General features: G+C 40.9%; 2 protein-coding genes and 1 long non-coding RNA gene across 14 annotated transcripts in view; 1 reads left to right on the top strand and 2 right to left on the bottom strand.

The window, feature by feature from the left end:
* Positions 1–296, bottom strand: part of LOC104911281 (uncharacterized) — a 108,516-nt gene extending 108,220 nt beyond the window's left edge. For 9 of the 10 annotated variants that reach the window (XR_014883799.1, XR_014883806.1, XR_014883807.1 and 6 more), the window contains exon 1: positions 137–296. This is a non-coding gene — a long non-coding RNA (uncharacterized LOC104911281). Of the gene's footprint in view, positions 104–136 lie in introns of those variants that run through there. The other variant, XR_014883801.1, reaches the window with a different exon arrangement.
* A 30,599-nt stretch (positions 297–30,895) lies between these two features.
* On the bottom strand, positions 30,896–57,583 carry EXOC5 (exocyst complex component 5). Of its 3 annotated transcripts, none has more exons than XM_019616146.2 (19): positions 57,445–57,583; positions 53,799–53,890; positions 49,907–50,054; positions 49,340–49,534; positions 45,761–45,825; positions 45,223–45,251; positions 44,941–45,050; positions 44,279–44,323; positions 44,038–44,178; positions 42,881–42,963; positions 42,209–42,418; positions 41,907–41,942; positions 40,935–41,082; positions 38,556–38,664; positions 38,159–38,279; positions 37,438–37,524; positions 35,261–35,369; positions 34,071–34,286; positions 30,896–33,186 (listed from the first exon to the last, which is right to left on the bottom strand). In XM_019616146.2, the coding sequence occupies exons 1-19, from the start codon at positions 57,469–57,471 to the stop codon at positions 32,998–33,000; spliced, it is 2,160 nt and encodes a 719-aa protein (XP_019471691.2). In that variant the 5' UTR covers positions 57,472–57,583; the 3' UTR covers positions 30,896–32,997. The 3 variants fall into 3 exon arrangements, with proteins under 3 accessions (XP_019471691.2, XP_085081986.1, XP_085081985.1); XM_085225860.1 differs by lacking the exon at positions 57,445–57,583 and adding an exon at positions 57,183–57,358; XM_085225859.1 differs by lacking the exon at positions 41,907–41,942.
* Positions 57,582–68,497, top strand: AP5M1 (adaptor related protein complex 5 subunit mu 1). The gene is made up of 8 exons (XM_085225861.1): positions 57,582–57,730; positions 61,836–62,481; positions 65,017–65,244; positions 65,793–65,932; positions 66,643–66,728; positions 66,833–66,948; positions 67,228–67,324; positions 68,342–68,497. Exons 1-8 carry the CDS (start codon positions 57,582–57,584, stop codon positions 68,422–68,424), a joined length of 1,545 nt encoding a protein of 514 aa, XP_085081987.1. The 3' UTR covers positions 68,425–68,497.
* The last annotated feature ends 3,592 nt before the right edge of the window (positions 68,498–72,089 follow it).

Raw genomic sequence — 72,089 nt, 5'->3', positions numbered from 1 at the left:
GCAACGCCAAGAAAGCCCAGTAGGAACCAACACCACACTGTGCTGCAGCTCACACAGTGCCAGAAGTGAACCCTAAATCAGAGCTACAACATAAAGAGATAATGGAAGAAGCTATAAGATTTTAAAAGTAACTTACTTATAATGTCAGCATTCGATTCCAGAGATGTGTTTCACCTGCCTGTTATGTAAAGGAATACACATTCACTCCTCCTTCCACCCAGGTCCCTGTTTAGAGCTGTGTTGCTTCTATGGCACGTGCAGAAGACGTCATTCACCCTGCAGCTTTTTACTTCATTTAAAACAAAGATCTTCTCCTCTCCAACCATCTCTAAAGTGAACGTACACAGAAACACTAAGTACATATCTACAGGACCCAAAGAAAATGCACTGTACTTATTCTTGTCTTAAGAGATCAACATTGTGCTTCCATTTGAGTTCTACTCCTCATGCACACATTCAGCACTGGGAAGAATAAAAAAATCAAAATGAAAAGCTTCAGTAGCGTGATATGTTATCTTGGTAGTGATATTTTTCCCCCAGCCTGAATTTAAAGTGAGTCAGATCTGGATGCAGGAATGCTGCTTGCTGCTTTCTGTGCACACATGGAACATTGCATAGGTTTCCATACAGGTTTTGTGTACATGCATGCATTATGAATAGATTAAGAATGACTTTTTTGTTGATTATGAAGTTTTGGTAGATACAAAGGATAAATGCAGCACGCTCATACACAGCAGTTCACTAGGATTAAAATAAATGCATAGCTAAGAACCTACTTAATTAACTCACTTTAAGGAAACAAATTCTTACAAGCACCGCACGGAATGAAGATACATTCAGGCATGTTTCTTGGAGACCAAAGTTGCAGACAGATGCCAAAAGGAACCAAGAAACATTTCCAGTGAGTTACCAACCTAACCTAATCTGTTTAGCTGTGTTTGTAAACTCACAAGGCACCCAACTGCTTATCCAAATACCACACTTCCATGGATCAGGTCCTAAATTACGACGTGTGTGGCATATTACTTCAAGCACCAGATTTTGTTAAAGATCAGTCCCTCTCCTTATAAACATCTCCTCCTGCAGAGACGGAAGCTTCTGCTCAGAGGCACCGCATCCTCACTAATCCCAGTGGAACCTTCATTTAGTATGAACAGCCTTTGTAGTAATTTTATTTTCCACGTGAAAGCAAAAGAAATCAGTAAACCTCCTCAAAACAGTTTCTTATTTTATCCTTTAGCAAACAGACTTACTCCAGCTAGATACACCACAGAAATAAATGGGTATTCAGAATTACCAGTACGACATACTGACACGCATCCTTGGAATTACCTTTGTGGCATGGAAGTGGGCTCATTTCCGATGCCAGCCAAACAAGAGCAATACATTGGTCAAATACATTCACAGGGTTCTTGCAAACAAGCACAGGCTCAGAGAATAACAATTTCTCAAAGCTCATCTTGCTTCCAAACTCTTCTCCTCTTTGGCTACATAACCTTCCAAATAGTCACAGAATCATGAAGGTTGAAAAAGACCACTAGGATCCCCAAGCCAAAGTCATCCCCACCATGCTCACTGACCACGTCCCTCACTGCCACATGTCCACAGTTCTCCAGCATCTCCAGGGATGGTGACCCCACCACTTCTCTAAGCAGCTGGCTCCAATGCGTCGCTGCTCTTTCTGAGAAGAACTTTTTCCTAATGTCCATTCTAAGAGGAGAGGTCCAAATTGAATGCACCTGATTGCTCATGCTTTACCACAAAAGACATAATTTTCAGAAACAACATCATACTACACAACATTGCCCAGAACATGGCAGCACCCCCTCGTCTCATAAGAAACCATTGGCTTTTTCCTCTGAGCAAAACCACAGTATGGCAGGCAGGGTTACAGAAATAGCTCTTGTTCACATAAAGCTGTAGTTGTGTTTTTTGTTTTATTTTTTTTTCTGGGATAGTATTTCAGTCTGTGACATACACAACAGGTCGAGTTTTCCCAGGTAGCTGGCAAATGCTAATGATACATTCTCAGTAGTACTTCACAGCTAATTCATCATTTTTCTAAGACGGACCGAATGAAAAAGCAGGATTTGGTGCAACATCCCACACGATCAACATCACCCCAATGAAGCTGCATTTTTTGCAGCTCTTTTTGTTCTACCCCCTGACTACCTAATCACTCCCAAACCACCATGTAAGAGAAACAGTCCCAATAGGCTATTTGCAGTCCAACATAAAGTGCCATAAATATTTTTGGAGCACTTTGGTCACTTTGGAGGGACTTGAGAGAGATTAGACTCTTTACTGCTTGAGCCCCGCAGGAACCGCTTGATACGATACAGGCTTTAGAAGGGGGCTGATGTCTTGGTGTGCAGGACTGAATATCTATTTTTCCATCTGATTAATATAAGGAACCCATGCCTACTTCCTCCATCCACAGTCTTTCCCTCCAGTTCAGTTAGTGATAACCACAAAAATGCTAAACAGAACAAACAAGGATTTACCCTAAAGTAATCTGCAGGTGCCACATCAGCCAATCTTCCCTTCAGATACGCATACAGAAAAGATAACACAATATTTAGCAATCCATTTTTCTATTCTGTTTCATTACCACCTCAATGGAACACACACACACACACACACACACACGGAATGGAGTAGGGGCAACAGGAGGGAAGATACAGGAAAATGGAATGTTTAAGTCCCTATAGTCAAGCTTACTGCAGCACAATCAGAGGAAAGAAAACCCAAGAATGTGCGGAAATTCTGAGCCAAGATCAAAACCCAAACTTGTTTTCCTTCCCCAGAACATTGTTTGACTTTAGGGCATTGTAGTCTTCCACCTTCTGTATGCCCTTAAAAAAAACAAAACCTGCACTGTGTAATGGGAACAGGTGCCAGTAATAAAGCCCAGAAACTCTGTTTGTCCCAGTAAGAAATTGTCATCTCACTCCTTAAGCACAGCCTGGTACTGTCGATAAATATAAACAGCATTTTGATAAAGATAAATCATAAAGCGGTTCTTTGGTCTTCTAAAGAGACCGGGTATTGTGGACAGCTGTTTGGCTGCTGGAGCTACATTTAATGAGATTTATGCACAAAATTGTTTGCACGTTTGAGCGATATATTTCACAATGGCACCGAAAACAATTGGGTGTTGTGGGATAAGTACCTTTTACAGTATATCAAGGTCAAACCTTTTACTTGATGTACTTAACTAACCATGTAAAATATTACATCAGCAAGCCTATGAGGCACTTAGAGATATATTCATATTTGCATAATGTCCTCTGTAAGTTAGTCTGCGGTCCTTAAGGGTGTTTAGAATAACTGCATGCAAGAATATACTTAATCCAATCTCATTTTAGCTTTTGCTCTTTTAAGATTTCAAAATTAATAAATCCTCCTGATACTCCAAATTACCATGAGCTTTTATAAGCATAACTTTGTAACTTTAACCCATTTATGAACATACCCTACAGGCATATGTACTAATGAATAAGAAATAACATTAGAAGTTTAAAGATGGTCTCTTTATGAAGTAATGTAAGAAAATCCTGTTAGCTGGATCAAGTACAAAAGTGTGATTTCTTAAAAATAGAAAATCCTTCACAAAATTACTTGTAATTACAATAACCAAAGGATAAAAAGTGAGAATAGTTTAAGTATTGTGCATTATTTAACTTGGTACATGAAATATGTTTTGTGTATATGTACGAAGCATGCAAATAGAAATCTGATCTAAAGTGTGCTTCCATGGCTACGGGATTTTAATTTATTTATTTCTCCATTGTTCCTGATTGCTGTCAAGAATACTGACAGATAAAGGATTTCAAATTACCTTAAACACTTGGTGCTTCTTCAAATGAATTAAGCTCCTCTCTCGTTTGCCTGGAAGACATTGGGGAAAGATGGGGAAATCTTCCTGGTCAAAGGCTTTCCCAGCATCCCGCAGGTTCCTTGGGATCCACAAGCTAAATGGAGAATTGAAATGATGATAAAAGCCCATTGCAGTAAGTGGGTTAGTAACTGAAATGCCTCGGTCTGCTCAGCACTGGGTTAAAGCAATCATCACCATCGACCCAGCACCAAGAGCCTTTAGAAGCAATTGGGTGAAACATCCCAGTGACCAAACCCTGTGGAAGGAGGAGAAGAGAAGGAGGCCGAGTCCTGGACACTGATGCTTATGGCTCACAGAGGGATGGGGGGGAAGGGGAGGCTTGGGAAGGAAACGTGGAAACCACACAGAAGTGGGAAATTAAGGTCCATTTTATCCACTCCCTACTTTTACGTGCAGAAAAAGAGCACCTCCAGTATTTTTTCCCCTCTCCTTGCTTCAAATTCAACATTGAATGTACCCAAAATATAGGGACCTCCTATTTTCCAGTTATTACTTATTATGATAATCCATTTTGTTCTGTCCCCAGATCAGCCTTAATCACTATTCTCCTTGCACAAAATAACTAAAAAAGGGATTTTATCTGGTACGAGCAGTCGGTGTGTATCATCAGAGCTGCTTTAGATCAATGGAGCTATGATACTAAGAAAAGCTGAACAGCTGGCCCTGAGACCTCAGTGTTCCCAATAGATTAACTCTGTTGATTTCCTTAGAGTGGCATTTCAGCATATCGAGAATGTATTGCTTTCAGAAGGAGGACAGGTGCAAGTCCCAGACGTCAAAGGAGTCACCCTTTTATTGTAAGGAAGCTGAAGTGTATTGACAGGTCTTACAACGAAAGCCATTTCATTCATCACATGTTGACTTTGGCAAGTTTTTGCCCTGCTCAGTGGAGCAAGAATAAAATAAATTTAAAGCAATGACAGGCAAGGTTTTGCCAGGTGGGTGTGCTATAGAGATGCTCTGCCATGCTTCCACTGGATGTCACTCTGACATTGAGCCGAATCCTAGACTTTCTGCAGACCAAAGTGGCTTTGTTCAGGGAATAATGCAAGAGAAAAGCTAAGTGACTTCTTATTAAAGCAGCTTCAGATATCCAGCAACTCTTTGAGAAGTGGGATCGTCCTTTGTAGCAGGGATTGATGGGGCAAGACAGCACATAAAGAACAATTCTCCAGCCTTAGCAAGACAAGGCTGGAAGGGGATAGATCTGCTCTCTGTAAATAAATATGTAGATTTAATGCCTAGGGGGAGAAACTGAAGCTAAAGGACTGTAGTCCACATGAGCATGTGAGTCTTGATCTTATTTACACCGGAAATTAGAGGAAGATTTCAGCCCGCAAGATCAGAGGGGCTATGGAACTGCCTGGTGGAGTGGACTGGCAGGGCAGCTCTTCCTCCCAACCAAGCAAACAAACCCCAGCAAGGGTGAAAGCAGACCACAATGTGTTTATGAATGGCACTGTAGCGTGTCACAGCACGGGCTGGGAGGTGACCTAACGCAGTGACCCAGGAGCTCTCCTCATCCTTAGTTGTCTGCAGCACCTTGGCTACCTCTATGGTCTATTAAGGCAAAGGTTTCACATGGAGCCCAGATGCAGCAAGAGTACGGTTCTGCTATTTCTGCCTCGTGGCATTCTACTGCTCTCCCTATCCTTCCTCTCTCACATTCACAAATAGGGATAGTCAAAGAGCCAGCCTGAACTTTGTGGGATTTACAGCACTACAGGGGAAATCAATGGGAATGGTATTTATCTCAAGTCATTAACATTAGGTCTTGGTCTGTCTTCTGGGGCAGAAAGGGAAGCAATGCATCACATAGTGTTACATCTGCTGGAGATGTTACCTGCAGAATCCCAGAAAATTCTTCAACAGATACACATCTGATATTCTTTCGAAACAGGAAGGTGCATCCCATCATCTCCAGCCCTGAGCACTAACGCTTTGTTACTGAGCATCTACATAAATTCTGCATGGATGCAGATGCCTGGCAGCGGGTGTAGCTGTGGCTCAGCAGCTGTGACACCTTTTTTTTTTTTTTTTTTTACCTGCATTGCTATCTGAACACTGAAAGCACACAAGAAGCAGAGATGAGAGCTGCCAGCTGGCACCTGTACCTGACGGCCCTTATCCACTGCGTGGAGCAGACAGCAGGTGACATGTGAAGGCCACCCAGGCAGAGGAAAGCTTCAGCCTGCTCTGAAAGCATCTGTCACAGCAAGCTGTGCACTGCCCAGCCTTCAGGGCAGGTCACAGGCCTGCAAAGACACCACTCACTGCAGAACAAAGCCACGCAGCCAGCAATGGCTCACTGATACTCTGCCACCACATCCTGAAGAGTTAGGGAAGGGAATGACTGCCTTCTACAAAAAGGGTTTTTATCCTTGCAGGAGTAATTTCAGATCCCTTCCCCTGGGATGCTCAGAGGTGATGGTTCAGGTGCTCTCCACACTGACTTACTCTTCTTCACCCCATTTATCCTGCATGCATGATGGGGTGATCCCCATTCTGTTTTACTCCAGTTCTCCAGCCTCCCAGGCAGCCAGCAAAACTGCTAATCTACCAACGTAGAGAAGCCCCTCCACTGAGCATTCACCCCATCTCACTTGAGCAACAGTTAGAAGCATAGTCACCTCCACCATCTCTCTGCGTTGGAGTCATTATTACCACCAGAAGTCTTTTCCAACCTTTCAGAACCAGTCTCTACCAGACTACCAGACTATGACAACACCTGAGGACATGGCAAGAAATGGGTCAGAGGATGGATAAGCCTAAGTAGCTCTCACTAATCAAAGGCAATAACTCAGGTAGTGTATATTTCTATATCAATAATATCAGCGCAAGGGAATAATCTAAAAGAACACTGATAGTCTCCTAATAATCAAGAAAATACAATTGAATGAACTCCTCCTTCTCTTGTTTGCAATCACGGATTCTCATCCAAGCATCAAGGAGGTTTCACAAATGTTGGCCAAGGTCAGGCATCTTCCAACCATCGCAATTAACATTAGAGAAAGGCCCAAACTGCAGCACAGCAGAGCATCCTGCTCTTGTATGGGTGGTTCTATCTGGCTGCTGACTAAGCCAAAAAACACACCTGTCAAAATACAGCACTGATACTTTGAGCTCAGCCTGTGTACCTGCAGAAGTTCTAATAGAAAGTATGAATGACGTAGGAACAGCTGGGCAACCTGATCTAGTACTCGATCCAGCAGCTGGCAACCTTGCATGTGACAAGGGGGTTGGAACTTGATGGTCCTTGTGGTCCCTTCCAACCTAAGCCATTCTACGATTCTACAAACAGCTAAATATAGTGAGCATGGTGAAACCCAAATTACAGCAATAGACTGGGGATGCTGAGAATGACTGAAGAAAGACCAACTGAGCATCCCTGGGAAGGCCATGTTGCACAGGCATTTATCCTTGCAGACAACCAGAAGAAGAAATAAGATTGAAAATTTTTAAGCAAAATTCAGAGGTCTACGGAGATGAGCTACCAGCATGTCCTTGACTGAGGGAAAAAGAGGGCAAGCTTTAACAGCAAGCAAAAAGGTCTTGTGTCTGCAAAGCAGGAATAGAAATGTCTTGTGATAGAAAGATTATTCTCTATACCCAACAACATGAATTACTGTCCACAGAACACAGCTATCTGTGAGAGCATCGCTTTATGTAAACATTCAACAGCATCAAATACACAGAGGAAAGTTGTCACTGAACCTATGACAAGTCTGAAGTGACTTTACCACTGTATTACCGAAATTATCAAGGAAAGAAGAGTCTGACGTTCCTAAATTTCTTAAAGGATGAATAATTTAATTTAATTCCCACACTGAATAACAGATTTACTTGTAAATGCTCAGACTTTCATTCTGAGCACTGTGGCTTTGGGGAAGAAACACTGTATTTTCTTTTGTATCCAACAGTAAATTTCAGACAACCCTTCAACTGTAAACCTCAATTCCCCTCATTTATTGGGCTATCACTGATGCCTCCATAACAGCAGAAGGCAGAGATTTGAGAGTCTTGTAAAGGGTTTAGATACACAAGTCCCATTAGGCTCATGGGAACTGGTCCTGTAAATCTTTCAGACGGCTCTGAGAAATCTCAGTCTAAATTCCTTCTCTATTTGCATATTTTAGAGAAATGAGACAAAGCCCTGAAAAACAGTGGCTTAGAAAGGAGGCGCATTGTCAAAGGTACTGCTGTTAGCAAGGAGCAAGGTAAAAGTAGAGAATTAGCATTGCATGGTAGCAAAGCTTAATTAAAGGGGCTTAGAAGTCACATTTGTCCTGCACATGGAGTTGTCAAACATGAAACATTCAGGTTGGAAAAGACCTCTAAGATCATCTAGTCCAACACAAACCCACCCCCACCATGCCCACCTCCCTCAGTGCCACATCTCCATGGTTCTTGGACGACTCTAAGGATGGTGACTCCACCACTCCTTGGGCAGCTGTGACACTGCATCACTGCTCTTTCGGAGAAGAAATTTTTCCTAATATCCAACCCGAAGCTGCCCTGGTGCAACTTAAAGCCATCACCTCCTGCCCTGCTGAAAGCTGCAATGCCATGTATTACAAGGAAAGTTACATACAGTGGTTGTCCACAGATGAACACGCTTCTGAAAGACTGCAAGTTCCTGAGCACAAGATAGATAGGTTTGAAGAAGCTGAAGAAAGGAAAGCAGTCTATCCCATTTCAATTAACAGGAAAGGCTGAATTGAAGTATTTACTCCAAAATAGCTCTATCAGCTTCAAGTCTGATTCTCCTTTAGGGGACGGGAAGTTTGATAAAAACGCAGCACCCTGGCGTTGATTATGATAAATGCTCACTGAAGAAGAATTTTGGTGGCGATAAGGAGCTGCATGACCTTGTGGAGACCCAGTGCTCAGAGGCAGCACGGCACCTTCCTACAGGAGCCAGCCCTTCTGCAGAGCGAGCAAATAAAGAAACCAGCTCAGCTCTGACACAAAACATCTTTTAACTCAATTACTGTTTACAAACAGAGCCGCGCTCCTGTCTGGGGAAGCGGAGCCCAGATGCTGTCAAACTGGATAATGAAATGGAGGAGGAAAAAAGGGGAAAAATAAAGCCTTTGACCCAGAATCCCTCCTACTCTTAGTCCAGGTCAGTCAGAGGAACACATCCAGTCCCACCAGGAGATGCAACGAGGATTGGCCTCCTGAGAGGAGCGGGCAACATGAAAGCCTGGAATGTATCCTGCTCTGCACCCATCACAGAGAGGCATTTGAATATTGGATTTAGTGTTGTGTTTCCACAGATATAAAATTAGGCCGACAGAAGTCTGGATTCAGGCCCTTGCTCCATACTGCTAACTTGCAGAGAAATGGTAGCCAAGAGCATTTGGAACGGTTGTCTCTCTCCAGATGCTGCCATTCATTTCTGTGGGAACAAGACCACTTACATCTAATTACAGTTTCTGCTCAAATTAACAGGACAGAAATGACAGCAAAAAAAAAAAAACCAAAAAAAAAAACAACCAACTTCTCTGGACTAACTGGGAGACCTTTCATCGACACAGCTTATGAAATGGTTGACTTTCAAACACACCGACTTAAATAATTTGAAATTCATTTTTCAACGGCACGGTTTGTCTCATCAGCACATTAAAGCATCAGCAAAAGGGGGAGAAAAGGGATAGTCTTAATAAAAAGAGCCCTCATTTGTGAAATATTCTTGAACGACCAAGCAGTCAACTACAGAACTCATCATCAAGGCATAAAACATTTATCTAAAGAAACACCAACTGCACACTGTCTGATGTGATGTGGTCTACAAGTTGTATAAACACGTTTTCACCAGGAATTGATCCTGGACTGCAGTATATGTAGGCAGCTTCACCTGCATATATAGTTGCAGAGTACTTACGTGTGGAAATTGAGTCCAATTTCACTGAAGAGTAAGGAAGAGCTTTCAGATGAGAATCCAGCCACCCGTGTACTCCTTGCCTTCCTTGCATTGCACCTATCAAATGGATCACATCAGCAGTCTATCAGATGTAGAAAAATTCTGTCCTTCCAAGTTCTTGGAAATTTGTTCTTGCTTCCAACTGGAGTATGTTACCATTACTGGTATTGACTGACATTGCTTAGAGTGGTCCAGTCACAAAAAGGATGAAAAAGAGGAAAGTGTAAAGCTATGAAATACCTTCCCCTCTGCTGTAATACAGTGGCTATATATACTTGCAGTGGCTGTAGTCCCATAAGGGAACCCCATGTCCTGCTGGTGAGCCAACAATGTTCCGTTCAGGTTTGTTCCCAGCTGAAGAGAAAATCTGCACGTGAAAATCATGCTGTGCTATTGCTCATTACTGATTTATTATTCCATTCCATCCTCGGATATTTGTTAGGCCTTAAACAATGCGTGGTAGTTAAAATCATTCACAGTATTCCATGTTACATTAACAAAGTAAATAGCTTAATAGGTTCAATGGATATTTCTGTTCCTTTTTTAACAAAACTTCACTGGCAAATGGGTTCTTTTGCAGTTCCATACTGCCACTGCTGCTGTATTTGGATATGATGTGGATGTGTAGGCACAGACCCGGTCTAAATATGAAAGGGGGAGATGGAGCAACGCACAAATACTGTGCAGTGTTGAGATGCACACTGCCCTACTTACTGCTTGATCATTTCCAAGCTGGGAGTGAATCTATACCTGATACACGCAGATATACAGAAGCAAAAACCAGCTCAGATTGAGCAAATTACAAACTTGAAAAAAAAAATGGATGGACTAATAACCACTGCTAGAAATTGGTCTTCCAACTGATGTTACAGGTGGGCAATGGTCAACTACAATCAGTGACTTAACACTCTACAGGATACTGGTAACACATCTTAAGATCTTTAACACTGTCAAAATTAAAATGAATTTGTAGCTGGCTTCCAACACACCAGTTTCTAGAGTTTGAAAGGCATTTCTCCTCCATATTTCACAACTGGGCACAGTTTTAAAGAATGGATCTAGGTCCACAAGGGGCAAAGCAAAGTCTCACAAAATAGATGTCTGACAGTTACTGTGTGCCAGTTGTGGAGGTGGCTAATGCAAGACAAAATTGGACTCTTCCTTTTGCTTTAGCAGCAGAGCCCATAAGACACAGCAATCCAATCTTCCACTAGAAATATTGGACTTTACCCATGCTGGGCAGACTTGAGAAACATTCCAAGCTTGAGATGAATTGAAGAAGTGTAGGAAATAGAACACAAGCACGGATCTAAACAAAATTCATGGGAAAAACATGAGCTAATTTTAACTGTTGCCTGTCCCATCTCTCTTTACAAGAGCTGAAGGCTCTCCATTTGTTCTTACTTATTCATTCCAAACACACAGACATGGTGTTTCAGCACATCATGCCTGTTTGAAAGTGATTTTCAAATCGATGCTGTAAAATTGCTGTAAAAAATGTAATTCCTTGCTAAGAGTCCAGTCCAACTTCCATTGAAGTCAGTACCTGGAGTTAGATGGCAGTTGCATTGGACCTTTAAGGTGAGATTTTCAAAAGCTTCCCAGTGATTCATGGTGTGCCTACACAGTTAGTTAAGTTTGTGTCTAAGCCTGATCCTTAACTTGCTAATCACCTGCACAATTAAACCTCAGTGCAACCACAGCCCGAGGCCTGAAGACCTTCAAAAAGTATAGGGAAAAAGTAGAACCCTGCTTCTGGGGAGCTGTGGAGGAAGAAGGAGCTCTTCTAGAGGCAGCACAGTAGGAACTCAGGAAACTGTTAATTAGAGCAAATGAATATTGCCACTAGAACCAAGAGGCCATTTGTAGACTTAAAATCAAGGTATGTTCATGTGTACTGCTGAATCTAAGCTCTAGAATTTTCCTAAAATACTACTTTTCATGAAATAGATATGCCAGCTGATCTTTCTGGAAGATTCAATGGGGTAGGGAGTCATAGAATCATAGAATATTCAGGTTGGAAAATATCTCTAAGATTGCCAAGTCCAAACCAGCCCATCCCCACCATGCCCACTGACCACATCCCTCAGTGCCACATCTACCCTTTTTCTTGAAATCCTCCAAGGAACTATATTCACATCTTAAACAAGTTACCATAGTTTTAGTTTCCTGAAATTAAACTCACACTGGTAGTTATACGAAGAATCCAATATCTAAGAAGCAGGTAGAAGAGAAACTTCCATCATCGAGCTGATAAAAGATGCAAAGTTATTTTGCAAGAGACTAGCTAAGAGCTGACTTAAGTAGAAAATCACAGTGTTGAAATTTGTATAAGAAAGAAAAAGGCAACTATCAATTTGTGATCAGCTTGCACCATTTTAGTCTTACCCCAAAGAGATTTCCTTTCCAGCCAAATATTAAGGATATTGTCGCTTGCTTCCAAGGATAAATTCCTGGAACAATAGCCACTAAGTTGACAGGTTTAAAGCTTTATCTAGAGGGAACATGGTAGGGAATGAGCTGCAGAACAGATTTTTCATTTGAGACTCATTCCAAGAGCTGCAGAAGTACAACAGTTTCCAAAATGTAGGACAGATCTCCTCAGGTTATTGCCTTACAAAGGACATGTCTGCACAGCCAGCAATTAAAAATTCACAAGAACATCTTGTCACACGGCTCAACAGTCAACTTGCTTTCCAGTCTCTGAATCTAATCTTACCTTGAGCATCCCTCATCTCAGAAGGAAGGGCAGTTGGACAGGACTAGGTTGCAAAGCCACCGAAGTTCAAGTCCCAGTCCTGACTCTGAGTTCTGAAGAACTTGTTCAACTCCTCCAAGATGCAGTTTTCCATTTGTAAAATGAGGATTCTGCCACTTACTTTTGGTTGTCTGTTCAATCCCTCCAGATCCTAGAGTTATTTGGAAACAATCTCTTAGCACGTGCTTACTTGTTGTTTTGTGGAGCAGGACATCAAATGCCATTGGAAACCTTAAGCAATGTAGCAGTATTAATGAAAGACGGTGAAACAAATTGCCAAGAGGTATCAGGGTGTATAGAATCATAGAATCACCGAGGTTGGAAAAGACCTCCAAGGTCAGCTAGTCCAACCATTTAACCACCACCAATATTTCCCCACTAACAAACAAAATCTAAATGTTTCTTGAACACTGTGCATCTCTAAGGGCCAGGTTAGACAAATAACTCCCTAGAACAGTTTAAACAAAATCCATCCCATCTTGGAGAATGTGGTTCAGCTACATCCCTGCCTCTCAGCATTGTTCACCATCATTCTTGTCTCACTCTGGTGAGACACTCCCACCTCCGACAGAATTTCATTTCTAATGTAACATTTATTGTACAAACACCAGCAAGGCAGCACTGAAGAAGGAAACTGATTTTGTGACTTCTACACCAGTAAAAGCTAAACTCTACTTCACCCAGAAGTTGATGGGCCTGATTGAGTAACATCAGGATGAAATTCTCTGGGTAATGTAGGCCAGACGTCGGGACAGATGATCACAGTAGATCCTGCTAGTCTTGCAAAAAAATGGCTAATCCACTGTGACCAACTGTTAGCCTGGGCTCATCAGCAATTAATGATTTCTCACTGTAGCAACACAAGAGCCATGCAAGGGGCAGCTATGGGAAAGCCCTCACAAAACTCTGACGAGCAAATATCGTCCCAAATATTGCAGACCATTTGATGATTTTTTGCATATCAGAATAAGATATATGTTTTGAAGAATACAGTCTGCGAATTGTTCACCCTGTTCCACTAAGCCTACTAAATCATCTGGAGGTGTCCCAGTTTAGCAGAACTACAATCCCTATTAAGTGGCACTCATTGCCACTAAGCATCATTGGACTTACATGATTTCCCTTGTAGATGTCTGGATTAAGTGGTTTTGCCAACTAAGCACCTCCTTTTTCTGATTCAGCGGAGCGTTCTGAATCATATGTATTTTACTGCTTTATATATTTCAAATAGCATGAAAACTGGCTGGTTTTTGTCAAAATTAAAATACAGTTTATCTGTTGCACAAATTTTCAATACACGTGAGCTCCCAATGCATGTGGAATACATTTCATCCCATCTATGCATACAGCCCTGCATTATGTATACAGTGGTTTTCAGAGAGCAGCGAACAGCCTTCCCATGCACTTACCCTGGTCTGATAACATTCTTATGAAACAGAAATCATATGCTGAATGTTGGAATAATGTCAGCGCATAAAGGGAAGGAAAATAAATAAATAAAGAAAACCCAAATCCCGGCACCTTGAAGCAAAGCTCTGAGAAACCGTCTGTCTCAATGGAAAATCCTAAGGCTGGTGAATTTGGCCGCTTTCAGAGCGTAGTTCAGCAAGTAATGCCTCTTTCATTGGCCACTCAAAGCTCTAGAGTCACATCTGTTTGTGCTGGCGTGAGATTGGCACGCGGCTCTCGCTGATGAAAGCTGAAGCGATGGTGCCAACCTACAGGGAAAAGCATGGCTTTCAGGATTTTGCTTTCTTTCCTTTTCCTGCAAGTATTCTAATACAGTGCCAAGGCAGCAAAAGAGGCGAGCGCACGAGTCTTCTTTGGAGGACAAGGGGAATGGAAGGAGGAGGGGGTGAGGAATGGGGGGAAAAAAGGCATCTCGTCTGAAAGCTGAACCCGTCATAGATTTCTTTCTTTTTTGATGATAACAGAACAGGTCAACAATGATCTGGACCTCACAAAGCAACTGAAGGGTTGCCATTAACTTCCACAGAAGCAGCTTTAGTCCCTACACCTCTGCATGGCAACCATCCCTTAGCCTTCAATGCGAGCAAGCCTGCTTTTCAAAAGATATTCTTGAAAAATTGGTTTCTTCTGAGGAAAGGCAGAACAAACCTTCATTTCTAGGTAAGCACAGGAAACGATGCTATGGCCTACGCATTGAGTCCCAGCACAGGGCTCATGCAGTAAGAAAAATGAGATCCAGGGCTCTACACTTGTGACAAAGCAGAGGCTGCAGATTGTTTGAAACCCTGTTTTCCAATCTGGTTCCCTAAGAAGCAGGTGGAAAGCAGGGACAGGAGAACAATATGCACCGCACCTCTGAAAACAGTGTCACCAAGAGGGAAATTAGGGCATGAGTCACGAAGCCTGATTTTACATGATTTGAGTGCCTTCGTAGGGGAAGACAGACAGAATTTGAGGTTTCAGCTAGCCTCATTCTCACGCCTTGCAAAACATCTGAGAATAATTATCTCTGTTCCTTTTTTTTAATTAGCCTCATGTCTCATTAGAGCAGTTCACTGCCATGTCTTTATTTACTTGATGATATCTCCTCCACACCTTTGCTTCCCTCGTTCACCTAATCTTAACATCTCTCTTTTCCTTCCCTTAAAGCTCCTTATTTTAATGCTTTGATGTTGTATTGGCTTCCCCCTCAACCTCTTTATGTAAAAGAAAAACAAAGAAAAAAAAATCTATACACAAACCAGCAGAGTCAACTACATCTTGACAAATCAAGCTATTAAAAAGTCGGGAAAAGCAGATTTAAAGATGAAAGCTCATCTTTAACCCAGCTTCCTTTTTCAGAGACCTTAATATGATCTCTTTATGTAACTGTTTGCCAATTAATTCAAAATATAATGCGAGCTGCAATGTGTCACAGAGACAGGCATTCATTAGGTTTGTGGAGAGTATATAGTTTTCAGATGTTGATTGATTTTTAAATCTCATTGAGATATACAGAGCAAGACTTCTTTTAAATACATCAATTATCCAAACAGCCACTGTTTAAATCTACACATTCACAAGAAGCTGATGGTTTCACATGGGTAATAAACAGTTTCCCTAGAAGATCAAATACCAACATTTAATCTTAGAGTAGCGACAAGCCCTGCTCAAATTATGACCTCACCATAGGGAAAACAAGAGTCGTCATCACGGACTTTGCCTTTCTCAGCACATTACTAAAGCTTATAAGCAAGGACCACGTTCCAGGCTGTGAGGTCAGATTCTTGAGTATGTGATACTATAGAATTTATAAAGTCATTCTGGGCATTTCATGGAGTTTGATATCACTTCCATCCTTGTGAAGATACTATATCTCACTGGCATATTCTGAAACACAAGGAAAGATAAATAAGCCATAAGCTCTCAAATATGGCACTGAGATTTACTGCTCTGTGCTTAAGGTACTCAGAGTACTCATTAGGAAAGGAAGTGTTTAATTGAGCTCAATAGATTTCATTCCCAATGACTCTTGAGTCGAATCAGAAGTCCAAAGCCTGTCACTTTTCACATCTTTCCACTCCTGACTGACTGAAAGTGCTTTGAGAAGTCCCTGCCCTGCTTTGCTGCAGCACTGCTATTATACAACCAAACTGCAACAATATGCTGCAGAGGCAGTCTGAGATCCAATCTAAAATGGAGTGAGTAACCGAAAAATGACAGATATCTTAATCTTTATGTAAAACAAGGTATTCCCTGCATTTTTCACACTTAAGCAGTCTGAACATGGTCAAACACGGTCCTATGGTGCCATACTTACCATGACTTGGTAGGACGAAGGCCAGAACCTCTCAGACTTACTGCAGTACACATCAGTTAGCTTGCAGGTTTGCTCTTCTGTGCAAACTTTGTGTTTACTTCTCCGTTCTGTTATTTTAAAAATTCCTGCCCAGATATTTTTGTTACATCTATTGAATGTGTTAGTGCTACACAGCTGCCAAAAACATACAGAATATTAAAACCATTAGCTGTGCATTACCACCCATAGGATTTGTAGGAAACCATGTCAGCTCTGCAACAAGAAGGCAATTCTCAACCCTGTTGTGTTCTTCAAACACAACACAGTACAGGACTTATATTAGACAGGGCGCAATAACATGTATGCAAATCGAGCACTTGGAGTAGGATAGGAGTCAGAGTTCTCAGGTGAAACAGCCCAGGTAGGAAATGAAAAATCAGCTGAGAAGCAGACTGATAATGAGAGGGAGAGATAGAACAAACAAAAAGTGGAGGAAGGAAGGCATGTTGCTGTCAGGTGAAACGGTCAACTTCTGGCCTACTGAAAGAAGAGAAGACAAGAAGAGAAAATCCATTGCCAGATGCATGGAAGCTAGGCACAAGGCAGAAGCCTGGACTGTGGACCAGATGTGCTGTCTCCTTGAGAGAGGTCAGGGGAAACCACACATCCTAGCTGTGCTACCTTACACTAGAGGATAAATTATAGGGACAAAGAAATAAAGTCAGAAGTGCAGCTGGCTGTGCTCTGGCCAAATGCCCTCGCTCCTTTGGCCACCCTGTTCTTAACCCAGAACCCCTGATGCCATTAAAAGTTATAGACTAAAGATGTAAGAAGATGACAAGATAGATGGGTTCCTCAGGAGTCCCAGATAATCACGATCCTGGTCCTGCCCTCTCTGCTCACACAAAACTACCAAAGAGAGGAATTTCCTCTGTGACAGCGCATGCTGGAAGCATGCCCAGGCCCACCACGGCTCCATCCCAGTCGTTCAGCGTGGAGCCCCCAGAGCTATTCATGATCAAGAGTGAATTCTATAGCCCCCTGCTTTCCCCTGCCCTGTTGGCAGCCAAATTCCAGTGCTGGCATTATGCAAATGGAGCTCAGTCTTCCTTTCCCCACTCCTCAGCTCTACGCGATATTTTATTGAGCTATTGTTTCTCTAAGACAGTACAGAAGACATCACATATTGTCCTCCTCTACCGACAGTCTCAAGCCACAAAGGAAAATATTCCTGCCTTTACAGATGAGTTTTGCAAGCACACAGCACTTGCTTATGCCCCACTCATGGTAGCATCCGCACAGGACCAGCCTACAACCAAGTGCAGCCTATTTCCCCAGTTGCTCTTAGCGTGGGCACTGTTGTCCAAGGTGCAGAACTCCACACCCAACACCAGCCCATTGCAGCTGGCACACAGCTGTAGGCCCTGCAGGTAGGGTTGCGTAGCTTGGGTTGGCAGGCATATTCCTACAGCACCAGGCTCTGCTGGGGTCCTGTGCTGACTCGAGGAACCAGCGTGCACATCCAAGGCAATTACAGAAGCATGCCTTGTTGAGGCAGTTCACCGGCGTAGCAACATTTTATTTCTCCCACCTGACAAAATAAAAAGCAGGAGAGAATTATTTGTCAACTCAATCCCTGTGTTAATCTAGTTGCAAGTATAATGTGATTTCCCTCCTGCCCGGGTAGTAGGTATTGCTACACCTTACATGTGGATCATTTTAATCTAATATAATCTGGCTGGCTAGGAAGGTTTCCCTCCACCACAGCTGCTTGTGATTAATGCTAAATATACAGGCCAAGCTTCAATCAGCAAGAGAGTGCATCTTAGCTAGCCTGTGTTTGGGAAGTAAACAATAAAACCCACAAAATGCAGAAGATATTGCAACGCTTTACACGCTGAAGACACATCAGCTTTTTCAGATGTGTCCTCTATTTGCCATTTCTAATGTATCATTATCTTTTACTTCTTTTTCTTTAAGCAAAATGGATTTAAAAGCCGCTGATTGCAGAAGATAAGAAGTGTCACCTCACCTTTACAAATAACAAACCGTGGGCAAATACTCATTAACTACTTTGTCCTCTTCGTTTTACATTCACTTACTGCAAACTTCAGCAGAAGAAAAGCATTGCTGTTGCAACCAAAATCAAGCGCATACATCATAATAAATAACACAAAGCCAATAAGTGATAGCTTTTTTCATCGTTATTAAATACAAACATGTATTCTTATTTTACTATAATTATCAAACCAGGATTAATATAATCTTGTATATTGCTTTCCTTCACGGTGAATTAAATTATGTTAAAAGTCTCCCACTAGTATTCTTACCCAGCAAGAAACATTTTAATTGTAAATTTGCCTTTTGGAGTCTTTGAATTACACACACGGGCACATTAAAAAAGGCAGTACTATGGATACTGTGTATCCACTAATCTGTAAATAGACTCCCAGTGCAGGACTCATCTCAGAAATGTGGCATCAATTGCACAGGCTCCCATTTAGTTTTAGTTGAATAAAGCCATACTAGATACGCAAATAACATCAAACTTGCCGGATTAGAAAGGGGCACCTCGTACTCTAAATCATGATTGTCAATCATCACCCAGGATTAAGGGATATAGTTTAAAAACCTAAAAGCAAGCACTTCCTTTTAACTTCTGCCTACTGCGCATTTTGGATTATCGCCCAGAAATAGCATTACTTGAAGCAAGCCTGCCTCCCTTCTGCCATCCCGGGGAAGTGCACCTTTGCCAGCTGCTAACCTCTGTCGAGGGGGAAAAAAACCTCTCAGCAAAGCATACAATTTAGATTGGAGATCGACTGCTGGCTGCGATTATATTTATAACTCGCTTTTCACAGAAAAACGGGGTGTTATTTTTGGCTTAATAAGTGCTTTCCGAACACAGCCACCATTCTTGTCACAAAGATGTAAGGCAGTTAAAAACCAAAGCAGCTACCCCGTGCTTACACGGAACTGGCAGCCTTCCTGAATCGCTGCCTTGCACTTGAAGGGTTTTGAGAGAATTACTTGGAATGCATTTCATTGTACTCCTAAAAACTGAGCAGCATCCCATGGATAACTCCACCTGCTCTTCTACAGGCAAGACAGCAAACACTCAGCCTTCCTGTTTGGTCCCCTCTACCACTATTCTACATTTCCTGGTTGAGCTACGTGACAATTCTGCACAGCTAGAATTGCTACTTCTAACGTCACTCCTTTCAGTCCAAAGAAGGCCATGGAAGGGCAAGGTTGGCCAACCAGCTCTGGGCACGTATGGGAGCTCAATGAGCTGAGCTCAGGATTGATCACTGGCTGAGAACAGTGCTGCTGCTCTGTTTGGTACTTTATTCATCACTTACTAGCTGGTTTTCCAAGCAAACAGGTGGGAGGTTATCGATATTTGATAAAATTCAGGTCTGTCAGAGCACTTGGCTAATTCCACATGACTGTTAGGCTCATTTGTCTGCCTGCACACACTGGACACAAACACCAAGGCTCAAACACGGCTAAATCCATGCAGAAAAGGAAGTACAGAAGGAATCAGGAAGAGAAGACAGCTGCCTACCCAAACAAGGGCCTGCCAATTTTTTAAAGGTGGTTCCTTGCTTCCATTTCTCCAGCTGCCACCAGTCTGCAATACACATCCCGTCATTCACATCCATCCTTGTGAACTAAGCTAATGCTTGCAGAGCACTAAAGCATGCCACTTTACTGCACAGGCTCAATTAAAGTTATTCAGGCATGTAAAGCCCCTTAAAACAATGAGATTTAAGCATCCAGATACTTTTGTGGATCTGAGTTTCTAAAATGGAGCACTGCAGCACTGAGTCTACTATAATGGATGCTGTGATGTGCTAGGAGGTGATCCTCCACAAGCAAAGTTTGCTTCCTGCATGAGTGTCTCTCTCCCTCTGTATATACATATATATTTATGCACATATACATCTGTAATATTTTTAGGCATAGGATGTAGTTAAGACCAAAGAAAGACAAGGAAAAACTAAAAGAGAATCAAAGTTTCGTCACTTCAATCTTATTCTACAAAAATAGGATTCAACCAACTTCCACAGCTAATTAAAATCTGATTTTTTTTGGAATATCTTAATTATAAAGATGCTCACCAGAAACTAGGGACAAGGGTCATATCTTCAGCTGATGTAAACTGTCACAGCTCCACTGATTTCATCTGCGCTTCCACAATTGGAATGAGTCAATGAACTTGCCCCTAAGGTACAGTTTATGATTGCATACCGATTAAAGAAAATATATATTGGTTCTTTAAGGGAAAAATCTCAGCTAAGGCTAATCTTATCAACATATAACCTTTTAATCAGATTACTGAAACAACATGTTAATTTATGAAAAGTTCAGCATTCTATTAAATTGCAAGCAACGTAGTGAATTGCAACCCAACAGGCTGCTTCATTGAATTCATGCAGCCACTCCTGGCAAAGGCATTCCAAATTTGAACTTAATTAATATTCCTACTCCTGGTTTCCATAGTTTCTTTTTAAACACGAGTACCAGCAGAAACTGGCAGTAACTTTACCCATATTCTCAATAATAACCCCCCTCTGGCTGTCAATATGTATGAAAGGAAAAATTTTTTGCATACCCCAAACAGCCTGCCACTTCCCTGTCTTTTGTCAAAAATATGTTGGCAACTTTCTTCTCTTTTTCGCTTACACAGCTTAAGATGCTTAACTGTTTCTCTGCTTGGGTTACACATAAGGAACCTTTTCTATTTCTCTTACTGTAAAAGGAAGTTAGTAACCACGCTCCTCCAACCTCAAATGAGGGCCACGTTGCGTTTATTTAATCTGGTAACAATTTTCATGAAAGCGTGGAAAAAAAATAAATAAAAAAAAAAATCAGGAGCTTACATAGCTGAAATGCTGGGGGAAGTGTTTCACAGCTCTCTTCCTCATCTAAGAACTCCCAAAACAGCTGATTTCCTTCTTGAGCCAAGGAGCTATGCCTCTGAATATGCTTTAAATTAGTTTTTCTATTCTTACGTAACACAAGACTGTTCTTCACACTAGCAATCCTCAAACTAGCCTGAACACCAGTAACACAGACCAGTAAAGTCTCACCCATTCACCATCAGGACAGAAAGCTGCAGAGAAGCATAGCACTGGATTGCACTTGGGCAGGCAGAAAGAGAAGAGGTCTTGTTCTTTACTGTCTGTATTCATTACTGACCCTGCTTTAGAAGTCAGAAGTTGGGCCAGATGACTTTCTGAGGTCCCTATTAATCTGAATTACATGCGTCTATCATGTATGTAAGGAAGACAAACTGTAAGACCTACACCTAATGCACAGCTAAGTACAGCCATAGGCAAATCAGTTGTTCCAAAGGTTAGATAGACCACTGAAAAAAAAACAAGCTGACAAAATGATCAAATAAGAAGATAAACCACCACAGCAAGCCTATGGCATACTCTCAACAGTAGAGAAAACTGACAGTGATTCCATGAACCAGCTATCAAACACTAAACACAACAAGGAATGAACTGGACAGAAGCCATATTTCATTCCATCAGTGCTGACATTGACCACAATTTCCAAGATGTTGCAGAATAAGAAGCCTGTCTTTGGAGTTCCACAGTGCAAAAAGGTGATCTGTCATCCCTGTCATTTCAAATTCTTCTGTTTTATTGAGTTGAACCAACTGGGCTCTGGTAGCAGTTGCCTCTCACGTTGCCAGACGGGGAAGCTCAAGGCCACCTGTGAATCAGGAGGGGACAAGATGACAAGCAACTGCTTGACTGGTGAAGATCCTATTCTTGGAAGAGTTCCTGTCTATCCTGCCAAATATGCCTTGGCTGATGAGCGTGCAGATTCTTGGGAGAAGAGTTGAGGAGGGGGAAGGGAATGGTGAGGATCAAAACTGTCTCCACGTAAAATAGGCCCAAGGGAGAGTCAAAGGAGAATGGCAACTCAGGTGAAAGAGCCTTAGGAGAGACTGGACATCTAAGCAGATGTCCAGCTATACCCAGCATTTTCCTCAAAGGGAGATGAATTATTTCTCCTTGATCTGAGTGGTACCTTTCAGCTTTATGAACTCATGGAGTCCTAACCTGAGGGAACTGGTCAACAAAGATCAGAAAGCTCTCTGCAGCTTAGTCCTTTGTGGGGACAAAAAAGATTTTGCAATTTGCAGTACATAAACATAGAAAAAAAACAAACACGGTGGCAAGAAATCCCATTCCTTGCTTCGTAGGGGAAAAAAATCTCTAACTATTCAGCCTCACAGGGAAGAACAGCACTGTTTTTATTGCTATTACAATTGGACAACATTTGCTAGAAATCAGATCCAGGAAAGTAAGAGGGTAACAGCAGTGAGGACATACGAGGGCAGCTCATGAACAGGGCCCTGCAGGAAGCAGACAGACATGAGGTGCACCCAACAGATTGCCAGAGTAACTTTGAAATATGAAAAAGTCTGAGAAGTCATTCACACCAGCAGAACTCCACCATGAAGGAGACAGAACTGCGTTCAGTGAGGAGGAAGAGATCCAGAAAGTGAACTTCCAAGGACAATGGAAGGAAGTTAGTTTCTAAGAGGAACCAATGATGGAACAGACGGATGGCGTCTGTAGATTGTCTATCTCGCACCGCACCTCATCACACAGCTTCAGACAAATGCACAATCACCAGTCGGCCAAACGGTCAGACAGCAGCTGTTACTCATGCAGGCAGAGCTGGGATCCAAGGGGAAGCAGGATGAGAGGGCCTGCTCCTCTCTGCCAAGGACCAGCAGGTGTGGGAGCAGAGAGATGCCAAGCAGAAGGGAACCAAGCTAGAAGAAAACTCATTTTGTTTGAAGTTAGCCAGTGTCAGATTAGACAAATCAAAGACTTGTTTAGAGTAAAGCAAAGAGAAATAAAGGAAACATTCCTCAGATTTCAGTCCAAGCCTTTTGTCCAGTTTAACCTCCTTTCTCTTTTTCCTCCGTTTGCTCATTTTCTTCATCCGTCACAGAATGGCCACTCCAAAATAGACTCATCCTTTGGCTTTCAGATCACCAAAGAGATGAAGATCAAAGCAACCTGTGAAGCACTGTTTTCATTCCTGCATCACCATGTACACTAATGTGTCTTTTCACACAGCATTGCCAATGGAGATAAATCCATAAGTAACATCGTGCCATAGCAGCCAAAGCTACAGCACAGCCTTCGTAAAGGCAACTACTGAACACTGCCAGGCAGTATTTGCCTGCTATCAAACTCTCTGCTCTCTAGTCTATCAGCAGACTTTCAAGCAAAAGAAAATCAGCTCTAGATTCTTCCATTTTCAAGGGAAAAAGAAAATCCAAAGGGCCAGGCAAGTTGGAAGGGCTGAATTCATTACAGACAGTCTTCAGGGGTCAAAATAACGAGTATCAGTAGGCTTTCTTGGCCTCTACAAGAGGTTGAGGCAACCTTACCCCTTAGGCATCTCATTTGAGCTGATCTAAACAAGCTTCTCGTTGCCTGTATAACTGATGAAGCAACTGAGACTTCTAGGAAGCAAATCATCTGTCCTACTTTAGTTATATGCCAGGATGAATCAGACTTTGGAACAGCTCCCTTCTCTTCGTCCATCTCATAACAAATCTATACAAGTACTACATAGTTTTTAACTTCACGGACTGGGAATTCAGTGATATCAGTACCTGTTGATGTTACCATGCCCTGAGAACTGCTCCACTTTTGCCTCTAGCTGTATTTTGCATCACACTGAAGAATTGCAGTGCTTTCTTCTATAATCTCGTTTTATTGCAGCATTGGCTCCATTCCATTTTCCCCTTGGAATCCACAGTCTGACATCCCAAAAACTTTTTTTTTTTTTTTTTTTCCTCCACTTTAATTCAGTGGAATGCTATGTCACTCTCTTCTCATTTCCTCAGCATATCTGGTCTTTCTCATGCCTATTTTAAAAAGAATAAGTCCTGCAAGAGAATGAGAACCATTTCTCATCTACCATGGCATGAAGTAATTTGCTAGCACTTACAATTAAAAGAAAGTACACTTTATTTCCATTCAAAGTTTGAGACAAGAGTGGATCTGACAATACAACATATCAGTCAAAAGATTTTTTAAACCAAGTTGACAGACAGTTTCTAAATGTAAAGGACAGACATCTCCTGAGTCTGAAAAAGACCTTATTCATCTTGATTCTGTTTTTCCAGATCTGCACTCTCTCCCTCAGCTGATTTTGCTGTTGATTTCTGCCCTTGCATCATGACAGAACAGTTGAGCAGTAAGCAGTCGCTTAAGTCATTATTTTCTACCTTTTCTTTTAAAGCCAGGCTCCTAGTATTTCTAAATGTATCATTCTTACATGAAACAAAACAAGAAACTGCCTGCCTTCCTGTTTGTTACCCCATCCCTGGAGGCATTCAAGGCCAGGCTGGATGTGGCTCTGGGCAGCCTGGGCTGCTGGTTGGTGACCCTGCACACAGCAGGGGGTTGGAACTGGATGAGCATTGTGCTCCTTTGCAACTCAGGCCATTCTGTGATTCTATGCTATGGTGGGCCTGAATTGAACACATCAACATATAGTGAGTTGCACAAAGCATAGCTTGGGTTTTGGCTTAAATGGGAAACAACCTACATTTTGGATCACATCACCACTGCACAAGGCATCCTCCCTCTGGTGGTCTGATCTGAGGTACCTTCAGAAACAATTTCCTAGAGGGAAACTGACAGCTGTGTCCCACTCTTCCCCTTCTCCATACACACAACCTGCAGTATTATTCCTATAGAAGTGCTGATTAACAAGAGCAAAGTAATTTCTTTTAAAGCAAAAGGTCTTTGCAGTGCAAAGACTTCAAGCGGATTTTGCCCATTTTTGCAGGAACTACCATCTTCTGCACTTGGGATTTGCATCTTTTTGTCCCCCGAAAGACACTTCAGCCTACTTTTCCATTTTCAGCAGACAGGCATTTGTTGTTGCTAACAAAAACACCACCTTAGTACCTAACCCGCCAACAAATTAAGTGCTATCAGCTCAAACATGCTCCACCGTCTTCTCCGAGTTACACACCAGTCATGGTAGGTTTTAATTTGATTAGTGATTGGACTAAAAGCAGCTAAATAAAAATTATAATGCCCAAGAGCCACTTAGACTTGTTCAGACACTTTAAATACCAAATCCCTTCAGCAACATAACATTATCTTTACAGACAAAACTGAGTTTAAAAGTACAAATCTAATTGATCTCAAGTGCATTGGAATTACTATATTTAGCCACTGGATTATGTATTGCAGAAAGCCTCATGCTATGTAAGCAACAAAACTAATTGTGAAGAGACAAAGGTATGTGTCTAACACGCTTATGGACTTGTAAAAATGCACATTTTCATTGAAGCTGGCAAAGTTACAGCTGCTAACACCAGCAGAGAATTTGGCACAGCGCCCTATATTTTGAGTGAAGGTAAACTGACTATTTCTGGTCTCCTTCAGAAGACCCGGAGTTCAAGACCTGCCTCAAAATCACTACTTAAGGCTTTCACTATTGCAGAGCAAGAAAAAAGTACTTTTTAAAAGACTTTCTTTTCATTAGGCTCACAGTTTATGTAGGCATTTACGACGGATGATCCATCCTCACAACTGCTTCTCTGAGATTAACATATATATCAGCATATACATAATAAAACTTTAAGAAGACACAAAAATAGAGAGATTAACTAGTCTGGTTGAACATCAACTCACATCTGGCTGGAAAGGAAGGTCAATTTAGTGTCTTTGGATGGATGGGTGGACACTGGATGCTTTGAACTCTGCTGTTGCGTGTGTCTCTGGACATCCCCCTTTGAGGGAAAAGCAACTAAAGTCCATTTTTTTCCCCAAACATGACACATGCCCCAGGCCTGCATCTCACCAGAACACACCTCAGATCAAAGCAGCTTCAAGAAACACTTGCAGATGTGACATAATTCAAGATATCCTTCTAAAACTTAGTGTCTCATCCCATGCCACACTTCCTACTTAACAGTACCAACAAGGACCAGGTCTCTCCTCTTGCTGTTGTATCATAACAGGAGGCACGTTCACTGGCTAAACAGTCTATCTCTACCATCAGAGACTTCCAGAAAGATGTATTAAGAGGGAAAAGCAACAGCTTACAAGCCAAAAGCGGGTCCTATAAGAAATAATAATTCACAAAAATCCCCAGAGGGAACCTACCCATCAAGCTCCTAAAATGAGGTTGTATCCCAGTATTGATACAAAGGATTGAGCTTTGGAGGTCTCATTTCAAGACGTTTCCTGCCAGGCTGGGGAGAGCAGAAGTAAAAGTGATTTAGATAAAAATTCCACACTGAAGCAAACCTTTCTGGCCTGAAGGGTGTTGGGTTGTTTATGTGGCCTTTTTTTTTTTTTTTTAATGAGAAATTAAAAACACACAAACAGGGAAACAAAGTTAAGTTGAATCAAGCCCAGCTTTGCACATTTCAGCAATTCAGTCTGCTGTCTGTAGAACACAGCAGTATAAATATTACTATCTCTGTTAAAATGAATTTTAATACATGTTGCACAGTACATATTAATATAGAAAAATACATGTTATCAGCAGTGTAATGTTGACCGTGTACTAATCCATTCCACCTGCTCAAATATTAGTGCAAATAATTATATATTTGTAATGCATCATTGCCGTTTAGTTTGAATCTCTGCCTCCAGAATAAATGTTTCTTCTCTGAAGTTGTTTGCTATTATGAGTAAAATGATATATATTCATACTCAAATTGACTTTGGGTGGATAAGTAAAATGAGCAACCTTCAAAAACCCACTTGCCTAAGACTTAGCAAGTTATTTTAATGAATTGTTTACAGCAAATAGAACACTATAAAAATGTTTCCAATAAGTTCACGTTAGTTGGCTTTACTACAACACCCAAATACCATGTGTCAGAACAGCAGAGTTCCAAATGACTGTCTTCACCTCAGCTGATGCTGCCAGCAGAACTGTAACCGTGGCTTTCAACACAAGTAATTTACCTTGCTTTGGTTCTGCTGCTGCACGGTTTCTCTATCTGTGAATCAATCTGGGACATCTCGGCGCAGTTCTGCCTCTCTTTTCAAACAGAGGCGGCCTTGAGGAGGCTGGACCCTTGGTAGAATGCCAGCTGCCATCCCCACCATGCTGATGATCAAACTGGAAAAGCAGGCATTCGAGATGGGAAAGAACAGACTGCAAGTGCTTGTTTGTGACATGATACAAATGTGTATCAGGTGCCTCGGCTAGAAATGAAGTTGGGATAGGGCCAAGACTGACAAAGGCAACTCTGATAACAAATGAGGCAAATAAATTCCAAGGGAAAAAGGTGGTACAAACAGTCAACAAAGAAGAGGGGAGAAGAAACAGCCCCAACTTGTAGAGCCCCATTGTGCACCCAAAACGAAGGAACCAAAGGGAGAAACATCTTTTAGTCCATCCTCCCTTCTATTCTTGCTAAATCCAGGTTGGAGAAATACAAAACACAGCACAACAGGTTTCAGCAACAGCCACTGCTGCCATTATCCCTATTGGCCTGAAAGCACCAGGATCCCCAAGTACCATTTGTTTATTTCATGCTCTGGCAGCCTTATGAGACCATTTTGGTTTTCAGTAAAATGCCAACTTTCAGAGAACATCACGTACTACAAAATCAACTGAAGAATCCAGTACTTACAGCTAAGCATCTCATGAGAATTACACAGACCATTCTCTAAAATGACATTATAGAGGGGAGCAATTCTGACCCTGCAAGGACAACAATCCATAGCTCAAAACTCCTGGATCAGCCTATGAAAGACAAACAAAAACCTCTTCTGCAGCACAACGGTGACACAAAGGCCTCACATCACTCCACGCTGAAGCTTTGCAATAGGGTAAGGCAAGGGCAGGCACAGAGCAGATGTGCTCATCCTTCCCTTGCAGCAGGGGTGACTTTCTCAGCTATGTCACAGGCAAGCTTTAGCACAGCAAGTAACTGCCACAACTTACCACTCGGATAACTTTAAGAAGAAATTCTTTACTCAAAGGGCAGTGAGGCTCTGCGGACCAGAGAGCTATGGGTGCCCCATCCCTGGAGGTGCTCATGGCCATGGATGGGGTTTTGCACAGCCTGAGCTGGTAGGGAGCAACCAGACCACAGCAGGGGATTGGAACTAGATGATTTTCAATATCCCAACCCAAACCATCCTATGATTCTGTGAATTTTGTCATAGGGGAGAGTACATCAAACAACAAACCTGCTGGAATATGGGGAAGGTAGCAAGATAAAGGGAAAGGGAACCAAACTCCTCCACCTACCAGGCAACATATAGCTGAAGAACCATTAGACAGCATGTAGAGGACACTTAGAAGCCATCCTGTAAAGTTAATGGCTTGCTCTCTGTTAGTGTTGTAACAGTAGAGAAGGGACACTGCAGTCCTGAGAAGTCTGGAAAGGAAAATAGGACACAGAAGTAAAGCTAATAGAACACAAGTAAAAACCAGGGCTTCCACACAGACTAAAGGCTGTATTGACACAGGATAAGCACTGCCCCATACAAGTGAAAAGAAGACAGGCAAACACAGCTGCTTCTCAACTCACAGATAAGCAGAAGACGCAGAAATCTCCTGCCACCAAAGAAATAAGGAAAGAGGAGAAAAAAAGAACAGACGAACACTAAGCAGTGAACGTGGCTGGACAGGAGGCAACGTCTTTCTCTCCCCTCCCTTGAAGAGGTGTAAAAACAGCTGTGGAAGAGAAAACAAACAACGTGCCAGCCTGTCCACTTGATGTCTGCAGAGGAAATACTGCACTGTAGGTAGCAGGACACGAATCTACTCGTTCACAAAAGGCAGAAGTGTGAGAGACACTGCCTTGATACCAGCATGGAGCAGAACAAGAGGATGGGAAAGGTGCTCTTACCTTTCAGGTGTCCTCGAGAAGAGCAGCTCTTGGCCTGAAGAAAGGCATTGTCCTCCCTGCTGCTCTCGAGATGGAAGCGTTTTGAAGAGCTGCTACCTGCATCTAAAATGAGACAAGTAATCACTGTTATGTTTCATAGAGACACAATTACCACCTTGGCCTGGGCTGGTTTCCCTGCCCATGACTGGTAGAACTCAAGCACTAACCCAAATTGGCATAGTTACACAATAAAAACTTAATCCACAGAGTACCACTCCTTGTTGGGATTTGTTATGACATCTAAAACTGAGTACATTGGAAACTGAGGGTTTCTGAAGAACAGGCCTACATATTCCAGGACCCATACTGGGACACAATAGGTCTCTCTCCACCTTTTCGAAGCACTTTATAAGAGGCAGAATTTTTATCATGCATTTACCTTATTCCCTACAAACCCAACTCAAGTTCTCTTACTGATTGTCCCTGAGACAAACTAACCTTCTCCCTACCAGTACCATGCAGTTCTCCAGTCAAGCAGTTACTCACCATTATCCACATCCCTGCAGTCTTGAAAGAACAAAACCAGGCTCAGCTCCAGCAATCCTCTCTTCCTTCCTCCTAACTGCGTGCAGTGCTGAGGCATTTCTGCTCCTCACAGCAGAAGCAGGCACAGCTCACACGGCAGCATTACCACCTGTCCTTCAGAGTAGATTTACAGTAGAGCATGGAAAGCCTCTTCCCACTGAACCCAGCAGTTTCAAGATGAGTGAGCAGCTCCAAGGCCAAGTATTTCAACCAGCCCCTCCTCTAGAGGCTCCCTTCATCTCAGGATGGGGACGCAGCTGTAAAAAGATGCTAATTCCAATCCTGCTTATTCTCCTGGGTCGATGTGCATGCCAGGTTTCTATTAATCACGATTTAACCTCCCATGTGATGTGCTACAAAACTGCTTGTTCCCTACATCTTTTTAATTCACGTCTGTTTCTTACCCTCACCTAAAAACCTGGACCTTCTATTTTTCCAAGCACTTCCATTTCCCAATTTTATTTTTATTCGCATTGAAAAGCCTTCTTACAGAGCACCAATTCCTGTGCTTTGCACATACGTGAGACAACAACAAATCACGTTACCAAATTATAGGACTTCTAAAAACACAGCTTATTTTCCAGCCCACAACAGTTCACTGCAAAGCCATTTTCACCAATTGTAGACAACATAATTACACACACATGAACGCTCTCCTCTCAGGCATCCATTTGGCTGCCAGCCTGTTAAATGCCAATGTTCTGGGAGCAAGCATTAGAAAGGCAACACTTTACTTCATTACACGAACATTATAATGCATATTTGTATTTTGGATAGTACTCGATGGTATTCAGAAACCATTGGAAATATTTTCCCAAATTATATGCTATAATAGCTCTAAACTTAAAAAATGTGTGAAAATTACAGTCTCCCACTCTATCCCAATCCCAGCTGTATTGCAAAGCAAACTTACTGACAACATACAGAAAACTCCTTCAGTACTTGCATGGGGAGATTTGTCAAGAAAAGGGGAAGAGGAAAGCCCACATTAGTGATTAATTTGATCAGCAATTATTTTTCCCCCCTATTTTTCTTATTGAATGGGTTTTATTTGTTTTTATGACTGAGCACAAAGAAGGTAGAAGAATGTGGAAATGAAATGAAGAAAGTTATCTGGAGGAAATTCTTTTTATTGAGGAAGAGTTTACATATGTATGTTCTAATATTCACCTACTTTTTGCTGCCTCCTGTTAACAGGCATAATGAAATATTGCACTGAGCACATTCATGGGAAACACAGCTAATAAAGCAAGAAATATGGTAAATACACATTTCATACAACCTTAAAATAAGTCAAACCAACCATACAACAAATTCTGAAGCACTTCTGTGATCTCAAAGTGATGTTCACTGTTCTGAAGTTTTTTATTACAAATTGACACTTTTTTTTTTTTGTAGAAAGATTTTGTATTGGTTAATAAAACCACAGCCTTAAAATCGTTGGCTTTCAGTTACAGAGGTAACATAGAGGTATCATCTGAATTCACATCAGAGCTTTAGGAAAAAAAAAAAATGGCAGCAGTACAAGCATGGGCCTCCTCCAGCATCCCAAACTCTTTGTGGCTTTGCCATGGCCAAGGAATAGAGCTCTGCAGCTCAACAAAGCAGCCAGGCTCCCAGAACACTTTGAGAAAGTCTGGCATCCACGCTCTTGTTTACTGATAGAGTGCTCTGCTAAATGGAAAATGAAGCAGAAGAACCTCAACTAACCAAGAAAAGTTCCACATGAATCTGTCAATACTGACTACACCTGGGAAACCATTAATGAAAATAATTTTATTTGACCAACCCTTAAAGCAAATCTATAGAATTGCTGCTCTGAAGATGGGAGAGAAAGGTTTTCATAATGCACGCTGAGCCCACAGTAGAAATAAAAGTGTTACAGATGATCTGTTTGGAGATGATGCGAGTCAGATTGAAGACAGTCCACAGCAGTTCCAACCTGTTTTCCATGAGTCTGTTCTGAACAAAGGTCTATTTACAACAATTTTCAACTGCTTGAGGAAAAGTTACCCTAGATGTTTCAAAACCACCAGTGCTTCAATTCTCTCTTTGCACACAATGTGGTCCATCTCAGAAGCACCTTGAATAAATGCTGCAGTAGAACTGATGCAGAAGCAGTCTGTCTCCAATATTAAAATTACGAGCAGTGGAAGAGAAACTTTTGCACACTTCAACATTTCATATTGCTCAGGCACCAAGGATCAATTATCATCAGCACAGTCCATTTCACCTTTTGGATTTTGCTAGAGCTGCAGTCCATTCCTCCTGTAGATAAATGAACACTTGGGCTACATTTTTATCCTTTCACTTGTTAGAATCTGAATTTATTTATATATAAAATGAGAGACAGGAAAAAGTTGTATTAATCCAACCACTGGCACCTTCACCTTGTAGTAACAAAGCCCAGACAAGGCAGCTGCACTTACTTCAGGAGCATCTATTCAAATTCGGTGTTCCAATATCAAGCAGAGAGAAACAAGAATGCCAGGTCATACAATGCCAATATTTTTTAGTGGGCCCTTGACTGTTAGGTGAAAAAAAAAAAAAACAACCAACAAAAACAACCCAAAACCGAAGAATTAAAAAAAAAATAATCTTTCCACCACATTAGTTATGTTTAGAATGCTACACAATGAATAAATTACATCTTTGTGGGATACTGTTCCTTTTACTTCTATATCTCAAAGAAATTCCCAACTAATTAATTAGAGCAAGAAATTACATTGAGCAGGATAACGTTTTAAATGAAAGAAATGACTTAGAAACACCAATCAAAGATAATTTGATTATGATTAGCTGTGCTGAAGTCTAAGTCATTAAAATTGATGAAGAATGTTGTTACACTGGTCTATTCTATGTAATCCATTACCTACGCTATGCTCTGTAGTTCAACTCTAACAAATGGTATCTGATGATTCAATACTGAAGACTAAGATACTTCCCCACGTACCACTTGCTTTCCCACACCAACACATCCAATTTTAAAAAAATCAGTAGCAAGCAGTTGTGCTAAAATTCATCACTGGGAGAACTTTAGCTTACGTATCATTCAGATTTTCACTTGCTAGCGTTCTACATTGTCACGTCTAAATATGGCTGTTTTATTCTGAACAGTCATTATTCCACAAAAGTTACAGCTGTGGTTTGGTAAGAAAACATTCCCTGTGCTTTCTGAGGCCTGCCCATAGGTACATTTCCTCCTGTGCTCTCAGCTGAAGTGACGAGCAAGACGTGCAGACCTATAATCAACACGTAGCTGAACAAAGGAGTGAAGGATGTTCTTGTCCAGATTAGCAAGTTGTTCACCTGAGCAAACTTGCTTTAAGTTATCCGGGGCTACAACCAGAAGATTGCAAAGTGCATGCAAAGTATCAAACAGCTGCAACACCAGAGCAATCTGTGGTTAAAAAAAAGAAAAAAAGAAAGAGAGAAGTATTAAGAGTAAAAAACTGCTTACAACACCCAGATTCTCAAAATACTATTTCTATAGAAAATACATTTCAGTCATTCTGTGTATAGATATATATAGGCACATGGAATAAAAGCAAAAAAAACACCAATTACAAAGTAACTAAGATAGCTTGCTATTTCCCACTGTATGCATATCTCATGTTAAATACCAAACTACATTGCAACTTAGAAGTGTATTGAACTGCTTACAAAGACACAAACTGAAGGCTAGAACTGATTTCTTTCCTCAACTCAAAGCCCTAAGACATCATTGAGAAAACTAAGGGAAGGATGTTTTTTTATTTGTTTTTGTTTTAAGAGTATTCCAGGAAAGACTCATTGATACTAACACATGTAAAATTAAAAAAAAATAATAATACCAAATTTCAGTAAACTTAATCTCTAACTAAATATGATTAGATGAGACTTAGAAAAACAAGTCTCCTTGTCTTGACTTTCTCCAAATTTTGGCAATAGTCATCGGGAAAAAACAAAGTACTTGGAGCAAGAGAACCACAGGTCTTGGCCAGAAACCAAATCTTAGTTTTTACTTCCATACAAAATTATATCTAGAATGCAGTGCATCATAAACACTGAACACTTCCTCAATATATACATATAGCCTGCAAGCAACAAAATGCTATCAGCAGACTGCTCTTTAGAATGTGATAAAACACTACTAGTACAGTTAACAGAACATACAACATCAGCACATGAAGTGCTGATAATCAAACAAGATTACTTTTAAAAACTTCTCAGAAGAAATGGTCAAATAAAATATTATCTAAGCAATCAATATGGCTGTACATCACCAACATACACATAACTTACCTTGAAGTCTTTGGCACACTTTCTGTACTCAGCCACATCACAAATAGCCAACATGCCACCCATGCAGCTGTAGGAATATTGCTGCAGGTGTTCGTAGATGAGTCGATGGAAACGAACTCCAAGTTCCATCAAAACTGTGTCCACGTTCTTACCATCCATAGATTTCCTAATCTTTTCCACCTGCTTTCTAACATAGCTGCAGACTTTAACACAAGCCTTAGGAAATAAATAAAAAAATAAAAATAATTAAAAAAAAATATCAAGAAACCTGTTCTCATAAAGTGCCTTCTGCATCATAAGCTGAACTTTAATAAGTTCTTTAAAATTCCTACAGTGTGACATCATCTGTTACCTCCCAATTAATAATTCCAACAGGTTTTCATCTGCCACAGAGACATAAGTATACATAAAAAGGAAGGATACGAGACAACATTCCACCACATTATACTTTATTTCAGTTCAGTTTAGTCTGCACTTTTAATTTAAGCAACAATTAACCCAGGGGGGATAATCAAGATGGTTCAAACCCTGTCAGCAGTAGCTGTAAACCCAATTTAACAGCCATCTTCACTCTTCCCACACACTACCAACCTCTAGAACCTACTGCTGCACTCTTCCCATTCTCACTCGGCTTCACGTATTCAGATATACTCCTCCCATTAACAGCTGTTCGTTCTCTACTTCTCTCTATATTGCTCCCTAATAACAGCCTAATGCAACCCAGCCCTGAAGTTTAAATTCCATCCTCCAGGCCATAAAATATGAAGAGAACATTCTGCAGTAAAAAAAAGTGGTCTTGCCATACCCACGCTGATTTCTTCTGATCCTAAGGGGAAAAAGCACCCAGCAACTAGAGAGTATCTGATAAATTTCCTGAAACTGATAGTTTCAACCAATTATCAGTTAAAAACTTGGGTTTAAATCTGGGCCTCTTGGGATGGGAAAGAATTGTGACAGCTTGTACAGCACCTAATGTCAGATTTTTGTCTGACACCAAGTACAAAATTCTAACGTCCCCTCCAGCTTGGAAAAGCAGTCCTCAGTAGAGTTTGCAGTTGCTTCATCCAATGGCTAAGTAAATCAACCAAATGCACGTTGTCAAACATGTATTTGTTAAACTCTGTCTCGTGTTTGATATCACTCAAGTGCATTTCAAGCTATACTGATGAGTTGGAACTTAATTTACTTACATTAGTATATTGAATCAAAACGTTGTTTTCATCTTCTGGTTTAAAATCTGTCTTTTTCTGCTCTGCAGCCAAGATGTGCTTCATCTGTCCAATCATACAATTCAAAGTCCTTTAAAGTTACAAAGAACACTTAGAGTTCTGAAGGGAACGTTCTCATTTCCTTGATTTTGTATTTATATATAGTAAAGTGGTTCTGTATAAAAGTATGCAGCATAAAACAACGAGGAAAAAAAAACACCTCACCCCTTACCATTTAATCTATAGAATATGTACCAAAAGCAAACATAAGAAACAAGGCACTGAAGTTACGGTGCAGTTCTCTAAAGAAGACAAGCTTGATTTTAAGAAAGTCATTCAGAAAAACAGAAGTAGGGGAAAAAACAAGCAAACATGCTGGCCAGTTGGTTTTCAAAGGGACACATTAAGTGGGAAGTCACCAATCCCAGCTCTTCAGAGGAACTGGATAACATTCTTCATTGCTGTGGGAATGGGACAGCCAAAGGAAGAGTTCCAAATGCTTAGTTAGTAGAATTAGATCACACTGTGTATTATTCAGCAGCAAGCATCAGAAAACACTTGTAAAATGAAACAAAAAAAAAAGGAAGGGCAGGAGAAGAATGTTTATGTCCATAAATGTAATAAATGGATCCTTTAAAACTCCTTTTCTATGCACAGAAACTCAAATTTGCATTTCATTCAACAATCTATGTGCAATCAAATTAAAAAGAAAAAAAAATTTACACTCTCCTCCATTTCTGTTTTCAATAAATACTCCCAAGAGACTGTTTACACAGAATACAAACTGACAGAAAACCATTAGAGCTACTTTTGGCTGACTAGTAAATCACTTCTATAGAGGCAGACAATTATTGTGAATACCATTCCAGAAGCTCCTGTAGGACTCATTCAGATTGCACAGTGTTGATGGCTTTAACTCTAGAAATTACTTGCATTAGCAATTTCAGAATTAGAAATTGCTTTGTTTTTAAAACTAGATCATTCCCTTCAGCAAGGCAACCACTTCTTAGCAGCAGTGGTACCACAAAGCAGCATGTAAGCAAGAGCTCACATCTTACTTGTAACACTCATCTGAAAACTAAGCTCTCCTTTAGGTGTAAAAGTGCCAATGCTTACGAAGAGTCCATCCACAAGCCTTTGAACACACTGTTTTCCAACACAGACTTGTTCTCCTAAGCCTTATTGCCACTTTTAAGAAATTATTTACTTGACACAAACAGTTAAAACTATTCTAATGCTGACAACTGACCCATGCCTGTCTAGAGCTAAGCGTATGGTTGCTGTGGTTCAAGTATTTCAGGCTTTGCATCTAAGCCTTTATCATCAACTTCCAGCAGGAATAGCTAAAATCTCAATTGTTACATACACATATTCCACCTCCAACCATTCTTTTTGCACCTGCAGAAAATGCCTTTAAGAAATAACTTGTAGAGCTCTCTGGAAATGCATCCAATCTCTTCCTTGTCCCCACAGAAATCACCCTGTAGGACATAAATGCAATGCCTACTTTTCTATATAGTGCTGTTCTCAACCCTTTCCAGTGTGGAATGACTCTTACATAAACTTCAGTGAGTTCCAGAGTAGCTTTCATATCCTACAGGAAGGTTTATTTCCATCACTGCATGATTTTTGTTTACAAATGTTATGGCTATTCAGTATTATTAGAAGAAATGGAAAAAAAGATTAAATAAAACAATCTCAAAGCAAGTTGATGTCAGAACCAGAATCATTCCAGGTCTATGCAGACTTCTATGACTAGGTGTAATCCATAGCACAGATTCACACACGTCATCTAACCTATTTTTGTCAAACTTTTTTCTTTATGGAAATTCTGCAAGTCTTTAACCTATTTCAATCATCATTCCTTTAAATGGGGGAAAAAAAAAGTAACATGAGACAATAAGGTAAAGCTGAATGACTGTACTTTCAACATAACAGATTTACTAACATCTTTGCAGATTATGTAGGGTCAGAAAACTGCCACATAAATATGACTGTCCATACAAACAAAGTCTAAGTTTCCTGCACAGAGTAATGTTAAAAAAAAAAAAGAAAACTTTGCGTTCAGAAATATTTAATCCTGAAAAGGGAACCAAATAATAAATCACAAAGGAGTTTTAAAAGAATTGGTGCTTAACAAAGTTTAAATCTCTACTTGCCGATCAATGCCCATATCCAGCTTCACTTCCATTTGTTCTATGATGTCCTTTTTCTTCTGAAGGCATTCAGATAACTTAGGAGACGAACTGCAACAGCATGAAGAGTTATGTGAGAAAGGGTTAGAATACCAAAACAAATCTGTTTGCTGGGACGGCTTCTTAAATCAGGGATGTGTGAAGAATTCCTGTTCCATCAAAAAGGATGAATTTAGGTGGAGTAGGCTGGCTTCAGATCACCAAATTAATAGCCACGTGACCTTGAGCAGAATTGTGGAGCACTGACCGGCAGCACCTGCACACTGATTTATAACACATCAGTGTGTTCTACCTTGAGCACATCCAACCAGCAGCACATTGATTCCATGCACATTCCATGCAATTCACATGTTGCTCCACGGCATGGCCAGCTTCTTCCCCTGCAGAGACTCCACCAATCAGCCATAAAACCACACTAGCCCAGTGCAATGCAGCAGCAAGATCTTTGCAAAGCAACTCCTCTTCTTCTATCAATACCCTAAAAGCTCCCTGTCTCCTTCTGGTTGTCCAAGTACAACTTCCCTTCCTCCTCTCCCATCACAGTATTTCATCTTCCTGCAGCATCAAGCTGAACCACTCCAAGAATAAACTCTTCTTAACAGAGATGAAAATAAAGAATACAAACCTGCTCTGTTCACCAAAAAATTAACGTTCACAATAGAAACACTGATCAAAATAAAAGTACCTGATTAATGGCATCAGATGATCATTGAACTGTTTGTCAAACAAATGGAAAATAGTATTGGCCTGGTGGACAACATCCAAGAAATAAAGATTTGCGTTCTTTGAATCAGAAGAGGGAATGCCTAAAGGAAAGAAGGTTTCATTAATATAACAACGATACACAGTTCTTTAATTAACATGATATCTCAAATATGCAGATTTTTCCATGAGTGCTAAAAATCACATGCTTAGAGTTGGATAAATTTACCGTGATGCCCTGTATAGAATACTTCTCATAGGTTTCACTTAACTGATACATTTTGAACAAGACCAATCAATGAGACACAGCAAAAGATCTGTAAAGATGATCTGCACAAAAAGGCCAGTGAGATGAAGTGTTCAAAAAATATTATACTCACCAGCAAGGCCTGTTTCTAATGCATAATCAATGTGTTCAGTGCATAAGAAGTCTACAAGCATAGAAAAAATTCTGAAAGCGTTCTTCGGTAAGTCAGATGGATCAGAGAGCTTAAAAGAAAAAGAAGAACTTTTATTCTAAAGGTCAGTTTTACATATATTTGAAAGCTTACCCAGTATTGAGTAGAGGATAAGCTTAAAGTGTAACGAGTATTTCAGAAAAATTGGAATTTTATTTTAAATTAAAAGCATCCATACAGAGAACTATTCAGGAACAGCCTTCAGTATCAACAAACTCTTTGGTACTAACAGGTAAAATGAAGACAATGTGCTGCAGGATGCTATGGAAAGCAAAAATATACACAGTTTCTAATAATAGCAGTGATAATAAATGAAGGAAGGCATTAATTCAGCTGTAAAAACACAAACATCCAGCTGTAACTACTGTAATCACCTAAACCACACACTGCTCATTGCTGGTAAAGGTTGACACTATACACACCGTCTTTTTTCACTGAGTTTTTGCCACTGACCACAGCTAGAGGCAGTGCAGCTGTTCTATCATTGTCTCAGTACCTCAGAAAAAACAATACTGTCTGAACCTCACTGACATTTATCACAGTTCAGCTGGAGTCAACAGAGCATGAGAATTTTTATTAAGTGAAGTAATGCCCACATGTACACGCAGCATCTCTGCCTTCATGAACTGTAAGCAGCACAGGATTTGGGGCAGCAACTTGTCTGCAAATCCAGTTTTTAAAAGATAAAATGCGTCAGGGCTTTTGCATGCAAAAAATGGAGCTTTGGTTTTCAAGGAATTAAGTGAAGACTTTTGGAAGCTTGGAATAAGATTACTATCGCAATCCAGGTTAATTTACACAAGAACACTCTAAAAGATTTCCACAGGATACCTAAAAAATAAACAAAAACCCCACCCTGTTAGAGACATTTCCAAGCACAGGGATGTTTCAATATATGGTTAGGCAGGAACTGACAACCTTTTTCTCCTAAATCAGTCATGGTTGGGACTCACAGTGTACCAGCATGCATCTGTCAAACAATGAAGTATTGCAGTTGGCTGGCCAGTCACAGAATCATAGAATGGCCAGGGTTGGAAGGGACCTCAAAGATCATCAAGCTCCAACCCCCCTGCCACAGGCAGGGCCACCAACCTCCACATTTCATACCAGACCAGGCTGCCCAGGGCCCCAATGTGGCCTTGAACACCTCCAGGGATGGGGGGGGGCATGAATTGGCCACTATTTAACTTCTCCTTTGCAAAGTGAATTGCTCTGATCACAAACACAATTTTAGCAGCATGATGACACAGAGGTTTTTAATGTGCCTGTAATTCTAAAAGTCTCCTTATTTCACAAGATCCATTTTGCACTCAACCAGTTTTCCCCAATTCAACACCAATCAAATCACCCAAACCAATGCAACTGGTTTTAGAACAAAAACAACATAACCCTAACAGAGGGGAAAAAAAACAGAAGTATGCATAATAAGAAGTTTGTACTATGATTTTAATGATTTCCTAGCAACAACCATACTGAGAAAAAGGAAAAGATGATCTACCTGCATTCACTGACTTCCACCACTAAGAATGTGATCATCCCTACATGTATAGGTAATACTGTGCTGTATATTTTATTACATGCTTACCCCATCTCAGAATGTTGAGCATTAAAGCTTCTGAATAACTAAGGTGTTAGAACCTCTTCTACATTATGCTAATTTAGAATATTAGAAGCATCAAACTATTGTTAGGAATAACTGTGTTTAGCTAATAAGTATTGTCTAGAAATTCACTGAAGTCTCCAATTAAATTTCATAGGTTTTCACTTACACTTGAGTACCAAACAGTAAATTACAGGCAATAAAACAGGTGAGTTACTTAGAAAGAAAACCTTCCTGGTTAGCACAGGGTTTTAAAGAACAGTACAGAGTTATCAAGGTAAACTACTAAGGATGATTTCACTCAGTTCTTTATTGGTGATACTCTATGACAACTGAGGAAATGGCGCTTGATACAAAAGAACTCTGTAGTCGCAACTCTGTAGGGGGAGGAAAGCAGTAAATTCTTCTCAGTTCTTGGGTCTGGTTTATTTAAAAAGAAAAAAATAAAATAACAAAAAAGAAACCACCTATGTAGCTAAGTAGGTTTAACCCTACCTGCTTCTTCTAAAAATAGACAGATAAAAGTAATCCACATTTATACAGAAAACCCCAAATCCCTAATATGACCCTGACTCAGTGAGAAACAGAAGAGTTTTTTAATACACTGAAGTTCTTCCTTTCTATCCATCAAACTGAACCTCAAGATTTGATTTTATACACAAAATTTTCTCTCTAACAGAGACAGCAGGAAGTGAACTTACCCTGTGACATCTCTCAAAAGCTTGTTTGGTTTCTTGCAAAAGGTTCACCACCACTTCTTGTGAGAGAAACGTTTCTCCATGGGTGTCAATGCTCGGCCCCAGTGGCAAGTTTGTACGTTGCCTTATCCTTTCCTTCAGGTCTTGAATACTAGAACAGAGACACCCAAAGATTTCGCTGGGTGGACATCGTGAAGCTCACATTCAACAATACTTTACAATACTTCACTTGTTAACTTACAAAAACAGAACCCAAGACACGGTTTAGGATATGCAAGCGTTAAGACGGTCTTACAAGCTTAAAAAAATTGCTAGTAAATGCAAAACAACCACCTCTGATCCCACAGTCAGCCGTGTCCTACCATGGCACGTTCATACCATGGGAACAGCTGTTCCCCTTCTGGGGTGTGTGCTCTGTGGACAAAGTTTAGCCTCCATACGTTGTCACTTTTTACTTTCAAAACACTGAGGTCTTCCTCTCTCATCCACACCCACAAATCCTTTCATTCTCATCCCTATCTGTTCAGTCATGACTTAGTCAAGCATGCTCCAACACATTTCCATGCATAAAGCAACCCAGTCGTTGCAATCAATTTAATTTTCCCCAAGAAAATTAAATTTTTAATCTTTGTTTTTCTTCATTTCAGGACTTTGCTATTGTTGTTGTTCTCTTCAAACCATTCTTCATGCCTGAACCCAGGTGCAATATAGCCTCATCACCTTTTCCTCACACAACTTTTCTTTCTTCCTTTCCCATGTCTCCCTACTACTTTATAGTTTCTCTACCCTGAGGATAATGAAGTCTTGTTTTACCTTTCTCTAAGTCCATTGCATCTTCTGGGCTCACTAAGAGCTTTTTCACTGACATTGCTATGGTCTTTTCCCCTTCCTAGGTCTTGGGAGGGGACCACAAGACCTGGGCAGGTGAAAAAAAATGTATGCTTTTAGATACACACATACACATGCGTTCGGTACCTTAATTTTGCTTCAGTCCTTTTGTGGATCTGGATCCTAAGTTGAAACATAAGTTTAACTGGTATTTTTCATTTTCCACAAGTATATAAATACCATGCATCACCCTTCACATGTATCAAGAGCAGTAAGATTTTAGAGAAAGCTAACAGAAAATGACAGCAAATTATAAAAAGTTGTAGGTCGCTTTAGAAGTCTGCTCTTTTGCAGTTGATCACCGTACATCTAGCATGAAAATACAACATTTCTCCCTTCACCACCTCCCTTCCACTTCAGAAGTAGAAAACTTCATAGAAGAAACTTACCCTCCAGTGCCAATAGACCTCTTCTGGTGGTTTTTGGAATCATAATAACGTTGCAGAATCATAGCGCTCCTACTTTTCAAATAACCAATTTCCACCTCAATGTAATTCTCCAAGTAGGAAATGAAAATGGATTTGATAAGCTTAGACAAGAAAGTCTGCTTATCAGTACCCAAGTTAAATTCCATCAATTTGCTTGAAAGATTAGTAGTTCTTTATGCAAAAGAAACAAAGAAGGGGAGAGGAGGAAAAGGTTGCATTTGTATGAATTACAGCATTACATGCTTGTAAAGTACACAGTACAACAGAATACAGATCATGATTAGAACTTCTAGCAGCAGCTTTATACTTAAGTAAAGAACTTTGCATAATTCACGTTTGATTACATACAGCACAATTGCCATCAAGGGGAGGACTGGCTTTTGCCCAGTCTAAAAAAAAAAAAAAATCATGCTCAAAGATCACAATACTAAATACCTCCCATTCAAAATAATAACAGCTATTTAAAGTTTCTAAAGAAATCTAATCATTGGAAAGGTTAACAAACATTAAGTTTTTCCCATTTTTATGAGGAGTTTACTTTTTTGTCCTGTCTTCCTACATCTTGATGATGTTTAATCATTTCATTCCAAGAGGATATGTACAACAATCATTTTATCATCTACATGTATGTACCTTGTATACAGATCATAAAGATTCTTAAGATACTGTTCTGCATCCGATTTCCTGTGTTCTTCCAGCTGGTCCTTCACATAACTCTGTAAAATTTAGGTATATCTGTTAGAAGAATAGATATCAAACCTCAGGTCATCCTCACTTGTTAGGTTATATATAGTTTTCTTCAAAGCACACACCTTATGCAAGTCATACAGTCTTTGGGTTAAGTCTCTGATATAACAGACTTTACTACAGATAAATACCTTGTTTTGAAGAAAATGATTTAATAATACAAAGTAGCAGCAGGTAAAGCAAACAGAATAGACAGACTGCTTTGAAAACATGCTAGACCAAACACAAGATCTCCACTCTTAAAAAACCAAAACCACTGGAGGCCTAAGGGCATGTCTGCAGTTGACAGTAAGAAAAAGAGGTAGTTGTATATTTGCTTACTATAATATATACATAATGCAGATACAAGCTTAGAGTCTTCCTGTAATTGACTATTTGGCCAAAAATACTGTTTACCATAAAATACTAAGTCAAAACTGATGGTCAAATTCAGGGGTGAAATACAAACACAGTCCCTACTCTATAATATCAATAATAAGGAGAACAACGCTGACTGGGAAATTACACTTTGCAATGAATAGGCATGTTGTTGACTTCACACACTTAAGGGACTATGCTTTCAGGATGTGTAACAATGTTTTCAACTAAGGTTTCTACGTTCATATAAATATTACAAGCATAAGTTCTTTATTATTATTATTACTCAATACTAACCTCACACATGAAACCCAATTCCAACTATGAACAGATTAAATATATTCAATTAAATGTGAAACTCATTGTTCTGACATATTCTGGGTAGGTGGCATACAGAAGAAATCAAATGTGTATGCCATCTCGTGAACAAGCTAATGAACGTACTGATTCCTTTTTTAATTCTACATACTGAATTTGAATCTTTTCTATCTGGTTGTATTCACAGTACAGGTATTTTTATTTGATATGGGTCTGATTATCTGTATGAAACATTATATGGTAATCAAGTGTGATCCTACATCTTTACACAAGACTATGAATATTGTAAATTCTGAGCAATTGTTACTTCTAGCACATACGGATGAAAAGCTTCCTCAGTCACTTTAACATATTGATATTTGTGATACCTGAAGTTTAATTTCAAAGATGTTTTGGATGAGTTTGGCTAGCACAGTCTCTGGATTGCTGAAGACTTCTCCAACTTGCTTATTCACTCGCTGGCAGAGAATGGCTGCATCTTCAAACACATCATTCCTCAGGAATGCACCCTAGGGTTGTGGAAACAATTTCACAACATATTTACAACTACTTATAGAACTAAGGAAATCAACACCCAAAGAGATGCATTTAAAACATAAAATGCATTACCTCTTGACACTGTTTTATGTACACATCAACACAATGGGAATAGCCCTGTGGAAGGAGGAAAAAGAAGTCTTAAAACCAGGCTCTCCATGTTTTTAATATAGAACAAAATTAAGGAAATAAAACTCCTGCAAAGAAGTTAACACAAGAAATGCATTCACCTGAAGCATAGGCTTTTTCAAATCCATTCTTGTCACAAACCTAGCAGAACTTCACTTATCACAACTCTCCATGGATACACATCATAGGTTTTAATGCTCCTCAAGCACAAATGACAATTCATACACATTCAAGAAAAATTCCCTCAGAATGGTCTCTGTTGACTCTGCCTCTGATTCCCCACCACAGAATCATGGAATAGAACGGCCTGGGTTGAAAGGGATCACAATGCTCATCCAGTTTCAACACCCTGCCGTGTGCAGGGTTGCCAACCATCAGACCAGGCTGCCCAGAGCCACATCCAGCCTGGCCTTGAATGCCTCCAGGGATGGCATTTGCCTCCTTCATTCCCCTACACTTGATTTCAGATGGAACATCTCAGTACTTTTAAAAGGTATACAAGTTATGGTTGTTTGCCTGTGCAAATATTTTCACTTAAAAGATGAGCGGGTGGATTTTTGTTGGTTTGGGGTTTGTTTCTTTGTTTGTTTTTAATTAATTTTTACCTTAAAATGAAGCAGGACAGCTGCTACTTCTCTCATTCTGGATATTTCACCTCTCCGCTGTGCACTGGTAAACTCCTGAATTAGCTGGCACTCTAAGTCATGGTACTTACCTGGAAGGGAACGGAGGAAAGAAGGTTAAAAAAAAAAATTAAAAAATAATCCATGAAGCTATGTAATACAAGCACTGGCAAAAATGGTAATACTGACAGTACTGCATTTTTCTTTAATCAGCTTTTACGATGCACATATGGGAATATGGATTGAACTGGATAGATAACTTACTTGCTATCTTTGATTTTACTTCAGAAAACCTGTTAACATCAAAAAATACCATGATTAATTTCAAATCCACGTCACAAGAGAAATCAGACATCCCAGAGTGCCTGTTACTCATGATCTATTTAAAAAGGAATATATGTAACACAGAGACGACAGAAAAGTTACATACTTCATATCCATAAGAACCTACAAGCATCTAATCCAAATCTAGTATTAAGTCAGCACACCAAAATTATCCCATTAAAAGTCTGTTAAGCAGTTTAGGATGTGTATGTAAAGATGATCCTACAAGATGAGGATGTAAACACAAATTCAAGAATACATGGTGTGCTTATTTCTCTCTACATCAAAAGATAGAGGAATCATTGAGTGAAATACAGCCCCTTCCTACCCCATTCCACCCCTGCTGTCCATCCAATCCCCTTCCAAAGAAAAAAAAAAAAAAAAAAAGCAGTATAAAATTACAGCCATGTGAAGTTTTTATTGTGGATTTTTTTTTTTTCCGTTTTGTTTTTAAAGAGATGTTCAGGTAGAATTTTACCTGTCAAAAGGCAGTTCCTGAGCAATCAAATGCAGTTTCTGAATAATATCAGCTGCCTCTTTAATCTGTAATGAGTAAAAACATGACAGCCAATTATTAAAGAAGGTTCTTTCATCTCTATTGTTCAGCTTTCACACCGTAGTTCCTATTGCTTTAGTTGATATACTCATGTAGGAGATCACTTTCCTTCAGAATGCATTTTAAGATGCTTAAGATATTATTTAATATACAAATTACATTGGTCAGAACATGATAAAAATTCTTCTGCTATATGGAAGCACTTGGAGCACACCTCTACAGCTCCTCAAGCTCATCACCATACCAGGCCAATAAGGCTTGCAAACCAGAGTTCCTGATTTGATCACCCCTGAGTAACGTGGCTAAAGCCATCACGTTTCAAGTTTGCACCCTTTCATATTGAAATAAAATAGACAACTATAACACATAGATGGATGAACAGCAACATGATACTTTGTGATGAATTAGGATAAAAGTCATTTATTTGGTAGATAGCATGGACTGGTCCAAAGCATGGCCATGAGACAGCTGTAAAGACTTTTACTATTTGGTCTTAGTGACTGGAAGGAACCTTGATGGGAGCAAGAAAAACTAACTACTACATCCAGGCAAAGTCTTCATACAAGTAGACATAACAGAAAGTATAAAGAAGAGCATGCAATTTATCTTGCTTCTCCTGTTAGTCATGTACACAGAACTAGAGCAAGAGGAACAGAAGCACTGAGATCCTATTCTGCCACCACTTATGAGCAGCTCGGGATTAAAACTTCTCAAGAACAGAACAAGATGCACAGGGAGGAAAACAGAGCACAGTCACTGCACGAGGCTGGCTGTGCAGCAGAAATAGAGGCTCTAATAAAGCGTAGTCATTCTGCTTATTAAGAGCAGCTTATGTTTGGAACTGTCAGCTTACAATAGCCTCTTAAATCAAAAGCAGCCACGCTCCTCAAATAAATCCAATGAAACAGCAGTTATTTCTATTAGGTATTAAGGTTGCTTCAAGCTAACTAACAGTTCTGCTCAGTACCGATGTCATGAGGATAGCCTATATATCAGCACTTATTCACCAGCATCACCCCAAAAAAAGCCCAGAAGAAAGGTAAATAAAGAAAAAAACAAAAAACATCAGCAAACAAATGCAACATCTTCTGTCTCCTTTTCACACAATAGCTGCTAACTAACTTCTAAGATTTTTATTGAATTCACAGCCTTTTCTTAAGCACAACAGAAGCCAAGACGAATCAATTCTCCATGGTTTCTGCTTAAATCCAGACACATTTCATTTTTAATTGAATCGGGCTTCTGTAAACCATTAAGTCAAAATAAATATTGATTCTGTAAGACACAACTTAAAGGCTATAATGCATCTGAAAAAGTGGACAAAGCAGCAAAAGAAAATTTTAACAGAATTGGCATGAAGAAGCAGAAAGCTGTAATGGAACAATACTGAGTACAGAACTAATGCAGAAGAGGATGTAAGAATAATAGTGAATGCTGAACACAACGATGCTGTTGCACGATAAATAAGTGAGCTGCTACATCATTTTTTAATTGATTTGCTCACTTTAAGACACTTCAGTGCAGAAAAGGGTCTGGTTAGCTGGCAGGTAAATGGTAACGGCTTGGAGGATGAAGATACACAGCAGATAGCTTAGGACAAGACAGCAAAGAAAAGCCATCACAGAGATAAGCTGGAAATTGCTCAGTACATCAAGGACAAAGTAACGTGGGAAACATCTCCAACGTAAGGAAAAGAAAATAAAAATGGTAAGAACCCAAGAGATTATAAGAACTGACACTGCCGAGAAAAACACGAATTCCTGCAGAAATAATTGCACTGCAACTCCTTGCCTCCCTTTCTCAGTATCTCTTGCCCTTAATGGCTTAGAGAGAAGCCCACACTTTCTTAAGGGGTGGCACAGAACAAGAAATCACAATGGAAATCCACATCAGCTCAAAAATCAGAGGATGCTGCCAAAATATTAACGTTTAACCTTTCAGAAAGTTTATTACTATCGCATACTTCAGAAATGCTTTTAGTTCAAAGATGTATTAAGACATCATCCCTCACACCTAGGAAGGCTCCCTTATAAACACTATTTCTACTTGCTATTTAAATGTGTGTCCCCACACGCCTCAATTGCAGACTGACATCAGACTCCAGGCCCTTCCTGCATCCTTCCTCTTCCAGATTTGCTCTGTGTCTTCAGGGCATACCAAGATTAATTTGTTTAACAATTTCCAGGCTTATCATATTTAGCTACCACAGATTTTTCAGAGCCTCCAACAGAAAATATTACAAAAATCAAGTTAAATTTCCTTACGAGATTTTTCTGAAGACAAAAGAACTTGCTTTACCTTATGACTTATTATTGATTGAGTTCTCTTAAATAATTTTAAAATGAATGTTTTATTAGGAAAAAAAAAAACAACTTGAAAAAGGTCATACACAGAAGAACTGTTGTTATGTTGGAACCTTCCTGTTTTCCTTGGATGTCAGAAAAAGTTTTTTTGCACTCCCTCTCAGAGCAGGACAAACTATCAACAGGCAGTGATCACACATCCACAGAGCACAATGCAGATGCCACTGTATGGGTGACTTGTTGGGAAATGCAAGTATATGAAATTACTTATTCTGCAACTCCCTAAGAGATGCCTCCAGCTCAGCAGTGAGGTCATTTATGAGATGCATTTCAAGAAAAAATATTTATGCTGAATGTGCAGAACAAGTTCTCTGTTGGTACAATACTGCAGTTTTTGACTGGTCATACCACTTGCACACAACCTATCCAAGGCATGATGGTCATTCAGGACGTTCTTAGAGGAAGACAGACAAAAGCAACACCAAAAACAACAACAAAAGCCCACAAAAATAAAAATAAAAAAAAAATCAACCACCTTTGCTGATAACATTTCACTATGCACTGTGAAAGATATGTGCCTCCTCTTGCTTACATGTGAATACCATTCCTACAATCTATTTCCATTAGCCAGACCACTCAGATTCTATTTGCTTCACAAACACACTTCTGAAGCACAAGAAAAACAAAATGCTTTAACGTTTCTTTGAAGTTTTCCTGCCTAGATCCTCTAAATTCAGAGGGTGGAGACATAGCCACAGGACTACACAAAGCCCAAAAGCATGCTGTGACAAAAAGGTATCCAAGGCCAGTGGACTGACCCAACAGAGTGAAGTCTCACAAAGAAGCTGCATTCAGAAGCGTTCTGCGTTACAGGGTGGATCTGAGGCAAAAGGTTCAAAGAAAAAGGGCAGACATTGTATGTACCCTAAAGTTGCCCCCGCCAGCATTTCTCAAATCTCTGATAATTTCATAAAGTGAAAAATGCCAACATTGCCACATTCGGCATCACTGAATACAAATGCTTTATCAGCAATCTGCAGCCTAGTGTTGTTAATTTACATTTCAGAACAATGAAACTTTAACAAGTCAGTCACTCACTGGTTTGAAGTCTGACCATGGTAAGTCATGGTAGCAGCTTGTAATTAGGGCAGTACTGCTTATTGCTTTGAACTGCTTTCATCCCGCTGACAGCTCTTACCTTTTCAGAGTTTGTAAAAACATCAGACTTCAGCTCTCCATCCAGAAACTCATTAAAGTATTTCATCAGCTTCTGAGCCTCCACAGCCCGTTGCCGCGGCGTGTTTACCCCCTCCAGTTGGTCGCCAAGGTGACAGACCTTAGTTGCTACATAGCTGATGTGCTCATCTAGTTCTTGGAAATGTTGGAAGGCAACCTGGGAGAACGTACACACGGGCACAATGCTCAGATTTCCATCTCCTGTACTTTTGGAAGCACTTCGTTTACATCAGTCAGAATCCAGGCATCAGCTTTTCCACCTCAGAGCTGCACAACTATTTGGAACCATTAATTAAGCTCACGCCACTGCTCAAAGTCTAGTATGTTCCACTAAACTAGTGTGAAGAACTGCTAACATTCATTACTGGAACACGCAGATAAAGCAGCCTCTGACAGGGGAAATTGCTTTCCATCACGTTTTCTATTTTTACCTCGAACAGAAGCAGGCTGTACCAAGAAACACTGATGGGAGCACACGATGCTTCTAAATCTGCAAAGCTTAGTACCAACCACATGCTTTCGATTTTACCTGGTTGCTCTTCTGCAGCTCTTGTACCTTCTTGGCAAATTCCTTGGCTTCTTTCTGGCACTGCTGTTCTAGTTTCTCCACCTTTCTTTGAATCCTCTCATCCATTACCTGTAATTCTTGGATGTGATTCACAAATTCTTCCAATAATCTGATTTAAAATAAAAGATATTGAGGCAGATTTTAGTTTGAAAGATAGCGTAGATTTGTAAAGAGCAAAGAACTTAAACAAGAGCTCACTTTCAATGCTGATATGACCATGCCTAAATCACAGATGCTATTTTATTTTAAACTACACCATGCCAGTTGCGTAGAACTATGTCTACATAAAAGCTATGTGATCAAGTAAATATTACATGAGAGCAGGGGAAACAGTTAAACACCAATTGCTCAAGAGCCTGATTCTTTCAGTAGCACAAAAATCCCTATATCCCCATCTTCCTTAAACAAATCTCATCAAGACAAAGGAAGCTCAGGCAACCACATCCCTTCAGTGGAAGGGCTATAATAGTATAATAGTCTGGATGTGGCTCTGGGCAGCCTGGTCTGGTGGTTGGCAATTCTGCATATAGCAGGGGGGTTGAAACCAGATGATCATTGTGGTCCTTTTCAACCCAGGCCATTCTATTTCTGAAATAGTTTCTACTGTACTGCAGATTTTATGATAAACTTGCAAGCCACTGTCCTATTAATAGGCAATAAATACATATAGTCTGGTAAAGTTGCTTTGGGTACAACCACACTCCTTCTCCTAACATTTCTTCCTGTAGCATACCACTAAGTTTTCTTTTCCCTGTCATTTCCCATCACTGTGACTGTACTTTCAGACATTTTATTCTCTCCAATCACAGGATCTTTGAATGCATTCTTAAATTTTCTCTCTCATTCCACCCTCCATGTGCTCCCCTCTCATTCTTGTTTTTAGCCATGCTGTCCCACTTCAGCTGTCTTTTCAGCTCATATTTTTCTAAACACCAGTCACCGCAGTGCAGGTCCTCCACAGCCATAAAATTCATTTTAATAATAATATATCAAAGATTGAAAAATATCATTGTCCGGATTTAAGGGCAAAGCAGAAGACGAAAAGAAACCCAAATCTTTTCCAGGGAGCCACTTCTAGAGTGCTGAGGAACACGCATTTTCAAGCATACCCTATTCAGAAGCTATTTGTGAAGCTGATGTTCTTTCAGTGTGCATTACTGCTGACGCACAGAAGGGGCACGCTCAACCTAGGAACTCTCAGCAAAGAGAAAGGAGAAGTGGAACGCATTGTCTTCCCCTCACACGACTCCTTCCCAATAACAACTGCTATTATTCTCTCAGCCAACACGTAGGGCTTTCTCTGAGCATTTCATAATTGATACTAATATGGTTTTCATACTTGCATGGAGGGAACTGAACTTTCCGTTTTCATTTCTGCTGCTGGAATGAGTGGTTTTTACCCTGCTGTTTGGTGCCTTTTTGCTCACTGTATTACTCTAAGAAACTAATTAGTAATTCTAATTCTGAAAAACTAATTAGTCTTTCAAGTGGTATCTTTACAAGAGAGCCTAGAAAAAAGTGACAACTTATTACAGAAACCGTGACTGTGACAAATGCTTACAACTCCCTTCGTCCATTCCCTGCTTGCCAGAACCCCAAAAAGCAAGCACCTTGCATTAGATTCCAGAGAAAACTATGAGGGATACAAGTATTTCAAAAATAAAACCTGGATGATTTGAAGTCACAGAAAGCATAGTTTCAAACAAAAGCATCAAGAAGTGCTGTTTCTGTTCATTTTAACAAGCCAGTTCCGTGCAGTTTGGGATAGGTTTGTTTTTGCAACAGGTATTATGCCAGTTCAGCACTTAGTCAGCAATAGCATTCAGTAAGGCAAGAGAGGAAAGAATGCTTAAATAGAAGAGGTAGTTGCTTGGCATCTTTCTCAAAGCAGAAATAAAGAATTCAACATCCTTTCTACAAAACAAGCAAAAGAAAGCATCAGTTTCTAAAAACAGGAAAAAAAAAAACAAACCCAAAACCATACAGCCAAAAGGTTTCTGTTTCTTTTGCCTCCCTTTCCTCCTACACTGGAAGATCTCTCTAGAAAATTATTTACTGTTGTGGGAGACCTCCACTCATCTTGATATATGTGAGAGTGCATCACAGAAGTTAAAACGAGCAAACCCACAGGAATAGATGAGAGAGGTTAATCGGAGTTGGTGTGGGCAACAATCACTAACTACTGTGAAGTACCAGGCACAACTGTGGGGAAACAGCTAGAGGAAGCAATGGTGTGTATTTCCAGGCTTATTCCTGCTTATCTTGCATGTAAATAAATAAATCCCTCTATATAGGATGCTGACCTCTGGTTCAGTGTTAACAGTTCAGCATCCATCCTCCTCCAAAGAGCCAGACTGCTAAAAACCAACGCCCTTCATCCATGTTAATGAAGCTTTTCAATCCATTTTGAGTAACAGCTCATCCCTGAAGTTAGTAATCCTAAACTTCTCAGGATTTTTATCTTAGGTAGCTACAAACAACCTCAAACAGAAATAAGATTGTGTGGGTAAGAAGTCACTAAGCTACTGCACGCTGTGGATCGATTCACCAACGTAACTCTAAATCAACACTGAGGAAACTAAACTTTCTGTTGAGCTCAAAAGCACTGCAATAATTATAACAGGAATAAGATCAAGCTCATCTCACAGGTAACAATCATTTGAGAAATTAGAACATTTAATTGCATCTCTAGAAAAAATACCAATACTGGTAAAAAAGCTAATGTGTAGCACTATTTGAAATGAAGATCATAGAATGGTTTGGGTTGGAAGGGATCTTTAAGACCATCCAGTTCCAACCCCCTGCTGTAGGCAGGGACACATCTCTAAAGAGCAAGTTGCTCACAGCCCCATCCAGCCTGGCCTTGATTGCTTCCAGGGAGGTCCAGAGGTGCAAAAATACAAAAGCTTAGATGTAAAATGGTGCTGTATAAATTCATGCATCAAAGATATCAATGCACCACCCGGTGCTGGGCCAGTAACAGAGAACTCTCTTCTAAACTTTGGCTTGTCTCTCTTGAGAAACTTCACCCTCCTTGCTACAAACAAGAGAAGGTTTTGCACTGTTTTCCCCTTCCCCATTTCCTCTGCACCCTGCCCTTGCTCCTCTTCTCCTCACCACTAGCTCACAGACACCAAATTTTCCCTTTGCTCTGCTTTCAGGGCCTTCCAGTCCTTCCAAAATGCTAACTCAGCTAGAAAATGCTGACTTCTCCATTGGCTTAGTTTCCAGATATTTTAGTGAGCTGGGTTTTATCCTGATATCACTTGCCTATAGTCGGCTCGAGATAAGCCATCACAGCACACAGATAAGTGCAAAGAAAAGGGGCTCAAGTCCACCTCCATCCAGAAGAACTGAGCTGCTCATTTGGTTCAAACCACAGCACACACACTCAGATCAAAACAAGCTATGTTAATATTGCCACGTTCCTGCCCCTCTTTCCAGCCTACCAGTTTGTGACTTATTTGCAACAGCACTGTAAGTGCTGGGTCTTAAAACAAGCCATTTTAGGGAGCTAATCTAGCAAGAAACATTCAGTTGGCTTAATGATCTTAACAGAGAAGCCTAATATTATGCTTTAATCCAGAAACTTCAGTACTTTGGAACGTTCATGACTGACAAAGAACAACAGCATCAATTCTCCTTTATTCAAACAGCCTAAATTAGAAAGTGACTTTCCCCACTCTTGTCAATTCTGAATAATTGGCTCGTGGTCACAAACTCTGTCTGTTCTCCCACACGAAAATCTCACTGGATATGCACCAGCACTATGTACAGGCTTTCTGTTGTGTATGTAATAAAGCAGTACAATTAGAGATGCAACCAGTGAGGCCATTACACTATTTTATTTTACCTTTTTGGATCGAAAGCTTCTCCACCTCTGGAACCTCCTCCAGGTGTCCTCCATGCCAGCCGTTCAATGTATTCATCTGCCACAAAAGGCTCCTAGACACGAAATAAAAACTCTTTAAGTGTAAGCAGCTGCTTAAGATGTGGCACATCATTTTGAAAGCTTCACTACAATGAAGAGCAACCACAGCATTGACAATGAGCACCCCTTATGCTGATATATTTAATAAAGAATGTCATCCTCAACGTGGTGGGTTTGAACACCTGGCCTACTACCTGCCAGACTGCCTCTCTCACAGGCCATGCATTACCTGCCTTTATTTCCCAGTGAGCTTATGGATTGTCATTGCAGAGTGTCTGACACGTTCTGCAGCTAAACCATGAGCAAAAGTAACCAAAGCACTGCCCTGTGGCAGATCACTGCCAGAATGCTGCTGCTCACTATGTGACATCCACCTGCAGCTGCAGAAACAAAGCAGATAAAGGGGAGAAAAAACAAACGAAGCCTAAGAACAGGCAACACTCATTCTTTTTACTCTCCCAAAAAGGAATAACAGTGCGTGCATGGTGTTAAAAGCACAAGGTTACATAAGTTTGCCCCATGCTATTTGCTGGATCTTCCACAAACATTCTGCACAATGGTGAAGAATTAATTATTTTTGCTCCTAACATTTTCCAGATGACAAAACTAAGAGCTCATATTCTAGCTGATCAAACACATCAGCTCAACCATTTCTTCCACAGCTGAATAGTGAAGTATCCAAAACAAAGTGCAATGATACCTATCCCTTAATTGACAAACAGCAAAACAAATAAATCAACACTACCAAGCATTACTTATTCTTTTAGAATAAGCAGTCATCTAGCAGCACTGCACTGGTGCAAACACTGCCACATCTTAGACTGGTTAATGAAGCATCCTCACAGCCCCTAGGACTTCACAGGGAGCTTTTCCCATTACATGCAATGGATCTAAAACTGGAGCATGACCCAAGGCAGAACCAGGAGTGCAAAAGCAAGGGCTGGAAAGCAAACACTGCCAGTCCTTGCACACAGCAATGAAGCTGCCTTTCTCCCCAAACACATCGTGCCCTACCCAGTCAAGCCCAGCTATTAAACAAAAATACAGAATCATAGAATGGCCTGGGTTGAAAAGGACCACAATGCTCATCTAGTTTCAACCCCCCCTGTTATGTGCAGGGTCGCCAACCACCAGACCAGGCTGCCTAGAGCAACATCCAAAAGCCATATAAAAGCTTTCTGAATATACTTGGCAATGTGCTGAATCCTGCTGGCTTATGCAGAAGTTTCAGCAGCTCACTGGGTGACTCCTCTTCCCAAGACTAACTACAGCAACTGTGTTCTGCTCAGGCAATTTGCTTCAGCTTCAAAAGCAACAGCATTGAAAATGTACTTCCCAACACATCACTCATCTCTTCATCCCAGTTCTGATATAAAACCATATCTCAAGTTGGAATATGCAATGTAGCTACATGTATGTGGACCCTTTTCATCAGAGGTTACAACACAATGCTTTCATACTAAGTATAAACTCTCTCTTTACATCACCTGTAACATCCACGTTACTGGGAACATTTTTGGTAGTTTAATTATAGCTGAAATGAGCAGCAACACAGCAGCAGCCTCTTCAGGGGAGCCCCCCAGCTTCATAGCTGTCTTATGGCTCTTCTCAGCACTTCTCCTTCCTATAAAAACCTTTCCCCTGCACATCCCATAACCCAGCAGGAGTACCACTCTAGTTGCAAGGACACCAATGCCAACCCTATGGAATAGACCTATATAAAGGGTGCACTACTTACTGATGTGTTCTGTGTGCCTGTATATACACAGATGGACACAGATACACACAGAGAGTGGTGAGGTGCTGGAACAGCTGCCCAGAGAGGCTGTGGGTGCTACGTCCATCCCTGGAGGTGTTCAAGGACAGGGTGGATGGGGCCCTAGGCAGCTTGGGCTGGTATGAAATGTGGAGGTTGGTGGTCCTGCCTGTGGCGGGGGTTGGAGCTTCGTGATCTTTGAGGTCCCTTCGAACCCAAACCATTCAACAACTCTATAATTCATTCAAATGTTCACACAATATAATTGCCCCACATGCATAATGATTCTTTTTTATTATTTAAACCAACTTTACAGAGCTTTTCTGCAAGCTGGGTCTCCTAAGGAAATGTAGAATGCTTTTAATGCTATCTTGATAATACGGTCACCTATAGCTATCCGATAGCCTAATTCCTATCTTAATTTTCCTTTCCAGTCTTGAAGAAACTGCTGAAAATCAGCTTCTACAAATGTCATTTGCAAGTCCATTGCCTGTTATCAGATGAGCCCCAACAGTCAATTTCTTCACAGCTTTGAACTCAGCTTCAGCTCAAGATGAATCAACGCGATTCTATCCATTCTGCCAATACTCCTGATTTCATAAGAGATAAACCTGAAGTGGGTGATAACCTGGCCTGTAGGAACACTAAACTGGACCAAGCCACATTAAAATCTAGAAATAATCATTATATTTTGAGTTACACGGGGTAGAATGAGTGCACGTAGCATCAATTTTCAGCAGATCTTCCTATACAACTTCACATATTTATATTGAAAATTACTTTCAAACATGCTTTCATGCAAACACTGAAATCTAACACTAATCTCAGGATACAGCTGAGGGTTACTCCCATAACAAGCACAGGTTTTCATGTTCTTACAGAATCACAGAATGGCCAGGGTTGGACAGGACCTCAAGGATCATGAATCTCCAACCCTCCTGCCACATGCAGGGCCACCAACCTCCACATTTCATACCAGCCCAGGCTGCTCAGGGCCCCATCCAACCTGGCCTTGAACACCACAGCTTTCTTTACACACAGTTCTCCCATACTCAGCATCCACATAATCGCCATGCTGAGGAATGAAACCTCTCAAGAAGAGTCTATGGTGGAGGTGCGGAGAGGACACTAATCCTGGCACCCACCTACATAGGTCACGTTGCATTATTCTCCCTGTTTCTTAAAACCAGGCAAGCAAAAAGACATGAGTCACAACATCCACGTGTTGGCATTGATTCATAAATCCAAGTGAGCACAGTGCCTTCAGACAAGACATCAGACCCTGTGATGAAACAGGAAGGCCTATCCTGAAGGCTGGGAAAGCGTGTCCCAGTGTTAACACACCCAATGGGCACCTGAGTGCCTCAAACAGGCAGCGATACCTCGTCCCCATGCACAAGCCATGGGAACAGGCACGCAGGTCACAGCACGTCCAGGCCAGAAGGACGGCCAGGCTTCTGCTGAGCGCCCTGCCCTGCCCGTGCGTGGCCTCGGACGAGATATCTGCCTTCTTGGGCCTCAATGCCGCGGCAGACCAAGGGCGTGCTCACCGTTTCAGAGGCACTCGGGCGACGCGACGCCGCCGGGCAAAGTTCCCTCCATGTTTCAGCGCTCAACCTTCAGGAGCAGAGTGCCGTCAGCCCACGGCGCAGCTGACAGCGGTGCAGGGGAGGACGAGGAGAGCTGCCGCCCCGCACGCCATCACCCAAACTTCCTCCTCCCCCCTCGCTCCCACACCCTCCCCTTCGTCCTCCCGGTTCCGGGTTTCCCATCCCGAGGCCCGGACACCCCGCACGGAACCCGAGCACCCACCTCGAACAGCTCGGCCGCGGCGGCCATGACCGCGGGGCTCCTCAGCGGCCTTCCGCCGCCCCGCCGCTACCGCCCATTGTGTCCCGGCACAGCAGCAGCAGCAGCAGCCGCCGCGGCGCCGCCTCCGCCCGCCGGAAATGGCCGTGCGCCGGCCGGCAGTGCCGCGCGCAGCTCCCGGCTCCTCCCCGGCCGCGGCTCCCCGGCCCGGCCGCCCCCGGCGCCGCGTTATGGCGCTGCGGGCGCTCTGGGTGCTGCGGCACGAGCCGCGGGCCGTGCTGTTCTCCAGGTAACGGCGGAGGCAGAGCGGGGGGATGAGGCGGGTGGGGCATGGCGGGCAGAGGGGGGTGGGAAACGGGGGAATTGGTAAACCTGCATCGCAGGGCCGGCGCTTGGGATGCTCCGGGACCAGCAGTACTGGCTTGGAGCCGTCAATATCGATTGTTGGATTCTGGTCGTGTTCCTCAAACCCTCTTCCCTTTGTAATTTTTTTAATTTTTTCCTTTTTTTTTTTTTCTTTTTTTTCTTTTTTCTTTTTTTCTTATTTCTTTTTTTCTTTTTCCTTTCTTTTCTTTTTTTTCCCCTTTTTCTTTTTTTTTCTTTTTTTCTTTTTTCTTTTTTTCTTTTTTCTTTTTTTTCTTTCTCATCTATTTTTTTCTTTTTTTCCTTTTTTTCTTTTCTTTTTTTTCTTTTTTTATTTTTCTTTTTTTTCTTTCTCATCTTTTTTTTTCTTTTTTCTTTTTTTTTCCTTTTTTTTTCCCTTCCTGTTTTTCTTCCTCTTTTTTCCTTCCTTTTTTTCTCCCTCTTTTTTCTCCCTTCTTTTCTTTTTTCTTAATTTTCTTTCCTTCCTTTCTCCCTTCCTTCCTTTCTCCCTTCCTTCCTTTCTCCCTTCCTTCCTTTCTCCCTTCCTTCCTCCCTTCTTTTTTTTCCTTTTTCTTTTTTTTTCTTTTTACAATTTCTACATTTTGTACTTAATTCTCTTTTCCTCTTCCTCTTTCTGTCTTGGCTTCTCTTTTGTTGCAAACATTTTACCTCACCTCTCTGTCATCATGTGACAAAGGACAAGGCAGCAGTTGGGAAATGATGCCAGACACACAGGCAGAACACGTGTCCACTTCTGTTCATTAGCACTGAATTGCACTGAGAGTACAGAAATGTTTCGGTTTGGTTTTAATCTTTGCATACAAAGTGAGGTTGACCCAAAGGAGGGCTTTCTGTGTTCAGAACTGTTGCAGAGTTTTAAGTAAGACTTTGGGCTAGGCAAGCTGGTGTTGTTGGTCTGGGCAATGTTGCACCCATTTCCTTTGTGGGAGGAACAAGAGGAAAAATAACTGTAGGCTGGGGAAGGAAAATTGTGTGGAACAGCATACAGTCTTCATTTGAATTCTGTAAAGCTGAGGAGAGAAGCTAGGAGGATGCAAAAAAGAGGAGTAACTAGAGTATCGTCCATCTTTGGGTGCAGGCAGCTCTCCACGCTGGGCATTCCTCTGATTGTTTTAGGATTAGTATTATAGTCCTTGTATTACCTACAAGTTGAGAGATGTGGCCTCCCCTCTACAAACGCAGAGAAAGAGAAAGCCGTGTCCCAAAGCTGGTGAGTGTAATCACCATGGAGGCCGGGGGCTGCTGACAAGGATCTGTGAAGTAACTTGTCACACAGTCAGCCAGGAGCGCTCCTTTGAAAAGGGCAAACTCGACTTGATACTTCAAGTGATTTCCAGACTTAGATCTTTCAAGTTCCCAGAGGAAATAATAGGGCTGTGGAAACCCCAAGTTTATCCTCCTAACTGACCTTAAATTCAACAAAGCGTGCAGACAATATAAAGAATGCCAGATCACATGGAAGCTGTTGGTTTCGGGACTTATGCACTCAGCTGGAGATACGTGAGCCCTGATCTTTAACCTCAGAGAAGACATCTGGGACATCAAAGCATTCCACTTTTTTGAGCTGATCATAACTTAATTCAGGCAACAAGCGTGGTCGCTCTCTTGAATCACTAAAGCTCATTCAGCCCGGGAAACTTTCATCTTTTTAAGTTTTCATCGCTTCCTAGAAGGGAATACTGAAAAACTGAGATCAGAAGGGCTAACTAATTGTCTAATGACTCAGCTAAAGCTGGGAAGATGCAGTGGGAGGAGGAGGAGAAGGTGGTTGTGCTGTGGGGACATCTAGCAAATGCAGCCGGCTGGTTGGGGTGGACAAAACTAGGCTGAAATATTTCCTCTTCCTTTGTTTTGGGAACATCAGCCGAAAATAAGAGATGCTCACCAAGGTTACACGCAGCCTCTTATCAGTGTCCTTGCACAGGAAGTCCTTGTCAATTTTTGAGCAGCAAAAGCACTCTGTTTCCTTGTTGTTCAAAACAGACGTGACACTGGAGGGAGGTATTTCACTGTCATCTGTATCCTGTTTACAAATCCCGTAGCTCTGGCTTCTCTCTGCTTATGCATGCCTTTTCCTTATGGGAAAAAAATGGTGCTCTAGATGCACGATTAAGAATCACATGAAAAAGCACAGTCACAAAAAACAAGCCTCCAGCAAGGGGCTGCTGCTGCTGTTGTAGATGGTGCAAGTGGGACGTGGGGCAATAGGATAAGAACCACACAAGTGCTCAAGAACATTACATGTGGAGGTCATAGATAAAATGAAATACCACATCTTTGGGATTACGAAGTCCATGGCAATTTAAGAAACAAGCTGTCACTGTATTAAAAAAAAAATAATAATAAATTGTATTTAAAGGGGAATAAGTGAAGGCGTTGATGTATCTGGGCATTTTTTTCTCCCGTGTTCATTTATAAGTGTGGGCCTGAGCACAAACACACGGCCTGAGTACAGATTGGCTACAAGGTGATTCATAAAGTGAGTGGTCTTGTTCTGTGGCGTGCAGCTCGTGATATGACTTCTGAGGGGCCGTGAGTAACTGCTATAGGAATCCATAAAAAAGAATATTGAAAAGTTAGCCTGTCATCAGACTTAATTTAAGAGGCTCGAGGGATTGGTAATTCAAACAAAAAATGGTGAAAACTGATTTTTCATTGCCATTTAATAAGACAACTCTTCAATTCTTCTTGGTAGGTTTAGGTTAGCTTGAGAAGTAGTTCACTGCTCTTTCCTGTAAGAAGTGACACTGCTTTAGAGGAAAATCATGTGCTTTTTCTCAAGCATTATCTGCAGCACATTTGAAGTGGAGTAGAGTATATACATTGATGCAGCACTGCAGTTTTAAAATATACAAAACCATTCTCTGTGATGTTATGGTTACATTGTAAATACTCCAAAATCAAAAAATGAAATGAAAGAACAGTCGTAACAGCACTCAGATAACATGTATTGTACCTGCACTGCAGAATCCACTTTGCTCTCCCACAAAAACCTTGCAACTCTTGCTGGAACATTTGGGCTTAGGTACACTGAGGTCTTCTTGGATTTACAGTATTGTGAAGATTTTTAATTCATCTTGCTTGTTAGTTGAACAACTGCTGCAGATCAGTTGTGCAAGCTCAGAAGTGCAAACCCTGTATATAGGTAATTTAAGTGTATTTAGTGGAGTAGCAGAACTATAGCAGTAGCATACCATATGTAGGCAAAAAAACCTGAAAAAGTAGAATTGGGTCATGTATGGCATTCATTTTCTTAAGTGTGTGAAAACTTGTGTTTAGAGCGATCTCACCTCTTAGAAGTATTTTGCTGTAGAAGTTTGGTTGCATCGGTGAGTCATGCTTGGCTTCATTGGTGTCATGAAATATTCTATATCATTATGCAAAAGGTCAGACAGATAGGACTATAAATGGTAGACAGACAGAAACACTGTTTGTTTGTTTGTTTGTTTGTTTGTTTGTTTGTTTTAAAAAGTGAATGTATTTGCTCAAAGTTTCCAGTAAAAATCTGCTTATTAGTATGATTCCTAATTACATGTGAAATAGTTTTATTGACCATGATTTAGCGTGTGATCCTCTTGCTCTTTGTGTCGGGGGCAGTGCTGGCATTCACTGGCACGAGGGTACTTCTAGGAGCTTTCGGGAGTTCATCTGTAGAATCATAGAATTGTTTGAATTGGAAGTGACCCTTAAAGGCCGTCTGATCTCACTCCCCTGCAGTGAACAGGGACACCCACAGCTCCATCAGGTGCTCAGAGCCCATCCAGCCTGAGCTTGAGTGTCTGCAGGGATGGGGCACCAGCACCTCTGGGCAACTTCTGCCAGTAGTTGAATATCTAATTGAAGTGAATGTCTGTACCTGAAACCCAGCAACACTCCAAAGACTTTTGTAGTGCTTTTGCATTCAAGGAAATCATCAAGGGAAGAGACAATGTGGTTCTGCTTTTAGGAATGCTGTATTTTGAGTGGGAAAAGAGGAGTAGCACTGAGACGCTCTTGTTTCTGTGTCGCAGGCGTTACCCCACCGTTGAGGCACGTGCGGAGGCCTTCAATGGATCAACACACGTGGCTGTGCCGTCTGACAGCGATTTCCTCAAGGCCATGCTTTTTGAACTCAGGCTCACAGAGGACCAGAGCTTTGTGGAGCACCGAGATACGTGCACTCGAATCGATCACTCATCAGTGCGCTCGGTTCGCGTCGAGGGAGGGGACCTCTGGCCTGTGGTGGCTTTCCAGAAGAGCGGGCTGATCTACGCTTGCCTGCCGCTGGTTGAGGAAGCCTTGGAGCCTCGGCCATCCCTTCTCACCATCCCTGGGCTCTCGCAAGGACTCGCTCTTCTGTTTGGCATCCTGGACTACATTTCTCCCAGTCGGAAAAATGAAGCGGAGTTGAGTGCAAAAGCAGGCCAGCTTCGCACTTTGATCATACAGGCCTGTCCGCTTGGCACCCCCTTGAACACAAACATCAGCAGCTTGAGCAGCTCGTTTGATGACATTCAGGTTGTTCCCACAGACGTGAAGCAACCAGCCTGGAGATCCAACACGTATAAAGGCAAACCTCAGGTCAACGTCTGCATCACTGAAAAAGTCAAATGTATGCAGTATGACAAGAGAGATGTTGTGGACATGTGGCAGGTGTATGGAGCTGTGAATTGCAAGGTGAGAGCGTTTGTTGTGCCAGTCTAAGCAACGTGTTTTTCGTGTGAGCACACTGGGAAAGCAAATACGTGTTTCCTTTCACTTAGTGATTTCCTAATATTGTAAAATTTGAAAGATTAGCAAGCTATTGCATATTAGACTCATGTGCTAGTATTGTGTTTTATTTTATTTTGATCTTTACTGTTTATTCCTGCATGCTTCAACATTTATCAATAACTATTTTTGGGCCTTCAATTACCAGAAGTAGCTACATTGCATGTATTTTACCTTTTTTTTTTTTTTTAATTTAATTCTAAATGAAATAGAGTAAAGTCATTTCATGCAGTCTTTGCATATAAAGGCTCAGAAATGGTAGTGCTAACACTTAACTTCATTTCTACCTATCTAATAAATGATTAGAAGCTATTTCTGAGTCTTCTACTTGAGTGTCTTTACTTGAGCATTTTTAATTAATCTTCCTCCCATACGAAAATGTAATTTTCTATCCTCCTGCATTCTATTCAACTCTTTGAAAGGGTAGATAATAGCAGGACAAGGGGAAATGGTTTTAAGTTGAAGGAGGGAGGATTTAGGTTGGATATCAGGGGGAAGTTCTTTACCATGAGAGTGATGAGGTGCTGGAACAGCTGCCCAGAGAGGCTGTGGATGCCCCGTCCATCCCTGGAGGTGTTCAAGGACAGGGTGGATGGGGCTCTGGGCAGCCTGGGCTGCTCTGAAATGTGGAGGTTGGTGGCCCTGCCTGTGGCAGGGGGGTTGGAGCTTCATCATCCTTGAGGTCCTTTCCAACCCAAGCCATTCTTTGATTCTGTGACAATGAAATTCTGAATCCATAAATGCTGTTTGTTTGACTGATGTAAGAACTGTTGCGCAGAATCTGTGTAAAGAAACTGATTGCGTAACAATTTTGAATGTTTTTATATGTAGCAATGGTTTTCATTGTTTGATACTAAAATTTGGGGGAATGTTGACAAAATAGATCAATAACAATCACAAAATACATTAATATTTGTATTTTTTACTTTTGCTATATTTAATATTCCTTCTTCCAGCTATGCTTCATAAATTATCTCAGTGCAGTGTATTTGTAATAGTTGTTTTGTTGTAAGGGTAGAGAGACTCATTGGAAAAATGATCACGTCATTCCTATTTATAAGAAAGGGAGGAAGAAGGACTCAGGAAATAATAGGCACCTCTGTGCCTAGGGTTATCATGAAACAGGTCCTCCTGGAGGATATGTTAAGGAACATAAGGGATGAGAAGGTGATCCGAGACAGCCAGCACGGCTTCACCAAGGGAAGGTCATGCCTGACCCATCTGGTGGCCTTCTATTATGGAGTGATGGCATTGGTAGACACAAGGAAGACAGCTGATGTCATCCACCTGGACTTCTGCAAGGCCTGTGACATGGTTCCCCACCACAGCCTTATCTCTAATTTGGAGAGATATGGGTTTGAAGGGTGGGCTGTTTGGTGGATAAGGAATTGGTTGGATTGTTGCAGGCAGAGGGCTGTGGTCAATGGCCCTGTGTTCAGGTAGAGGCTGATCATGAGTAGTGTCCCTCAAGGGTCCATCTTGGATCGGTGCTCTTCAGCTTCTTTATCAATGACACTGACAGTGGCATCGAGTGCACTCAGCAAGTTTGCTGATGACACCAAGCTGAGCAGGGCAGTTGATCGGGCAGAAGGAAGGGATGCCATCCAGAGGGACCTTGATAAACTCGAAAGGTGGTCTGATGTGAACCTAGTGAGGTGAGTCAGGGTAGTCCCATGTGTTCAGACTGGGAGAAGTACTCCTTGAGAGTAGCCCTACAGCAGGGGGGTTGGAACTTGGTTATCCTTCAGGTTCCTTCCAACCCAAGCCATTTTGTGATTCTAAAGTGGATTGTGCTTATGTAATTAGTAAGAGGTGGGATAGTCATCTTCAAAGGGAGCCAACTTAAATACTGCATTTCTGGAAACTGAGTTATTTCACACCAACCGTGCTGGTAGGGACTATATGGGTGAACAGCTTCCTGTTCTCAGAGGAACAAGTTTCTAGGTCATCTTGCAGAGTGGATGGCCTTATGTAAAAAGAAAGCCCTGGTGGAGTTGTGCACTGCTGAGCTGGCACGCAAAGGGACAAGACCATGAATGTGCTGCACATGGTTGCTGTGAGAAAGCTGGCATGGGACCACAGTGGCCATTAATAGCATGCTTGAATCCATTAAGCAAATGCTGCAAATGTAACTGAATTAATTGGACTGTCACCAGGTGTGTTTATGTAATAATTTAGCTATAGCAGTAAGTCCTTGGCTTGCTTATGGGCTTATTTCTTGCTAAGACACACTTGTCAGTTAAGAGACAGCTAGCTAAGGCTTCAGCTGTACAGAAAGGAGAAAGGGACCTTGTTTTGAAAATATATGTCAGTACGAATAGTTTGAAGCCAGCTGAAAAATTTTAGTGTGATGGTTTAATGTTTGTGTTTAACTTTTGAACACCTAATTCTGACTTGAGGAAAATATTGTAGAATAACTTTTTGTCTTCGTTTTTTTTCAAGTGTGATATAGAGGGAGCTGCACCAAATGTCACCCTCACTTTGAATCTCCCAACTAATGGCTCTCCGCTCCAAGATATCTTCGTCCACCATTGCGTGACATCCGTTGACCCTGCCATGCTCATGTCCAGCAGTGTTAATCCACTGGATGATTCTGTGTACAGTGGGCCTTACAAATTTCCTTTCATTCCTCCTTCAGAGTCATTCAACTTGTGTTACTACACTTCCCAGGTAATGCCATCGCCAACCTTAGTTGTTTTCCAGTCTTCAAACAGGAATAAAAATACTCGTATTGTTGAATGCATCCAGAGACATGGTTTAGTGGGCGTGGTGGTGATGGGTCAGCAGTCGGACTTGATGATCTCAGTGGTCTTTTCCCACCTTAATAATTCTATGATAAGTGACTTTCAGTTCGATACAAGGAAATAGAAATCTCCTCATATAGTAAATTGCTTGGAAGGCACTTCAGGATTTGAGTCATCTGAGTCATTTTCATAACATGACAGTACCTTTGTCTGCTTGGCATTACTGTTCATACTTGAAGTGAACCACTCAGTGCCCGAATTAGACAAAGTGAATCCAGGCTGAGATGTTAAGAGCATATGTAACAAATCTATGTATTGTCAGCAACCCAAAGGGTTTGACAGATATTGTTCAAAACCAATCAGCAATTAATAAGTTTGTTAGCCTGTAAAGTACTTTAGGAGTTAAAACAGCATATAGCTGGTCTTACCATGATATTGCTGATACGTCTTGAGAATGAATATGGTTTTCTCCAGGTGCCGGTTCCACCGATTTTGGGATGTTATCAACTCATTGAAGAGGGATCACAGTTAAAAATAACAGTAAATTTGAAGCTTCATGAAAGCATAAAGAATTCTTTTGAGTACTGTGAAGCTCGTATACCCTTTTTCAACAGGTAAGAGTAAAGGAATCCTAAATATATCTCCTCCTTTTCTCTGTGATCTTCCCAAAATGAACTTCCTGGGACTTAGTGTATCAGATTGTGCTCCATCAAAGGACCAACACTGGACATCAACCTTGGTAATGTTGGGAAGCCTTGGAATTCTTGTGACTTCTGATTGGTTCTCAATACCTCCACTAAGTATCATGTTTCCCTGTGGTATTTTTTCACATGAAACACTGCCGCAATCCTCCAGGTGGATTAAGTCTTGAGATAGTTTCTAGCCCAGGGTTACCTGCTCCTTAAGGCTGCTAATCCTAGCTACAGATCAGCTTATCAAAAATACAGTCGTTTAAAATTAAAAGGATAGTTTTTATTTAAGCCTTTCGGACCACTGCCTGACTGCACTGACACATAACAGCAATGAAAATTTGAAGATGGAATGATACAACGTTGGTGATGCTGATCACAGTGTCAGGAAAATGCTGTCAGTGAACTGAAGACAGTAAAATACCACCAACTCTCTGATGATTACTAGGTTGAAAACAGTGATTTCCTCCTGCTCTGTAATTTCTTTCCATAAATTAACAGTGTGCTTAGATATATATGATTTGTCCATGTGCACGTAAGTATTTCAGCATTTGTTGCTTTAACAAAATGATTATTAACAAATAACTGAATAATATTAATTCCAGCGGCCTTATTGTTCTTTTTTCACACTACAGGGGCCCAATTGCTCATTTAGAGTACAAAGTTAGTTATGGCCAACTGGATTTGTCACGAGAGAAGAGCCTCCTGGTTTGGGTCATTGGTAAGTACCACACTCTTGTGCACTCATCATTTCTTCCCAACCTGATTTTCTGTAGGGGAAGCACAGCTGTATAATTCCATAACAGATGTTGTTTCTGGCTTTAGGACAGAAGTTCCCTAAATCTTCAGAAGTTTCTCTGACTGGAACTGTGACTTTTGGTGATATAGACGAGGAGCACCCAACTGATTATGTTTGCACTGGCAACACAGCTTATGTAAAAGTAAGTCGTAGTCTCTGTAAAAAGATACCTTAGTAGTAAGTAAGTAAGAAAGATAGCATTTTTATTATCTTAAACCAACTACAAAAATATTAATCAGACTTAATTATTAACCTTTTTTTTTTTTTTCCTCAATATGGAGTCTTTTTTAACTCACATGAATTGACATCCTGTCATTTTGGGGTACAATTTGGGGCACACCAAGAGCACGTAATGCAGGTTGCCAGTATTTGCACAACAGCCATGACATTATGAATCTATGTATTTCCTTTCATTTTGTAGATGTATTTTAGGATCCCAGACTTCACACTTACTGGGTGTTATGTGGACCAGCATTCTGTTCAGATCTTTGCACCAGGGAAACCCAAAATTACTGCGTGTGAGTTGCTAAAAATGTCAGTTGTTTTGCTGAAACAGTTACACATTGGATGTCGATGATTTAAGATACACATTGGATATCAATTACTAAAATTATGTAACTGAAGTTGTACACATTTTTTTCCTGGTTTGCTTTCTGCTTTGTATTTTTTTTCTTGCAATGCTTAATGCACATTAAGTCCTTTGGAATAGGGACTGTCATCACCCTTTTACGTGTGCTAAATTACTTGTGGTGTTTTACAGTGTTCTACCTAGTGATAGGACTTTAACTGGGAGACAGAGAACACTTTTCCATAGTCTGCCCTCTTGCTTTGGATGCTTTAATTTGGAGATATATGTGGTCTAGAAATACAGACTGCAGGCCAGAATGCAGCTCCTGCATGCAGGCTGCAGCTGTCTTAGTGTCATCGTACCAACATCTGCTGGTGGATGTGGAGCAAAAATTAAATCTGCCTATTCTTGAGTTAACACTGCAAGTCTGCAGCAAAAATATACTGAGAACACTGTAAGCACCAATAAAATCAGAGTACTGCTGTCTAATGGAAGCATTTCTATTTGTTGCTCTGTCTTTTGCGACTTCCATCAGTCATGTTAAAAGCCTGTAAATGCCTTTTGGAAGCTGTGATCTACACTGTTAATTTTGTGACAGGTCACAGTCAGTCCTAAAGTGTAACACAAAAAAGCATCATTTCCATACTGTATGTTTTATGTCAAGTATGTAATTTATATTCATTGAACAAAATCCAAGTTATCCACCTGCTTTTGACTTAACCTCTGTTTGAATTTTAAGCTCATGACTGATACATTAGTAAAGGTAATTGAAGCTGAGACTTTAAATGTATTATTATCAGAAATAATTTTCAAATAATAGTAAGAGTCTTAGAGTTTAAAGAGGCCATTATACCTTTTCTGTAAACTTGTAAGGATGGATTAGTAGTCTCTTAACTTGACTGAAGGAATGGCTGATTGTAAGGCACACTGTAATGCTTATATTTCTTGTCTGTTTTATTTTTTTTAGCACGGGAACTGATTTCATCTGATTATTACATCTGGAATTCCGAAGCATCAGCACCTACCATGTACAAAAGCTTGTATTACTGATGTGACTGTGATTCATTTTTGTATTTAAACAAAATAGCAAAATAAAGTAGTGCCACAATACTGTGAAAATAAATTTGTTCCTGCACTTGTATGTTTGTTTAAAAATGACAAATAAGTCATTTCACTTAAATATATATGTTGGTTTTAAATTATTTAGTTCTGGATAACAGCTTAGGGAAGATAATTTGAAATAAATAGTTTTTTTTCTGGCCATTTTTAATCTCCCTTCTAACACAAAGTTTACGCTCTTTTCTATCACAGAGGTACAAAATGAGTACCTAGGGGCACAGTCAATACAGATGGAACACCTCCCTACGAGGACAGGCTGAGGCTGTGCAGCCTGGAGAAAAGAAGGCGCTGGGAGACCTGAGAGTGGCCTTTGGGTATCTAAAGGGAGGCTGTAAGAAAAATGGGGACAGACTGATTAGCAGGGGCTAATGATAGGGGCTTGTGATAGGATGAGGGGAAATGGTTTCAAACTAAAAGAGAGGAGATTGTCTGGATATAAGGAAAAAGCTTTTTACAGTAATATGGTGAGGCGTTGGCACAGGTTGTCTGGAGAGGTGGTGAGTGCCCTGTCCTGAGCACCTGATGGAGCTGTGGGTGTCCCTGTTCATTGCAGGGGAGTTCAACCAGACGGCCTTTAAGGGTCCCTTCCAATTCAAACCATTCTATAATTCTGTGATTCCATGACTGGCCATGTCCAGGAGACCCTGTTACTTCATTGGTTTTGTAAACCCCAGAGCTCTACTAGGACACAAAAGTTTTAATTGCCTTATTCTTCTCCTGAAGTCACAAGAGTCTCATTAGTGCCCTGATAAGCAGGATATTTAAAAAAATAAATGTTATTTTCATGGCATTATTTTGTGCACAGAATACACGAGTCAATAGTTTATGAGAGTTTTAAGTGAGGAAGTATGACACAAGCAGTGCTTCTAAAAGTGGAGACAACGCATGAACTTCAAGAGAGTTATCAGGATATGAGCAAATTCTGAAAGGATGATGAAAAACAGGGAACCTGGAGAGCAGCACAAAAGAAGAATGCCATCTAATAGCTGGACATGTTGCTGCTGCCATACCTCTTGTTTAACTGTATGCTGCAAGATAAATAAGATTAATGACTATGTAAGGAGAAGAGTTTAAAATGTAAAAAATGCTTAGACTGAGAAAGTAATTAATTTGTTGGTGAAATGTTCTAAAGAGTGGATTAATTCGTGTGAAACATGACATTCAGCTGAAACTGTTATGCAAACTTACAGCAGTGCTATGCTATGACCTATTTCAAGATGACATGCAATTTGATTTGCATGCAAAAAGTGAGTTAATGAATTTGCCCAGAATCCAGCCTCATCCTTTACAGCCATCTGCACACCTCAGTGCTGCAAAGAATGGGGAAAGACATCTCTGAAAGGGTTTAGGTCATGTTCTCCATGATTCAATGCAAAATTTCAGCATATGGTTTTGGCTTTTAAACCACCCATGAGAAAGATCATAGACTGGCTTGAGTTGGAAGGGACCTTAAAGCCCATCCAGCCCAAACCCCTGCTCTAAGTGGGAATACCCTGCACCATGGCTCCATCCATGGCCTTGGGCATCTCAAGGGATGGACACCCACAGCTCTGGGCAGCAATGCCAGGGCCTCACTGCTCTCTGAGTGAAGAATTTCTTCCCAACTTCTACCCTAAATCTCCCCTCTTTTAACTTAAAATCATTTCCTTTTTTCCTGTCAGACCCTGTAAGAAGTTGATCTCCCTCCCATTTATGAGCTTCTGCTGAATACTAGAAAGTGTCCCTGGATCTTTCTGTTCTGCACTGCAGCACTGTGGAGGAATGGCTTTTCTTTCTCACAGGAGTCCAAAGAGAACTCCCAGGACTTGCTATGAAACAACGGGGTTGTCACAATTCATATGCATTAGAAGAGGAGGATCCCTTTGCACTTAACAAATTGCATTCCATTTGGTTTTCCTCTCACCTGTGTTTCTAACTCCCAAATTTAGTAGAGTTGCAGTACTCAGGAATGGAGGGCTGTTGCTTTACATTGTTTTGCATGCATCAAGCAATGCAGGTTTGTACACAGTGTATATGGGTGATGTTTCTCTTCTAGCCCTGAGTTTTACATAACTCAGTAGAAGCAGTTTTGGTTAAGATTTTGCTGCATAAACCTCTGGGTTACAGCTCTAGTATGCTCCCACTGCCACGCTATGCTTCTCTTATCTCTCTCTCTTGAAGTACTTACATTTATAATTTTGTCACAGGTATCATAGAATCCTAGAATGGCCTGAGTTGCAAAGGAGCTCAATGCTCATCCAGTTCCAACCCCCTGCTATGTGCAGGTCGCCAACCAGCAGCCCAGGCTGCCCAGAGCCACATCCAGCCTGGCCTTGAATGCCTGCAGGGATGGGGCATCCACAGCCTCCTTGGGCAACCTGTTCCACCCTCTGGGTGAAAAACTTCCTTCTAATATCCAACCTAAACCTCCCCTGTCTCACTTTAAAACCATTCCCCCATCTCCTATTACTGTCCACCCATATAAACAGACGTTCCCCTTCTTGTTTATATGCTCCCTTCAAGGAGTCCATTCATGTATGGACTGTGTGAGATATATACAGATAGATTTGCACAAAGAATTCTTCAAGACCTGTCCAAGGAGTTCTCCAGGCATAATATTGCATTTCAGAGGACTGGAGGAAAACTAACATGCAAATATTTGAAAAGAATTAACAGAAAGGTGTAATTAAGTAATGATTGTCAACCCAAATAAAATAATTTGTATAAACAAGAAAAATAAATCACCACTATAGATCTTAAATAAAGTGAACTCACTAGATCTCATAAAAAGTTGGGAGTAATGTAACAAATGCCAAATAACATCAATCTATAGTGCTGGTGGGTCGATGGTTGGACTAGATGATCTTAGCAGTCTCTTCCAAACTTAATGGTTCTTTGATTCTAAATAGTACCAAACAATCTTTCTGGATGAAACTTCACCTTTACGTAGTAAAGATAACAGAACTGGCACAACAGATCTCTAAGAAATTCATGTATAATGTAAGTTCATGTATAATGCATTAAGCATAGTGAAACCTGGCTGATATTTCCAAATGCAACGGTGATGGGGTGCCTTCATCAAACATGTTTTGTTTCCCACTTGTGTTACTGAACACTTTGTGGAAGGTGTGGAAAGAAACAGATTTTGCATTGAAGTTCTCAGAGGGTGCAAAGACTGAGAAGCAATGATTGCCCAGGCCACAGGAACATCCTAACACCAGTCATCACTACCACATCTCTTCAGCTCATGTCAGTCATGGCAAGTCAAAGCATCACCAACACCTATGTGTGAGACACCGACTGTTCCCCCATCCTGGGAACCACAGGGCATGTTCGTATTATCACAGAAAGAAATCAGTCTACCTAACATGGTCCAATGGTGTCAAACGCACGCTGGCTGCTACTTATCACTGCTCAGTTAAAGGTAATTTATTGTTTTTCTGTTTTCCTTTCCTCTCACCAAGTAACAAGGTATTTGGTGATACAAACAAGATGGTCTCTGCCAGTTTCTGAAGTACTTTCGGGTAAATCCCATTACTTCAGATAAGTTGTAAGCAGCTATTTTTTCTTCGTCTCCTTTATCTATTCCCTCCTCTGCATTTTAATTGTTCTGTTTT

Source organism: Meleagris gallopavo, chromosome 5, assembly GCF_905368555.1.
Source record: "Meleagris gallopavo chromosome 5, MGAL_WU_HG_1.1, whole genome shotgun sequence".
NCBI lineage: Eukaryota > Metazoa > Chordata > Aves > Galliformes > Phasianidae > Meleagris > Meleagris gallopavo.
This window is presented reverse-complemented; position numbering and strand designations above follow the sequence as displayed.

What these genes read in the sequence shown, in the direction of transcription:
- EXOC5 (XM_019616146.2), bottom strand. Translation starts at nt 57,471, where the DNA reads ATGGCCGCCGCGGCCGAGCTGTTCGAG. An exon ending in AGCTGCAGAAGAGCAACCAG is followed by an intron (nt 49,535 to 49,906) that starts GTAAAATCGAAA and finishes ACGTTCTCCCAG; the next exon opens with GTTGCCTTCCAACATTTCCA. An exon ending in CTTTATGATCTGTATACAAG is followed by an intron (nt 42,419 to 42,880) that starts GTACATACATGT and finishes TTTTGCATAAAG; the next exon opens with AACTACTAATCTTTCAAGCA.
- AP5M1 (XM_085225861.1), top strand. Translation starts at nt 57,582, where the DNA reads ATGGCCGTGCGCCGGCCGGCAGTGCCGCGCGCAGCTCCCGGCTCCTCC. An exon ending in ATGGAGCTGTGAATTGCAAG is followed by an intron (nt 62,482 to 65,016) that starts GTGAGAGCGTTT and finishes TTTTTTTTCAAG; the next exon opens with TGTGATATAGAGGGAGCTGC. An exon ending in CCTCCTGGTTTGGGTCATTG is followed by an intron (nt 66,729 to 66,832) that starts GTAAGTACCACA and finishes TTCTGGCTTTAG; the next exon opens with GACAGAAGTTCCCTAAATCT.